The sequence below is a fragment of the Salmo salar genome, chromosome ssa25, assembly GCF_905237065.1.
Source record: "Salmo salar chromosome ssa25, Ssal_v3.1, whole genome shotgun sequence".
Classification (NCBI taxonomy): Eukaryota; Metazoa; Chordata; class Actinopteri; order Salmoniformes; family Salmonidae; genus Salmo; species Salmo salar.
In genome coordinates this window covers 21571674-21641696 of record NC_059466.1, presented here as the reverse complement: position 1 = coordinate 21641696, position 70023 = coordinate 21571674, and the positions used below count along the sequence as shown (strand labels likewise).

General features: G+C 42.5%; 6 protein-coding genes across 6 annotated transcripts; 2 read left to right on the top strand and 4 right to left on the bottom strand.

Annotated features, from left to right (window-relative positions):
• Window positions 1–14811: 14811 nt before the first annotated feature.
• Window positions 14812–16793, bottom strand: LOC106586366 (gamma-crystallin M2). The gene is made up of 3 exons (XM_014173562.2): window positions 16606–16793; window positions 15977–16219; window positions 14812–15155 (listed from the first exon to the last, which is right to left on the bottom strand). The coding sequence occupies exons 1-3, from the start codon at window positions 16621–16623 to the stop codon at window positions 14892–14894; spliced, it is 525 nt and encodes a 174-aa protein (XP_014029037.1). The 5' UTR covers window positions 16624–16793; the 3' UTR covers window positions 14812–14891.
• Window positions 16794–19583: 2790 nt separating this feature from the next.
• On the bottom strand, window positions 19584–20595 carry LOC106586365 (gamma-crystallin S-1). Its single transcript, XM_014173561.2, has 3 exons — window positions 20449–20595; window positions 20079–20321; window positions 19584–19915 (listed from the first exon to the last, which is right to left on the bottom strand). The coding sequence occupies exons 1-3, from the start codon at window positions 20455–20457 to the stop codon at window positions 19634–19636; spliced, it is 534 nt and encodes a 177-aa protein (XP_014029036.1). The 5' UTR covers window positions 20458–20595; the 3' UTR covers window positions 19584–19633.
• A 3488-nt stretch (window positions 20596–24083) lies between these two features.
• Window positions 24084–25859, bottom strand: LOC106586363 (gamma-crystallin M2). The gene is made up of 3 exons (XM_014173560.2): window positions 25660–25859; window positions 25127–25369; window positions 24084–24492 (listed from the first exon to the last, which is right to left on the bottom strand). Exons 1-3 carry the CDS (start codon window positions 25783–25785, stop codon window positions 24217–24219), a joined length of 645 nt encoding a protein of 214 aa, XP_014029035.2. The 5' UTR covers window positions 25786–25859; the 3' UTR covers window positions 24084–24216.
• Window positions 25860–38877: 13018 nt separating this feature from the next.
• Window positions 38878–39775, bottom strand: LOC106586362 (gamma-crystallin M3-like). Its single transcript, XM_014173559.2, has 3 exons — window positions 39671–39775; window positions 39301–39549; window positions 38878–39198 (listed from the first exon to the last, which is right to left on the bottom strand). The coding sequence occupies exons 1-3, from the start codon at window positions 39683–39685 to the stop codon at window positions 38917–38919; spliced, it is 546 nt and encodes a 181-aa protein (XP_014029034.1). The 5' UTR covers window positions 39686–39775; the 3' UTR covers window positions 38878–38916.
• Window positions 39776–49403: 9628 nt separating this feature from the next.
• Window positions 49404–50778, top strand: LOC106586385 (gamma-crystallin M3-like). Its single transcript, XM_014173601.2, has 3 exons — window positions 49404–49557; window positions 50014–50256; window positions 50387–50778. Exons 1-3 carry the CDS (start codon window positions 49546–49548, stop codon window positions 50684–50686), a joined length of 555 nt encoding a protein of 184 aa, XP_014029076.1. The 5' UTR covers window positions 49404–49545; the 3' UTR covers window positions 50687–50778.
• Window positions 50779–59707: 8929 nt separating this feature from the next.
• On the top strand, window positions 59708–60955 carry LOC106586386 (gamma-crystallin M3-like). Its single transcript, XM_014173602.2, has 3 exons — window positions 59708–59788; window positions 59919–60161; window positions 60629–60955. Exons 1-3 carry the CDS (start codon window positions 59780–59782, stop codon window positions 60905–60907), a joined length of 531 nt encoding a protein of 176 aa, XP_014029077.1. The 5' UTR covers window positions 59708–59779; the 3' UTR covers window positions 60908–60955.
• The last annotated feature ends 9068 nt before the right edge of the window (window positions 60956–70023 follow it).

The window sequence follows — 70023 nt, the reverse complement described above, 5'->3', positions numbered from 1 at the left end:
TCTGTCCATTTAAAATGTCTAAAACCATGATTTCAATTTGTCATTATGGGGTGTTGTGTGTAGATGGTTGAGAAAAAGTAAATATTTAATACATTTTGAATTCAGGCTGAAACACAACAAAATTTGGAATAAGTCATGGGGTATGAATACTTTCTGAAGGCACTGTATACAAATATTAACTTGATACTGAATTTTTTTAAACTGAATGCAATATTCATTCAATTCAGTTTTAAATCATGAAATACAAGTTCAATTTATGAATTCAATGATTCAATTTGTACATTACAAATTCAAAAGTATTACATTCAAATTCAATATCCTAATACAAATTAAGAATTATTGCCACTAAAATCGCTCCATACCCAAGGTGATGCAGTCACAGTGAATGTTGCAAAATGGTGTTCTGAAATTGGTCGTACCTTTATAAAATAAAGAGCAATATTTCAGATTTATTTTGGCATGTTAATATGTTGTACTGAATTTTAGGGGTAAGCATTTTTGTGAGAGGTCACCATGTTACAATATTGTACAATTTATTTTTAGAGGGCCTTTTAAAAGTCGAATGTCCATTCAACATACAAAACAAGTTTCTTCTGACATTATAAATATGATGTGTAGGCTAGGCCTAGTACTCGCTAATCAATGCACCATTCCCTACAGTCTGTGTAGGGCCTGTAATTTATTCAACAAACATCTAAACATGCATAAGTAGGACTGTGTCTAATAGACCTACACACCATAAGAACATATGAATAAATGATTACCGGTAAGTGGTAAGGGAGAGAAACCTTAATAATTGATGTTTGTAAGATCATGTACTAGGCCTACATCATGCATGTAAGAAAATGTGATCAATTTCTTGATGTGATGTGTGTGTTGAAAAGAGTCTGATGTCATAGGAGCACTGCATTCATGCATGAAGATCCAGCAGGATGGGGAAGAGGGAGATGGGTTTCCATGGCAATCCTTTTATTCAGGTTTGTTGACGTCACATCTGCCTCTGGTAAATCCTTTGCACAAAGGTTTGTGTGTGTGTGTGTGTGTGTGCGTGTGTGCGTGACTGAGAGATATAGAGATAGGATGGAAAGCATGTGTAGGATCGATAGCTAGAGGAAGATGACAGTAATTTGAGTTGTCTATTGACTGCCTTGATCAAGGACAAAGTCAGACAGTCATACTGCTGTTTCTGCATAATTATAGGCTACACCTCACCCTTGTTTCAGTTTGGTTGTGTTGTATGGCTTGATAAGGACATTATAAATCAGCAACTCTACTGTAAAATGGAGCTACAGGATACCTTTCCGATACAGTACAGAAATGACACATACAGTATTGACAGAGATACATCTTAACTCTGCTGACTTGAACACTGAGCAATGTCACAACTGTTTATAAAATGGTAAGACTACTATGCAAAAATTATGCTTTGAAGGTGCCCAGTTTGGACAGACGTCATAATGTGTTCCATGTTCAAAGTCAACCAACAGTCAAGGACTGTAATGAACAATGCTGCCACCTGTTGGTGACAAAATAACATTGTAAATAGTGTACCATCAGACAAAGCTTGACCTTAAAGAGCTCTACCACAGATCGAACAATGAGACAGATATTTCACTGGATGTATAAATGTGAAGCATCCACTTGGCATTTCCACTCACAACCATATATGGTAGTGAGAGGAAGCCCACTGGCGGGCAGTGGGAGAAGACGGAACGAGATGGATTTTGGCCGACATTCTGCTAATTTTCTCATCGATGAAACATTTGATCTCAACACAGTTTGTAAACTCACCCTTTGCAAAAGTAAAAGAAAAATGCATTGTTTAGAATTGACTTATTGCACGTGTGCACTTCCCTAACGGAAATATGCTGATGATGCTAGAACGTGCCAATAGGATCTTCCTAGCTCGTGCTTGTTCTGCCCACTATGGCACATTTTTTCCCATTAGAAACAACAGGCTGTGTTCTATCTTGGTTTAGTTCTACAAATCTTTGGCTCTACTGCACACATGACAACCGACAACATGCAATGTGTATCCAATACTATCTGTCACTGATGTGGACTAGATTATTCTAGTGTTGTGGACAAATCCCCTTTTGTTACTAGCCACATGCTTATAATTCTAAACTGTGACTCCTAATCATCCCACTCTCCATCTGCACTGTCAGAGAGTGGTGATTGTGTCCAACAGGTCCGAGAGAGAGAGATGCGTATTGACTTACTGGCAGGTTCAGTATATGACCAGTGGGACGTCCTCCCTGCTTGGCTGAGGGGCCCTAGTTAATGTCCCAGCATGCCTTTGTGTGGCGGGCAGGGAGATTGTTGTCACTGCCACCTGGGAGTATGATGGGCAGACAATCCACAGCACACTGACCTAACGTGATCTCAACCACATGGCCTCCAAAACACTGAATCAATTCTAGAATTATTGATGCATCCTCACTCTATGGTTCTTACACTAGATACAACTAGTTTAGATGGCAGTTGTCTGCATGCATGTCCAGAAATACAGTAAGTCAGCGTGGCCGCTCCTCTCTTACCAAAAGAAAGACTGAGAGAGAGAGATGGAGGGAGAGTGGCACTGTCAGATGATCAATTCATGAGCACTTGCTGAGAGAAAATCGTTAAGACCGATGCACCTCTGTTCACCTTAATGGACTGAAGATTATTTTAACAACACTATCAGCAGCAAGCTGAATATTAATTAGGGCTGTGTGACCCTTGTTTGCTTTTTAGGGAGAATATTTTGATCACAAGCCATAGCAAACAAAAGCACTTTCATGGCTCCCATTATATTTGTAATAATTGGTGATGTCATCTATAAAATAGCCTCCAACACTCTACTCAACAAACTGGATGCAGTCTATCAAGTGCCATCCGTTTTGTCACCAAAGCCCCATACACTACCTACCATTGCGAACTGTACGCTCTCGTTGGTTGGCCCTCGCTTCATACTCGTCGCCAAACCCACTGGCTACAGGTTATCTACAAGTCTTTGCTAGGTAAAGCCCCGCCTTATCTCAGCTCACTGGTCACCATAGCAGCACCCACTCGTAGCACGCGCTCCAGCAGGTATATCTCACTGGTCACCCACAAAGCCAACTCCTCCTTTGGTCGTCTTTCCTTCCAGTTCTCTGCTGCCAATGACCGGAACGAACTGCAAAAATCTCTGAAGCTGGAGACTCATATCTCCCTCACTAGCTTTAAGCACCAGCTGTCAGAGCAGCTCACAGATCACTGCACCTGTACATAGCCCATCTGTAAACAGCCCATCTATCTAACTACCTCATCCCCATACTGTATTTATTTATTTATCTTGCTCCTTTGCACCCCAGTATCTCTACTTGCACATTCATCTTCTGCACATCTACCATTCCAGTGTTTAATTGCTATATTGCAATTACTTCACCACCATGGCCTATTTATTGCCTTAACTTACCTGATTTGCACTCACTGTATATAGACTTTTTGTTTTCTTTTGTTCTACTGTATTATTAACTGTATGTTTTTTTTATTCCATGTATAACTCTGTGTTGTTGTATGTGTCGAATTGCTATGCTTTATCTTGGCCAGGTCGCAGTTGCAAATGAGAACTTGTTCTCAACTAGCCTACCTGGTTAAATAAAGGTGAAATAAAAAATAAAATAAAAACAACGTGTGAGAAAAAGGTTACTTCTGTTTCATCTCTTTCTGCACCCGTCCAAAGAAGGGTTTGTGAGTGACATGATACTAATGAAAAGCTTTCATGAGCAACAATGTTTGTTTTAATTAAATCTCCGGACCTGATGGCTGAAAAGTGGATGTGGTTTAGATGTTTGGATTTTCCAATGAACTACAAAAAGCTCAGCTGAAAAAGGGACACTGCCATAAAAAAACATATTGCATTTGTCATAAAACATTGATACTTCAAAAACTATCACCCCACACTAAATATTGCAGTATGTATATACTTTATGTATGGCTATTTATAGCCAAGATAATTTTTATCAAAGCATTTTGGATCAGAGACATTCTAGTAACACTGGACCTCATCGTCTTAAATCCGTTTGAACTGAGTCAAATATGGCTTTAATTTTATCCCCTTGTGTTACGTGCCTAGATGGTCATCATTTATTGAACAGTCTTTTAAGATTATTGCAGAGAGAATAGCTGATGTCGGTTTAGGCTTGGCGTCAGGTTTGGTGTGCAAAACCCTCCCTATAAGAGGTACCTCAGCGTGTCAACCTCTTAGACAGACCTCTGGGGGAGCCAGGGGAAGTATTTCATCACAGCTTCTGGCTGTTAACTGTATTGTATTGGCTGCATTGTTAACTTCTTAGTGTAATATAGTAATGTTGTCAGGTATTAAACTTGGGGCAATCTTATCCCAAGGAGATATATAACACTGTTGTTTTGGTCGTACTCAGTCAACCTACAGAGATGGTTAGGCCCTTATCAAGGAGTCACCTCACCACCTCTCATTTCTCGTTCTTTTTTGCTTCTCTCCTGTTTTTGTCTTGTAGTTTTTAATTTCAGATTCTCTTTCTCTCTCTCTCTTTCTCGCTCTCCCTCTCTCTAGCTAAGTTCCTTTATTTTCCCTTCCATCCATCACAGCCATACATGGCAACTCTCTGGTCTGGAAAGTTTATTTTCACATTCTTTCCAATAGGATTCAAGTAATTCATTTCAGCTGTGGGGCCCTATCACTGACCCCAACATAAATAAATAGCTCAGAGAGGATGGGGGATGTTGGCCTGAATCTTGGATGGAGGAAAGAGGTTTGGGGCCATAAGCATGTAAGTGTGGTCCAGCTCACAAACCACAAAGATGACCATCGCAGTTGTGTAAAGTACTTAAGTAAAAATACTTTAAAGTACTACTTAAGTAGTTTTTCTGAGTGTCTGTACGTAATTTACTATTTTATTTTTTGATTACTTTTACTTTTACTTCACTACATTCCTAAATAAAATAATGTACTTTTTACTTCATACATTTTCCCTGACACCCAAAAGTACTCGTTACATTTTGAATGCTTAACAGGACAGGAAAATTGTCCAAATTAATTGTCACGCCCTGACCATTGTTTCTCTATGGCGTAGTAGGTCAGGGTGTGACTAGGGGGTGACCTAGTGTATCTATGTCTATGTTGTGTTCTAGTTTCTTTTTCTATGTTGGTGTTTTGTATGATTCCCAATTAGAGGCAGCTGGTAATCGTTGTCTTTAATTGGGGATCATATTTAAGTAGTTATTTTTCCCACCTGTGGTTGTGGGATCTTGTTTCTGTGTAGTTGCCTATGAGCACTGCTTGAGCGTCACGTATCGTCTATTCTTTGTTGTTTTGTACGTTTCACTTAAATAAAATATGTGGAACCCAGATCACGCTGCACGTTGGTCTGAGTATGCTTCCAGGTCATACAACGAGCGTGACAGAATATCCCAACACAACAGGACCAAGCAGTGTGCCCAGGAGGAGAGTGTATCCTGGACTTGGGAGGAGATCCTGGATGGGAAGGGATCCTGGACTTGGGAGGAAATCCTGGCAGGACAGGATCGCCCTCCTTGGCAGGAGCAGCAGATGGAAGGTTATGATGGAGGACAGCGGCCACATAGAAAGCCCAAAAAACAGCCCGAAAATATTTTTGGGGGCGAGCACAAGGGGTGGTCGGCGGAACCGAGGAGTGAACCAGAGCCAGTCTGGGAGAAGAGGGAGAAACTGGAGGAGAGTGAACGGAGCGAGTCAGAGACCGTCAGAGAGTGGCTGGAGGTATTGGAGGAGAAAGAGCGGAGAGAGTTGTTGAGTTGGTGGAAGATGCACGACATTTGCTCAAAGGAGCGTGTAATCAGTTTAATGCCACCTGAGTCAGCTCCCCGTACTCATCCTGAGGAGCGTGCTATTAGTCTGGTGAAATCTGTGCCGGCTCCACGCATCAGGTCTCCAGTACGCATCCACAGCCCAGTAAGTCCTGTGCCAGCTCTCCACACTCGCCTTGAGGAGCGTGTCATTTGTCCGGTGCCATGTGTGCCGGTTCTACGCACCAGGTCTCCAGTGCCCCTCCACAGCCCTGTACGTCATGTGCCAGCTCTCCACACTCGCCTTGAGGAGCGTGTCATTTGTCCGGTGCCATGTGTGCCGGTTCTACGCACCAGGTCTCCAGTGCGCCTCCACAGCCCAGTACGTCCTGTGCCAGCTCCTCGCACTCATCGTGTGAAGTGTGTCATCGAACCGGTACCATAATTCCGGCTATACGCACTAGGTCTCAGTACGTCTCCACAGCCCAGTACGTCCTGTGCCAGCTCCACGCACCAGGCCTCCAGTGCGCCTCCCCAGTCCGGTACGTCATGTGCCGGCCCCACGCATCAGGCCTTCAGTGCACCTTCACAGTCCAGAGCTTCCGGCGACGGTCCCCAGTCCGGAGCTTCCGGCGACGGTCCCCAGTCCGGAGCTTCCGGCGACGGTCCCCAGTCCGGGGCTTCCGGCGACCGTCCCCAGTCCGGAGCTTCCGGCGACCGTCCCCAGTCCGGAGCTTCCGGCGACGGTCCCCAGCCCGGAACCTCCGGCGACGGTCAACGGTCCGGAACCTTCAGTGAGGGTCAACGGTCCGGAGCTTCTAAACACGGCGTCCAGTCCAGCTCCATGGCAGGAGCCTCCCTCTGTGTCGGTGCCCAGTCCAGGCACTGTGTCCAGTCCAGCTCCAAGGCCGGAGCCTTCCCCTGCGCCGATGCCCAGTCCAAGCACGGCGTCCAGTCCTGCTCCATGGCCGGAGTCTTCTTCTGCGCCGGTGCTCAGTCCAGATACGGCGTCCAGTCCCGCTCCATGGCAGGAACCTTCATCGGCACCGATGTCCAGGCCAGGCACAGTGTTCAGCCCAGGTCCATGGCTGGATCCGCAGGATGAGCGGGTTCTTAGGCCCGCACCAGAGCCGCCACCAAAGCTGGTGGATCCGCGAGCTGAGCGGGTACTTCGCCCCACACCGGAGCCGCGACCGACACTAATCACCCCCCCTACCCTCCCCATTTGGTTTCAGGTTTTGAAGCCGGAGTCCTGTGATCTAGTTTCTTTTTCTATGTTGGTGTTTTGTATGATTCCCAATTAGAGGCAGCTGGTAATCGTTGTCTCTAATTGGGGATCATATTTAAGTAGTTATTTTTCCCACCTGTGGTTGTGGGATCTTGTTTCTGTATAGTTGCCGATGAGCACTGCTTCAGCTTCACGTATCGTCTATTCTTTGTTTTGTGCGTTTCACTTAAATAAAATATGTGGAACCCAGATCACGCTGCACGTTGGTCTGAGTATGCTTCCAGTTTGTACGACGAGCGTGACATTACGCACTTATCAAGAGAACATCCCTGGTCATCCCAACTGCCTCTGATCTGGCAGATTGACTAAACACAAATGCTTCATTTGTAAATTATGTCTGAGTGTGCCCCTGACTATCCGTAAGAAAAAAAAGAAATTTGTGCTGTCTAGTTTGCCTAATATAAGGAATTTGAAATGATTTATATGTTTTGATACTTAAGTATATATTTTTAATTTCATAAGTATATTTAAAATCAAATACTTTTAGACTTTTACTCAAGTAGTATTTTAATGGGTGACTTTCACTTTTACTTGAGTCATTTTCTGTTAAGGTGTCTTAAATTTTACTCAAGTATGGCAATTTGGTTCTTTTCCCACCACTGCCATATCGGAGAGGGACATGTTTGTTTATCTCTCTGTGGCTTTGACAGTATACAGTGGGGCAAAAAAGTATTTAGTCAGCCACCAATTGTGCAAGTTCTCCCACTTAAAAAGATGAGAGAGGCCTGTAATTTTCATCATAGGTACAGTTCAACTATGACAGATAAAATGAGAAAAAAAATCCAGAAAATCACATTGTAGGATTTTTTATGAATTTATTTGCAAATTATGGTGGAAAATAAGTATTTGGTCAATAACAAAAGTTTATCTCAATACTTTGTTATATACCCTTTGTTGGCAATGACACAGGTCAAACGTTTTCTGTAAGTCTTCACAAGGTTTTCACACACTGTTGCTGGTATTTTGGCCCATCCCTCCATGCAGATCTCCTCTAGAGCAGTGATGTTTTGGGGCTGTCGCTGGGCAACACGGACTTTCAACTCCCTCCAAAGATTTTCTATGGGGTTGAGATCTGGAGACTGGCTAGGCCACTCCAGGACCTTGAATTGCTTCTTACGAAGCCACTCCTTCGTTGCCCGGGCGGTGTGTTTGGGATCATTGTCATGCTGAAAGACCCAGCCACATTTAATCTTCAATGCCCTTGCTGATGGAAGGAGGTTTTCACTCAAAATCTCATGATACATGGCTCCATTCATTCTTTCCTTTACACGGATCAGTCGTCCTGGTCCCTTTGCAGAAAAACAGCCCCAAAGCATGATGTTTCCACCCCCATGCTTCACAGTAGGTATGGTGTTCTTTGGATGCAACTCAGCATTCTTTGTCCTCCAAACACGACGAATTGAGTTTTTACCAAAAAGTTATATTTTGGTTTCATCTGACCATATGACATTCTCCCAATCCTCTTCTGGATCATCCAAATGCTCTCTAGCAAACTTCAGACTGGCCTGGACATGTACTGGCTTAAGCAGGGGGACATGTCTGGCACTGCAGGATTTGAGTCCCTGGCGGCGTAGTGTGTTACTGATGGTAGGCTTTGTTACTTTGGTCCCAGCTCTCTGCAGGTCATTCACTAGGTCCCCCGTGTGCTTCTGGGATTTTTGCTCACCGTTCTTGTGATAATTTTGACCCCACGGGGTGAGATCTTGCGTGGAGCCCCAGATCAAGGGAGATTATCAGTGGTCTTGTATGTCTTCCATTTCCTAATAATTGCACCCACATTTGATTTCTTCAAACCAAGCTGCTTACCTATTGCAGATTCAGTCTTCCCAGCCGGGTGCAGGTCTACAATTTTGTTTCTGGTGTCCTTTGACAGCTCTTTGGTCTTGGCCATAGTGGAGTTTGGAGTGTGACTGTTTGAGGTTGTGGACAGGTGTCTTTTATACTGATAACAAGTTCAAACAGGTGCCATTAATACAGGTAACGAATGGAGGACAGAGGAGCCTCTTAAAGAAGAAGTTACAGGTCTGTGAGAGCCAGAAATCTTGCTTGTTTGTAGGTGACCAAATACTTATTTTCCACCATAATTTGCAAATACATTCATAAAGAATCCTACAATGTGATTTTCTGGATTTTTTTTCTCATTTTGTCTGTCATAGTTGACGTGTACCTATGATGAAAATTACAGGCCTCTCTCATTTTTTTAAGTGGGAGAACTTGCACAATTGGTGGCTGACTAAATACTTTTTTGCCCCACTGTATATCCTCTATGGTGCATCTCTGTACTATATTGCCTGGTAGTTTGTCCTTCTGTGTCAGTTGTCATTCCCTGCGCCCCAGCGGAAGATGAGTAGCAGCAAGGCTCTGAAGAGTAGCCTAATTCCTCAAGCTGTGATCTTATGGTGGCAACCTGCTACGTCTCTGTGTCAGATGTCTCCATTGGACAGAGAGATGCTCCATTGGCATGAGATGCAGTGGCAGATCCCACAGGTACCAGGTAATTAACACCTGAGTTGGCCTGGTGGCATGGCTTTGGCTTGATACATCTTCCTGGAAGGTATTCTTATCCATGCCCAAAGTCAAAACACTGAAACATTCCCTGTATTGGCAATTCAAGTATGTTCCCTCCCAGTTGTTGACCAGGGCAAGCATGGCTGGCTCCCCCATCTGGATGGAGGCCGTTATGCTATGACCAAATTACCCTGGTGTGACACACCAAACCAAACAGCAGGGGGCACTGTATAGCCTATCTGTCTTTCTGAACCTCTACACATGCTAGAAGAGGCCAGTATAGGTAAACAAGGGTACAGTAGAGGTCAGTGACCCAGCTGGGGGAAAGTGCTGGCCTTTGTGTTGATAAGGCCTGTGTTGTTTCAGATAGCCCTGTGCCTGCTCACATCAGCACAAAGCAGGACTGGCATGCTCTGGGCCCTTGTTGGCAAATCCCATGAGTCATCAGCACGGTGGTCTGACCTTTTTGTTAGAAGGTTTAACTGCATGCTGCTTATTGACCACCTTCAATGGTAATGGTGCTGCACTCTTGGCATACCACATTACACGCTCTGTGGACGCACGTAGGCCTACCCCCTGACCTGACTCATCACACACACCCCTCTCTCCAACCCTCCCACCTGGTGCCTACAGAGACGATACATAGTCCTACTACCTTTACCACATAATCTTTTGCAAAACTTCACAGTCTCCCTACAGTAATTACACTCGATCTCTATCTACAAGATTTAGTGCAATTTTTACAGCGTTATAGCATTTCATGTTACTGACAGAAAACATTTGTATTGATCAGGAGTCAAGGGAAGTGATTTAGTAATTGAGTAATTTATTCAATATTAATTTCCCCCTGGCCTCCCGAGTGGCACTGCACCACAGTGCTAGCTGTGCCACTAGAGATCCTGGCTCGAGTCCAGGCTCTGTCGCAGCTAGCCGCGACCGGGAGACCCATGGGGTGGCACACAATTGGCCCAGCATCGTCCGGGTTAGGGGAGGGTTTGGCTGGCAGGGATGTTCTTGTCCCATTGCGCTCTAGCAACTCCTGTGGCGATAGTTTCCAATACGTCTTGATAGTCTTGATAGTCTCCAATACGTCTTGATAGTTTCCAATACGTCTTGATAGTCTTGATAGTCTCCAATACGTCTTGATAGTTTCCAATACGTCTTGATAGTCTCCAATACGTCTTGATAGTCTCTAATACGTCTTGATAGTCTTGATAGTCTCCAATACGTCTTGATAGTCTCCAATACGTCTTGATAGTCTTGATAGTCTCCAATACGTCTTGATAGTTTCCAATACGTCTTGATAGTCTCCAATACGTCTTGATAGTCTTGATAGTCTCCAATACGTCTTGATAGTCTCCAATACGTCTTGATAGTCTTGATAGTCTCCAATACGTCTTGATAGTCTCCAATACGTCTTGATAGTTTCCAATACGTCTTTATAGATTTCAATAGGCCTAGATAGTCTTGATAGTATGAAATAAGTCTTGATTGTACTATACTGCATTTGCACTATGTACACATCTGCACTACACTGTATATACACTGTATATGAAGTATTTGTCACGGAGGCGTCCCTTCCTCTGTATGTATAGATATATATTGTACTGTATATCCTCACTGTAAATCAGCTTTACTCCAGAGTTGTATGTTTTATGTTTATTGTATTTATATTGTATATCCTGTATGTTGACTTCGTCTGTATTCTGTTTGTACATTGTCTATTGCTGGCAGCACCTATTCACTGAGTCAAATTAGAATGTAAAGTGATTGTGATTTATTCTGATTGTTGGCAATAAGTCTTTATAGTCTACATGTCACGGCCTGACCATAGTAAGATGTTATTTTCTATGGTAGAGTAGGTCAGGGCGTGACAGGGGGTGTTTTGTGTTTTTCTATGTTTTCTATTTCTATGTTCTTAGGTTCTAGTTTTTGTATTTCTATGTTGGCTTGTTTGGGATGATCTCCAATTGGAGGCAGCTGGTCCTCGTCTCTAATTGGAGATCATATTTAAGTAGGGGTTTTTCTTCCTGGGTTTTGTGGGTGATTATTTTTGAGTAGTGTTTGTTCTCCTCTGCGTCACGGTTTGTTGTTTTTGTCTATTCAGTTATTTAATGTATTTCATGAGTTTCACAAAGTAAATAAAATGTGGAACTACTCACACGCTGCACTTTGGTCCGCTACTGTAACAAAATCCTTCGTTGTGTTGCAGGGACGACCAAAATGCAGCGGAGTTGTGGATACTCATATTTTAATTAACAAAAAAAGAGTAAAGCATCCACTTGACAAAACAATAAATGATAACCACAACACTAAACAGTTTTGCAGGCTCACCAACGCAGTGCAAAAACAACTACCCACAAAACCAAGTGACAAACATACTCCTACATATATGACTCCCAATCAGGAACAACGATCCCCAGCTGTTCCTGATCAGGAGTCACAAGACCAACACAGAACAATCACACACACACAAGACTGCCACGTCCTGACCCCAAAACTACTACAACAGCTCCATCTGCTGGTCAGGACGTGACAGTACCCCCCCCTCAAGGTGCAGACCCCGGAATGCACCTAACAACACAAAACACCAACAAACAAAATCCCCAACAAAACCCATAAACAATAACCCCTAAACAATAAGGGAGGGAAGGGAGGGTGGCTGCCGTCAACGACGGCACTGTGCTACACCCTCCCTCCCCAACCCACCTATCCTGGAGGTGGCTCCGGTGCAGGACGTGGACCTTGCTCCACCCTCGGCGTCGCCCACTTCGGTGGCGCCGATAGCTGCGCCAGGCAGACGGGCCCCTCGGGCTGGGCCGGAGGACAGGAGGGCCCCTCGGGCTGGGCCGGAGGACAGGAGGGCCCCTCGGGCTGGGCCGGAGGACAGGAGGGCCCCTCGGGCTGGGCCGGAGGACAGGAGGGCCACTCGGGCTGGGCCGGAGTACAGGAGGGCCACTCGGGCTGGGCCGGAGGACAGGAGGGCCACTAGGGCTGGGCCGGAGGACAGGAGGGCCACTCGGGCTGGGCCGGAGGACAGGAGGGCCACTCGGGCTGGGCCGGAGGACAGGAGGGCCACTCCGGCAGCTCGGGGCAGTCGGGCCACTCCGGCAGCTCGGGGCAGTCGGGCCACTCCGGCAGTTCAGCGCAGTCTGGCCACTCCGGCAGTTCAGCGCAGTCTGGCCACTCCGGCAGTTCAGCGCAGTCTGGCCACTCCGGCAGTTCAGCGCAGTCTGGCCACTCCGGCAGTTCAGCGCAGTCTGGCCACTCCGGCGACTGTTGACTGGCGGCAGCTTCGACGACTGTTGACTGGCGGGCAGCTCCGTCGACTGTTGACTGGCGGGCAGCTCCGACGACTGTTGACTGGCGGGCAGCTCCGACGACTGTTGACTGGCGGGCAGCTCCGACGACTGTTGACTGGCGGGCAGCTCCGACGACTGTTGACTGGCGGGCAGCTCCGACGACTGTTGACTGGCGAGACGACTGTTGACTGGCGGGCAGCTCTGACGACTGTTGACTGGCGGGCAGCTCTGGTGACGTACGACTGGCGGTCAGCTCTGGCGACTGTTGACTGGCGGTCAGCTCTGGCGACTGTTGACTGGCGAGGCTGGGCTGACGCACTAGACTCCTGATGCGTGGGGCTGGTACTGGACGTGCCAGCCTGGAGACACGCACCTCCATGCTAGTGCGTCTAGCGGGAAACACCGGACCGAAAGGGCGCACTGGCGGTCTTGAGCGCAGGGTTGGCATCACCCCTTCCGGCTCGATGCCTACTTCGCCCTGGCACATGCGGGGCGCTGGTACCTTGCCTACCGGCCTGAAAATCCCAGGCCTCACCACAGCCCCAACCCCAAAGCACGGGACCTGTCCAGTCTGCCCTACAAGGGTACGGGGAGCTGGCCTGGGGCTGTAATCTCGCCCCGCCAAATAGCCCTTGTGCCCCCCCCTAAAAAATTCTTGGGGCTGCCTCTCGGGTTCTACCTGCCTCCCAGGCAGGTTGTCACAGTGGACCCGCAACTGCTCCCATGTCCAGTCAATCCTCTCCGTCAACACCTCCAGCGACCAGGAATCCATCACCTCCTGAGCGCGCTGCTTCCAACATTCCTCCCTCACTTGCCTCTGTCCTTTTCTCCGCTGCTTGGTCCTTTGGTGGTGGGTAGTTCTGTCACAAAATCCTTCGTTGTGTTGCAGGGAAGACCAAAATGCAGCGGAGTTGTGGATACTCATATTTTAATTAACAAAAAAAGAGTAAAGCATCCACTTGACAAAACAATAAATGATAACCACAACACTAAACAGTTTTGCAGGCTCACCAACGCAGTGCAAAAACAACTACCCACAAAACCAAGTGACAAACATACTCCTACATATATGACTCCCAATCAGGAACAACGATCCCCAGCTGTTCCTGATCAGGAGTCACAAGACCAACACAGAACAATCACACACACACAAGACTGCCACGTCCTGACCCCAAAACTACTACAACAGCTCCATCTGCTGGTCAGGACGTGACAGCTACTCCTTTCGACAGCCGTGACACTACAATACGTTCTAATAGTCTACGATACATTTTTTTGTAGTCTGTAATAAGTCTTGATAGTCTGTAACAAATATTGCTAGTCTGCAATAAGTCTTGATGGTCCTCAAATAGTCTTGTTGGACTGCAATAAGTATTGATAGTCTGCTGTATGTCTTTATAGTCTGCAAGGAGTTTACTTTGCAATAAGTCTTGATAGTCTGACTGCAATAAGTCTTGATAGTTGCGGCATCCAAACTTTTCATGGCTGAAGTTAATTGAAGTGACTACTTTTTAACCCGTTAAAGTAATTTAAATGAATGAAATATACCCCTTGTTTTAGAAACCACCAGTATAGAGGAGTCTCAGTTTACAGTAAAATATAACACCAGAGTTTGACGATAGTTTGTGATATCACAGGTGTTAAGTTAATTTGTCTAGTCAAGCTTACTTTTCCTCTGATGATAGGTCAATCTCCATGTAAAAGAATGCGCTGTTTTCTAAATGACCATTCTAGAGTGTAGTAGTGAAAGCAGTGAAGAAGACCGTCAATCAATCAATCAGTCAAATGTATTTATAAAGCCCTTCTTACATCAGCTGATGCCACAAAGTGCTGTACAGAAACCCATCCTAAAACCCCAAACAGTAAGCAATGCAGGTGTAGAAGCACCATTAGGGGTGGGGACATGCAGGTGTCAGATGAAAGAACAGAAAGGGCCAACTCTCATTTGAGCACAACCTTTTCATTTTATTAATAAATGTGCAAATAACAGTTATGATTATAAACAGGCATGTTGTGAGGCAGCTCTAAAGGTTCTGAACGCGGCGAATGGACCCCACGTTGGACCTCCAGTCATTGAAGTGGCGGTACTCGCCCCTCTCCAGTAGGTGCTGGTGGCCACGGTAGTTGGGGTGCTCGTAGAACACCCAGGCGCCATCCATCACGTTGCAGGAGTGCACCTCGGGGTGATGCCAGTGCTCGGGGAGGTTAGGGTTGTCTTCGCTGAACTCCATCATCTGACCTGCAAAGTCAGGACGCTCGTAGAGGCGGATCCTGAACTTGCCAGAGGTCTGGGGGGAGGGTGGGTGGTAGGGGTGGAACACCCAATAGGATTTGTATTTAGGATATGCATGTACACAGTATACATATATTGTGTCGATTCATATTTGCGTACCCATGCTCATAACTTTTTAACTGTTTTAAGGCATTGCATATCTGATTACAGATTTGTGCTGTGAAATTGCACATTAGGATTCATGTAATCAACTAGTCTAACACTCAACTACAGCTTGAAAAAGATACACCTGCATATTAGTATGTTTTGTTATATTTTCTTTGCTTATTTCGAATACCTGGTCACTGGTTTTGATTGTATACACTACAGCATATTCACGTCATATGGTTGCACAGTATGATTGATGAGACAGTGGGAAGAGCTATTGGGAAAGCTATTGGGAAAAATGCTGGGTGGAGATATGCAAGGTTTGGTCCCACATGACGTGGCTCCTGAGCGGTGGCAGTAATTTAACACAGAAAAATATATGTGGGACGACATTTGACTCTCCTTCTCCAAGAAGCATCCTCTACTGCTCTAGGTTTTGAGTTGTGACAGCTTGGCTGCAACATTATTCTTATCTACTATTTTTGTGTTCTTTTCTGTCTCCTCAGAAGCCTGCCTTTAGGCTGCACAGGACATAGGTTGTAACACGCAGGTTTGTGTGTGCCAACCTGTATGTATACATGTGTGTGATTGAGAGAGAGGTAGATAGAGAGATGGGGAGAAATAAAAAGGAGATAATCGTATTCTCTATCAGCATTAACCCAAACTAATACTGCCCGGCATGGCCCCCAATCTTCAAGCCAAACCCTTGGCCTCCTTGATAAGACTCACGTTGCGGATGACGCGGCAGGACCTGATGCTGTCATTGTAGCCCATCCAGCGCTGGTAGTCGGGGTACTCCCCGCTGGTCAAAATGTACTGAGTGCCCAGGTAGTTGGGCCTCTCGTACAACACCCAGTTCCCACTCTCCACACGGATGGAGTTGCAGCGGCTAAAGTGGGAACTCAGCTCAGGGCAATCGCTACAGCATTCAAAGTGGCGACCCTGGAAGTTTTTGTCCTCATAGAAGACGATCTGTGGATTAAAAATAGGGGAGGTGGGTCAGTAGCTTTGTGAAACCAGACTGATCTCGCAGTAGCTCATATTTTCTTTAACTTTAAGTAAAACTAAATGTGAGGTCAGCGGTCACTTTGCTTGACCAGGCTAGTAGGTGGGAGTATGCAAGGTAAATTAGGGGGTTGCAAATTTCCTGAAACTTTCACAAAGTTCATAATATTCAGAAATCCTGGTTGGAGGATTCCAAGTTGGATAATTCCTTCTCTGCTCATTCCCTCCTGATTCTGAGGATCCTCCAACCAGGATTTATTAAAAACTTTTGGAAAGTTTCTGGACTTTTGCAACCCAATTTGGTGCGAATATAGAGACGGGGCAAAAAGGAAAATGACTGTTAAATGACCTACCTTTCCGATGCGGTCCATGATTGGGGCTTATCTCCGACTTTTTTGATAACTCAATATTTATACCTCCTTTCACATTCAGTGGTATCGCCACTGGCATGGGCCAGATTTATATATGTGGGACATTGAAATGCAATGCCAGGGGAATCATTGTCATTTGAATAGCCTCAGCATTTATATCGGCACAATAGCTGATGCAGCAGTTGTTTTAAAAGTGTGCCCGTTTTATACAATGTTACCCAGTGATTGTATACAGGTTGACCTTTTGATCTTACAATGCCTGATTCCAGAAACTGATTTATTTATGTAATTAAATTGTTCTCCAGGCTGCTGGTTGTGTGATGGCCTCCATGAAGTTGACTTCTGGCCAAACGGCTCTGTTCTGTAAGCTTTAACATCTGCAATGGAATTGACAGGAGCATTTCCAACACCCATCATGCCCCACCCTCCAGCTATGCTACTGTACACAGCACACCACCACAACGTCTATAGAAAGAGTCAGCCAACATCGAGTTACCCAGAAAGAGTACATGGATTATTGTTTCTGATCAGTATTTACGAAGTCTTGAATGTCCTTACAGTTCAATACACCTCAAGATTCCAACACCAATGCCCCACCCTTCATCTACCACATTTAGAGTTGGAGTTGGCTAACATTGGAGTACCTCTTAAGGATTAGCCCCTATTTTTCAATGTTCACCTAAAATGACATACCCAAATCTAACTGCCTGTAGCTCAGGCCCTGAAGCAAGGATATGCATATTCTTGGTACCATTTGAATGGAAACACTGAAGTTTATGGAAATGTGAAAGGAATGTAGTAGAATAAAACACAATAGATCTGGTAAAAGATAATACAAAGAAAAAAACAACCGTTTGTCATAGCTTTCTGAAGGATCGGACCAAAGCGCAGCGTGTTCGTAGTTCCACATCTTTTTATTAATCGTGAAACTAAATGCAATACACCAACCACTTTAAATTAAAAAAACAAAAGCCGTAACGCAGAGCAGGCAAACACTTCTCAAAAATGAACAACCCACAAAATACAAAAGGAACACCCCCTACATAAATATGATCTCCAATTAGAGACAACTAGAACCGGCTGCCTCTAATTGGAGATCATCCCAATAACCCCCAACATAGAAATAAAAATCTAGAAAACCCACATAGAAACAGAAAGCAAGAAAACCACCCAAAACACCCCCTGTCACTCCCTGACCACTCTACTATAGAAAATGACCCCTTCGAGGGTCAGGATGTGACACCCTTCTTTTGTATTTTTTTGTACCATCTTCTTTGAAATGCAAGAGAAAGGCCATAATGTATTATTCCAGCCCAGGTGCGATTCAGATTTTGCCCACTAGATGGCATCAGTGTATGTCTAAAGTTTTAGACTGATCCAATGAACCATTGCATTTCTGTTCAAAATGTTGTATCAAGACTGCCCAAATGTGCCTAATTTGTTTATTAATAACTTTTCATGTTCAAAATTGTGCACTCTCCTCAAACAATAGCATGGTATTATTTCACTGTAATAGCAACTGTAAATTGGACAGTGCAGTTATATTAACAAGAATTGGGAAATGTTCTTGTTACTTACAACCTCATACTAATCGTCTCGTGGAAGGGACACCGATCCCGAAGAACTCAGATACAGTAGATGTATTGTAATTTCTGATCACTCTTCTTGAAGTCACTAACACTAAATGCCTTCACACCTGAGAAAAGGGGTCATGGCTCTGACCACGTATAAGCTCAGCATTGGGCAAGCATCTAAATGACAATCACACAATGCAAATAGGGGGTGCTTATATTTGTCCTGTTTCAAACAAGTGTGTAACTTGTACAAGTGTATGGTGTGAAATGTAAATTTATTTTTTACATATCCCACTCCCCCTGAGACACCTTCAGAGAGTTTGGTCACAACCAGGGATCCACAATTATTTATCATTTAACACTTGCAAAGTGTTTTCTAGTAAAAGTGTGTTTTATAAATGTTAATGCAGCACTTGTGGTATATTGTTTTATATATCCTCCAATTTCTTAGTTAGGCTATTTATGCCCAACTTCATATTTGCTTGGACTTAATAATAATTTCTACCCATGCGTATTGCATATTTCTATCAGGATTTAAAACTCTCAAGTACTTAGATACCTAAATGGATGTTGTGGATTCCAAAGGCAACACAACTAGTGTCTTTTTACGAAGAGAGCCCTTGGTTGTCAAAGCGGTCAATTATAACAGAAAGTGTGCCATCCTGTGAATTTAGCATGAATTTCTTGTCAGAAGCTACCCACTTATTTTATAGAACTAAAATCTACAACCCACAAAGGCAAGGACAATATTTTAGGCAGAGAAGAATTCTTTATTAGCCTACCTCGTTGTTTGCATGAACTGTTTACTTTTTTTAGTGGAAGCTGGGAAGATGTTTAAATGCTGTGCCTGTATATGTGGTCAAGAGATCCAAGTCAACTAGGCTAAGTAAAAATAAGTATTAAGCAGATATACTTGAGTCACTTGTTACAGTTGATAGAAGAGTATGTGACAACAGATTTGCCAGTCATATAGGCCGTTATAAATAGCTTCATAACATCTTACGCCATTGTTCATATTGTTAATAACGGCCTATGACAGATTTGATCATTTCTTATGTAGTAGTTATAAAGGCTTTATGAATACGTACAGTACATAAAGTGCTTACAGTAAAGTGTTACCTATTCTTCCAAATCAAGGATATTTCATTCATTGAAATGACTGGAAAACTTACACACTGTGGCTTTATTCTCGGAGCAACATTCAGTGTTTTTACTTCTTGGATTCCTTAAATACACCTTTCATGGTATACAGTAGCTGTTATTATACAAATATATTTATATTTACTAAGATATTGACCACTGTGTTTATAATATATGCCTTTTGATATAAAAGTTCCATGCTCTTCTATAACTTCCATGTGACCTCAATCATACTCAGAAACAAGCTCATGTTTATCATCAGAAAACTTTATTTGAATCACACCATGCGACTACAATCATCTCTCTCCAGTGGCTATGATGCAACGAATGGAGCCCACGGTGGCATGCAGAGCTCCCCACTCGTTGTAGCGACGGTACTCCCCCCTCTCCAGCAGGTACTGGCGGCCACGGAAGTTGGGGTGCTCGAAGAAGACCCAGGAACCCTCCTGGACCTTGCAGGAGTGGATCTCGCGGCTGTGGAAACGTTCCTGGACAGAGGGCAGGTTCTCAGTCACCTCCAGGGACTGACCATCGAAGTTGGGCCTCTCGAACAGCCTTAGCTTGTAGGGGCCAGTGGTCTGGGAAAAAGTTGATCAAACATAGAAGAATGTGTCATTATTGGCTGTTTATGAAGTTCTGAAAGGTGTGGGCCTATCTAAGTTCTGATAGTAACCTGAATAAGGCCATGATCATGTTTCTCTATAAAACAAAAATGTTGGTCTCCTAGTTTACATGACTTACTTTTTTGATGACCCGACAGGATCTTATGCAGTCGTTGAACCCCATCCAGTGCTGGTAGTCTGCGTACTCCCCGGGGCCTATGATGTACTGGTAACCCATGTAGTTGGCGCGCTCATAGAGGACCCACCAGCCGCCCTCCACCCGGCAAGAGTTGCATCGAGTGAAAAAGTCATGCAGGTCAGCGGAGTCTCCTTTGCAGTCATAGGATCGCCCCTGGAAGTTCCTGTCCTCATAAAACACAATCTGTTGGAAGAGAAGAGACAGCGTGTTACATTTCTGAATTCCATATAGTTAAACAAAATTACAGAACTATGAAACTATGGAACAGGTGCTCATTCATTATATGAATCTCCATCGGAACACAACTCACCTTCTCCATCTCTTCAGAGTTCAGAATACCAGGCACAGTAAACGACACTAAAGCTCAGGGCCTGCAAGTATACTCTTTATAGATGGCAGAGACAATAACACCAAGCACATGGTTAGCACAAAGTGAATCAGATATTTCAATCAGCTATTCAAATATTTATCTAGGCTCAACGCATTGTTCTAAAGCACTGAATCACTGACCCACACACAATAGCAGGTAGAAAGTGCCAAATTTCAGTCAGTTCATGTGGGATCCAAAACAATCCAGGGCCGTCAAGGGCAGCTTGAGATAAACATTAAACAAAGAAATCTGATGGGAAATCGAATGAGTTTTAACCCATGAAAATCCATGTCATGATACATTTAGGCCAGGAATTCACAAGCACTTAACAGGCTGTCCATATCGAATGGACAAACAGCTAAATGTTACAATTGTACTGCTCTGTTTCAGTATCACTTATTGTAGATAATCCCTTATCTTCACATCAAAATGAAAATAAAATATTGAAACTATTGTATTGTGTCATTCTAATAGGTTGTTAAAAAACATTTGTTTAAGTCTAGCAGTGATACATTGTAATAACTTTGTAATAAATGAAATACATGATTCTGTCTTTATGGGAATACAAATGCCCTCTTGTCTATGTATTCATTATGATATGAGCAACTTTTCCTTATAGAGGAAGGGAGGAAGTAGTTGCTAGGCCACTCGTACAGAAACCAGAAGCACATGTCTTAAACGCAAAGTCTTAAAAAGGCCAAATATGATTCTATATGCAGTTCATACAGTTCATGCAAATGCAGTCCTGTATTATCAGTATACCACTTTCAATGCCAACTGTTAGCCTTCATGCCGTTGTTGATGAAACCCTCAATTATTTTGTGCAGAGGTCATCCATATACATAGCTCAGTTTCAAACAGCCCGCTAGCACAACTCCAAGACAGATTTCTAACAACTTTTGTAAGTCAACATAGTTTTATGATTCTGATTGTAGCTATCTCAAATGAATAGGACACATGTTTGTTATAATTGTTTTTGCACTGATTCACAAAATGTATATAGACAGATCCAGGAACAACACAGTTCAATTACAATCCAGGATCAACATACTCTAGCTACAGTGCCTTCAGAAAGTGTTCACACCCCTTGACTTTTTTTTTAACAAATGAATTACAAATTGAAAGCTGAAATGTCTTGAGTCAATAAGTATTCAACCCCTTTGTTATGGCAAGCCTAAATAAGCTCAGGAATAAAAATGTGCTTTACAAGTCACATAATAAGTTGCATGGACTCACTCTGTGTGCAATATTAGTGTTTAACATGATTTTTTAATGACTATCTCATCTCTGTACCCCACACATACAATTATCTGTAAGGTCCCTCAGTCAAGCAGTGAATTTCAAACACAGATTCAACCATCAAGACCAGGGAGGTTTTCCAATGCCTCGCAAAAAAGGTCACCTATTGGTAGAAGGGTAAAAAAAAGGACATTGAATATCCCTGTGAGCATGGTGAGGTTAGCAATTACACTTTGGACGGTGTATCTATACACCCAGTCACAACAAAGATAGAGGCGTCCTTCTTAACTCAGTTGCCAGAGAGGAAGGAAACCGCTCAGGGATTTAACCAAGAGGCCAATGGTGACTTTAAAACAGTTACAGAGTTTAATGACTGTGATAGGAGAAAACTGAGGATGGATCAACAACATTGTAGTTACTCCACAATACTAACATAATTGACAGAGTGAAAAGAAGAAAGCCTGTACATGCATCCTGTTTGCAATAAGGCACAAAGTAAAACTGCAAAAGAAATGTGGCAAAGAAATTAACTTTATCTCCTAAATACAAAGTGTTATGTTTGGGGAAAACCCAACACATCACTGAGTACCATTCTTCATATTTTCAAGCATGGTGGTGGCTGCATCATGTTATGGGTGTGCTTGTCATCGGCAAGGACTAGGGAGATTTTTGTTGTTGATCAAAATAAATGGAATAGAGCTAAGCACAGGCAACATCCTAGAGTAAAATCTGGTTCAGTGTGCTTTCCAACAGTCATTGGGACACAGCAGGACAAGAACTTAAAACACAAGGCCAAATAGACACTGAAGTTGGTTACCAAGACAACATTGAATGTTCCTAATGGTCTAGTTACAGTTTTGACTTAAAACGGCTTGAAATATATGGCAAGACTTGAAAATGTCTGTCTAGGAATGATTAACAACCAACTTGACAGAGTTTGAATCATTTAAAAATAATAATATGCAAATATTGTACAATCCAGGTGTGCAAAGCTCTTAGAGACTTACCCAGAAAGAATCACAGCTGTAATTGCCGCCAAAAGTGGTTTTAACATGTATTGACTCAGGGGGTTGATACAGGATAAACATAATTAAATTACAATCCAGGATCAACACAGCTAAATGACGATGCAGGTGTAACATCAAAGTGAATATGTTTCACAGTCAGAACATTGAAATATTGTTGTAGTACATCACATGTAATATGCAAACTGTCACAGTGACAAGGGCTTATGTTTGCATGGGCCGTTGTATTGAATATCCCTTGTTTCTAAACTTAAATATTAGATGGGGAGTGTGTTCATTGTTCAGAGACTTTCCTTTTTAATCCTATTCTTGATGAGTTGTGTTGTGTGCTGAGATGTCATGGTATGCTAGCATTTTATTTAGAAGTCTTTGAGTGGTAAAGTAATGCAAAATTGTATACAATCTGATTCATTGTAATGCGTCTTGAATTTAAACATGTAAGTGTCTATCATCCAACTTTTAATTCAGAATTCTAATTGTCTGCTGTGTGTGCTATTGCTGGCTTTGGGTTTTCTCTCCATTTCGAGGTTGGTTACTTCGTTAAAATGGGTTATACCTGTGCTGGCCCAGAGAGTGATCTCATTAGTGAGGATGTGTTTCACCAGTGCTGGCCCAGCTGGTATTTAAGACCTGCTAGCCCAGTACATCTGCTGGAAAAGAAGATGTTGGGAGAGTTACACCTCACATTAGCGCTTCCACTTTAGGTAGCCAAACAAAGCCTTAATCTTAATCCCCTGTTTAGTTTGATCTATATTTTTTGTAACTCCCTATCCTACATTTTTGTCCATTTTTTTATTTTAGTTTGTCATTTCTGAGGAAATTCAAGTGGGCATCAATAGTGGTTGTCTGTTAGGTCCCTTTCTAGTTGCTTTGCCAACATTCAGTGGACACCCCCATGGGTTTCTTTCAGAACCTGTCTGAAACACTTTCTGTTTTGGTTTGGTTGTCAAAGTGACTACTTTGATAGTTCCTTTTTCTGTTGAGCGATGACATCTAGGGTTGTCTTTACGGAATGTAACATTGCCCCTTATACTGTGTATGTTTAACTGACTTTTTATTGTGTGACACTGTACCATGTTACAAACTGTTTGTGTGTTCATTTGTATGGGTATCTTCTATAGGATTGTGTAAAGACTTTGTTCCTTGGAAGGTAATAAAGGATTGTATTGTATTCTGTTCCATTCTATTTTAGAGTTGTTGATAGGGTGGCAAAGATGACTAAAGAAAACAGTGTGAGTAGATCTACTGGTGTTGACATTCAGTACTTGTGCCCGGTGATTCCCATGTCAAATGAATGAAGACAATGGGGTGTATGCGGATCAGACAGGGTTTTATTTGTTAGACTGCAACACTCTCACACAGAGGTGGGTGTCATAAGGCACTGCAGAGAGGTTTCTGGGTAGGGGTCGTCGTAGGGCTCTAGAACTCTAGAGGTTGTAAGGTTCTAGAACTCTGTGATCCTGCGGAAGGAGCCCACGACAGGGGAGGTGGCGCCCCAGTCCGTGAAGTTATGGTACTCTTTGCGCTCCAGGAAGTACTGACGCCCCCTGTAGTTGGGCAGTTCGTAGAATGCCCAGGCACCGTCCATCACCACAGCAGAGTGGAACTCACGGAACTTGAATGCTTCGTGGACCGATGGGCAGTCCTCACTCCACTCTGCCATATGGCCAGCGAAATCTGGCCTGTCATAGCATCTGATCTTGTAGGAATTTCCATAGACCTGCAAAATAAATACAACCGAAAATGTTTAAATGCCAGTATCCTTAATTAATCATATCAAAGTAAACATGTTAATTATTTTAATTGTCATTAATCTGTATGCAAAAAATGACATTAGAAATTTGGGATGCCTCTTTAAATTGGTTTATTGGCTGTTGTCCTGGTTTCCTTCAACAACTGATGTAGATGGGCCTGGACATGACGCAAACTGCTGCCAAAACATGAGCCTTTTATCTATCCTTATTGTCTGTTGGCTTTTGAATGATCATTGCCTGGTTGGTGCACCCTGGGGCATTCCATTCAAGCTGGGCATTGCCCTGCATCCAAATCTGGTCAGACACATTTTAACATCCTAATTGCCAAAACCCAAATATACAAGCATAAAATAAATAAAAATAAGTTAGTGATGTCTGTCTGATGTAAAATGTGTACATTTAAGATCGAGAAAACATCTGTCAAAAAGCAAAATAAAGTAATGCAAATCAATAAACTGGTTCCTGGGGACTTTGAGCACTGATTATGAACTTCTTGCCTCAAGTTGTCAGTGTCTATCTACTGACACAAATAAACGTCAGATTTGTCAGTCCCATCTTCAAACTAGGCTTACAGTTTGTACTTTTGGTAGGTAGGCTTACGTTTTTGATAGATCGACAGGATCTGATGCTGTCGTTGAAGCCCATCCACTGCTGGTGGTCAGGGTACTCCCCAGGGGTCAGGATGTACTGGTAGCCTGCATAGTTGGGGCGCTCGTACAGAACCCAGCAGCCGCTCTCCACCCTGATAGAGTTACAGCGGCTGAAGAAGGAGTGCAGGTCTGGGCAGTCACTGCTGCATTCATAACTACGACCTTGGAAATTCTTATCCTCAAAGAATACAATCTGGAAGAGAGATAGAGACAGAAAAGCCTGGTAAGATACAAGCCATACCTTTTATACAGTACTTCTTCCAATATGTGGCTGTAATGATTGCTCCTCTGCCAAGCTGCGATACCTACAATGCTGCTTGAAGTTACAGAAGTGACAAAAAATCGAATCAAAGTCAGTAGTCAAATCAAGGCAGATAAACATAACTAAAAGTATAAGCACTTTTTCTTTTGAGCAAAGTTTCTCATACACGTTTTACATATATTCTATGATATTATCTATGTAATCTAAAGACTCCTTCTTACCTTCCCCATTTTTTGATTGTTATTGCTCACCTCCCACTCACCAGCAGTACTGCTGAGGTTTATATCGAAATGCAGAATGTGCCGACAAGGGGAAGCCTTTGTTAAGCAAATTAGCCTGATTTGCATATCAGCAAATGGTTTGTTCAAGTTTAATTTCCCTTTGTACCAATGCAATGGCTCCGTATCAAAGAATTGCCAGAACTGTGATGTGAAAGTTATAAAGGCCAACTCTCCCAGTCTGTCCCCTAAATGCATTATATGGATTGCTTTCAAGCAGTCTGCTATCATGGAATCTTTATTGGTTTCTATTGGCATCTAGTATTGTTTGATCTAAAAGACATTTTTTTTGTGATTTTATTTTGTCTTGAGCATCATGTTCAGGAACTGTCTCGTTTTGCAACTGTGTTGTCTCATCGTGCAAGTCTGAAGTTGTAGAAGCTATAATGACTGAACTTTCATCCCAATAGTCAATATCGAGTCAGAATTTAGTAGTCGTTGATGGGATCCTCTTGTGGCTTTTGACGTGCTCTTAATTTACTGTAGAGACAGAGGAAAGAGCATGGCAATGCATTATAAAGAAAGCTGTCTTAAATGATTGACACAACGTAAACTCTGAACCAGAACAAGGATTTTTTTCTCAGGTTGCAAGTGTGACCACTATGAATTACTTTCTTCAATCCTTCAATATATTTCTCATTCAGATCGGGAACAAGTATTGAGTGATTTCAAGAATGACAAAGTGTGTATGGAACTCCTCTGTGGGCTATGTGCAGTCAGAGTAGAGAGTTCTTGGATGACTATAGGGTCTTTGTGACTCTATAACAAATCTGAAACCACAGATTAGAGATATTAACCCTCAATCTAAAGCTGTATTATGCCATCGTTTGTTTTTGTTGTAATTTGAGTATTTGTTAACAAGAGGAAAAAAATGAAAAAAATGAAGAAACCCGCCCGCTGCTCTTGCTAATATCACTGCTCTTTAATACGCTTTACTTATCGGCCTAAATGCCTTCGTCAGAGCCTTTAGTATTTGTTAACAAACAATGTATAGCCTCAAAATGTTAAAAACTTTCCTGCTAATCTCATGGACCATCTCTTCTTGCATCCATATCTCTGTCTTTGAATCTGAGTGGTTACTTTACCGCTTTTCCATGATTTAATATATTTTTAACACTTAACACCAGTGCAAAGTGATTACAACAAATATTGTTGGCCAGTGACAGAAACAGTAACATTAACTCTGTGTGGTATGGCACTATATAGACACTTTTGAGTGTTACATTTAACACTATGTGTTGATTTAATACTTGTGATTTTGCTATGTGGGTCCTCTGTAAGCCAATGTTACTTCAGGGAGTTTATTGAAGTCTTTATGTCTCAGGCAAAAGTCAATGACTGTACTTTATTGAACCACCTCTGATCCACTTCAACCTCCTTCACAAAGAGACCCATCCGGGTTCAAACCTAGGTCTGCTGACCACCACAGGAGTGTATAAGCTTGCTGAGCTAAAGCCTATGTTCTTCAATATATTAACTTACAAAAACAATTTTGTAAAGGCTGAGCCCCTTAGTCTCTTGAACCACTGTTATTGGTACTTTGAAGCATACCCTTGATTGAAGCCACAATCCTGAGTTTGTTTCAACCCAATGGCAATACCACCACTTGGCTTTGAATGGGGGATGGGGCTGGGGAAACGTAACAACAGAGCTATGGATGCAAGGGTTGACTGTCCATGAGATTGAAATGATAGCTTTGAACGTTTTGAAACTATACTTTGTTTGTTTACAAAGACTCACATGACAACACAATCATAGACAATGGAGTTAAACAGAGATTTGCATTATGACAGTTCCCAAATATTAGGGTCAGTTATTGTGGGAAATGGGACTGACGATTGTATTTTATAGACAAGTCTCTCTCTTGAAAAAGAGAGCAATTAATTCAGTGTGATATTGGCGGTTCAATGTTTAAACTCGCTTTCCCGAAATTAGCCGATTATTAACATAATATTTCATAATTCTTCCTTCTCATGCACATGCTGTACTGCTGTACTCTCAAATCCAAGATGGCGTAGCAGTCAGATGTCTTTGTCTTGTCTCGTCCCATGTATATATCTTTTAATATCTTTTTCTTCGCATTATTTTTAATATTTTTCCTAAACCTCAACTTCTAAATACTCTCCTGCAACCCGCCTCACCCAATGTGGCGTGGATCTGTTTTTTTTCTAAAGTATTTCTATTTACTTCCGAACTGGAATACCTCAACTGAAGCTAGCTAGCTAACTAGCTACCAGCTATCAGTCAGCTAACCACTGCTAGCGGTCATCAGCTAACCATTAGCTCGGAAAGCTCTCGCCAGTTCGTACAACACGTTTCAAACCAGAGCATACCGGACCTATTTTTCTCTCCATATCCCCGGATTCCTACCGCAAAATCTGAACCTTTTCATCTGGATCATCGCAGCTAGCTAATAATATGCCCAAGGATCCCAACAGGCCCCTCAGGCGCGACGTCCCCTGAAGGCCCATTCTGCTAACCGCGGCCTGCTAGCTATCTAGAGCATATTGGACTGTTAGCTGATCCATCGGCCAGTTTCTTGGACCACTATACCCATTTTGCCAATTGGACTTGGACCCCTCAGCTACTTGGAACCCTACTAATTCCATGACTGGTCTATCGACTTCACGAGGAGGCAAAAACAGACTTTCCCCCATCGCGACATCCCTCTAAGGCCCTTATTCTAGCTTGCTAGCCCTGGCCTGCTAACTGTCTGAATCGCTGTGTCCCCAGCCAGCCCAACCACTCACTGGACCCATACGATCACTTGGCTATGCATGCCTCTCCCTAATATCAATATGTCTTATCCATTACTGTCCTGGTTAGTGATTACTGTCTTATTTCACTGTAGAGCCTCTAGCCCTGCTCAATATACCTTAACCAACCATGTTGTTCCACCTCCCACATATGCGATGACATCACCTGGTTTAAACATCTCTAGAGACTATATCTCTCTCTTCATCACTCAATGCCTAGATTTACCTCCAATGTACTCTCTTCCTACCATACCTTTGTCTGTACATTATGCCTTGAATCTATGCTATTGTGCCCAGAAACATGCTCCCTTTTCTCTCTGTTTCGAACGTGCTAGACGGCCAGTTATTATAGCCTTTAGCCGTACCCTTATCCTACTTCTCCTCTGTTCCTCTGGTGATGTAGAGGTTAATCCAGGACCTGCAGTGCCTAGCTCCACTCCTACTCCCCAGGTGCTCTCATTTGTTGACTTCTGTAACCGTGAAAGCCTTGGTTTCATGCATGTTAACATTAGAAGCCTACTCCCTAAATTTGCTTTATTCACTGCTTTAGCACATTCTGCCAACCCGGATGTCTTAGCCGTGTCTGAATCCTGGCTTAGGAAAACCACCAAAACCCCAGAAATTTCCATCCCTAACTATAACATTTTCTGCCAAGATAGAACTGCCAAAGGGGGCGGTGTTGCAATCTACTGCAAAGATAGCCTGCAGAGTTCTATCTTACTATCCAGGTCTGTACCAAAACAATTCAAGCTTCTACTTCTAAAAATGCACCTTTCCAGAAACAAGTCTCTCACCGTTGCCGCTTGCTATAGACCACCCTCTGCCCCCAGCTGTGCCCTGGACACCATATGTGAATTGATTGCCCCCCATCTATCTTCTGAGCTCATGCTGCTAGGTGACCTAAACTGGGACATGCTTAACACCCCGGCCATCCTACAATCTAAGCTTGATGCACTCAATCTCACACAAATTAAATCCCAAATCCGTAAACACGGGCACCCTGATAGATACCATCCCAACTAACTCGCCCTCCAAATACACCTTTGCTGTTTTCAACCAAGATCTCAGCGATCACTGCCTCATTGCCTGCATCCGTAATGGGTCTGTGGTCAACCGACCACCCCTCATCACTGTCAAACGCTCCCTAAAACACTTCAGCGAACAGGCCTTTCTAATCGACCTGGCCGGGGTATCCTGGAATGACATTGACCTCATCCCGACAGTAGAGGATGCCTGGTTACTCTTTAAAAGTGCCTTCTTCACCATCTTAAATAAGCATGCTCCATTAAAAAAATGTAGAACCCGGAATAGATATAGCTCTTGGTTCACTCCAGACCTGTCTGCCCTTGACTTAGAATATGTGGACAACTACAAATGCCTAGGTGTCGGGCTAGACTGTAAACTCTCCTTCCAGACTCATATTAAACATCGCCAATCCAAAATTAAATCTTGTTCTCAACTGGCCTACCTGGTTAAATAAAGGTGAAAACATCAAACTATAAAATAACACATGGAATCATGTAGTAACCAAAAAAGTTTTAAACAAATCAAAATATTTTTTCGATTTTAGATTCTTTAAAGTACCATAATTTCCAGACTATAAGCCGCTACTTTTTTCCCACGCTTTGAACCTCGCGGCTTAAACGATGACGCGGCTAATATATGGATTTTTCCCGCTTTCAAAACCATCCTGTGGCGTTCTGCATTAGCATCGAATAGCCCCCTGATATGCAACTTTTCAGGGAAGTTAGGAACCAATATACACAGGCAGTTAGGAAAGCTAAGGCTTTCTTTTTCAAACAGAAATTTGCATCCTGTAGTACAAACTCAAAAAAGTTCTGGGACACTGTAAAGTCCATGGAGAATAAGAGCACCTCCTCCCAGCTGCCCACTGCACTGAGGCTAGGAAACACTGTCACTACCGATAAATCCACAATAATTGAGAATTTCAACAAGCATTTTTCTACGGCTGGCCATGCTTTCCACCTTGCTACCCCTACCCCTGTCAACAGCCCTGCGCTCCCCACAGCAACTCGCCCAAACCTCCCCCACTTCTCCTTCACCCAAATACAGATAGCAGATGTTCTGAAAGAGCTGCAAAATCTGGACCCCTACAAATCAGCCGGGCTAGACAATCTGGACCCTCTCTTTCTAAAATGATCTGCCGAAATTGTTGCAACCCCTATTACTAGCTTGTTCAACCTCTCTTTCGTATCGTCTGAGATTCCCATAGATTCTAAAGCTGCCGTGGTCAACCCCCTCTTCAAAGGGGGAGACACTCTAGACCCAAACTGCTACAGACCTATATCTATTCTACCCTGCCTATCTAAAGTCTTTGAAAGCCAAGTTAACAAACAGATCACTGACCATTTCGAATCCCACCGTACCTTCTCCGCTGTGCAATTCGGTTTCCGAGCTGGTCACAGGTGCACCTCAGCCACGCTCAAGGTCCTAAACGATATCATAACCGCCATCGATAAGGGACATTACTGTGCAGCCATCTTCATCGACCTGGCCAAGGCTTTCGACCGTATTCTTATCGGCAGACTCAACGGCCTTGGTTTCTCAAATGACTGCCTCGCCTGGTTCACCAACTACTTCTCAGATATAGTCCAGTGTGTCAAATCGGAGGGCCTGTTGTCCGGACCTCTGGCAGTCTCTATGGGGGTGACACAGGGTTCAATTCTCAGGCCGTTCAATTCTCTTCTCTGTATATATCAACAATGTCGCTCTTGCTGCGGGTGATTCCCTGATCCACCTCTACGCAGACGACACCATTCTGTATACATCTGGCCCTTCTTTGGACACTGTTAACAAACCTTTAAATGAGCTTCAATTCCATACAACACTCTTTCCGTGGCCTCCAACTGCTCTTAAACGCTAGTAAAACTAAATGCATGCTTTTCAACCGATCGCTGCCTGCACCCGCCCGCCCGACTAGCATCACTACTCCAGATGGTTATGACTTAGAATATGTGGACAACTACAAATGCCTAGGTGTCGGGCTAGACTGTAAACTCTCCTTCCAGACTCATATTAAACATCGCCAATCCAAAATTAAATCTTGTTCTCAACTGGCCTACCTGGTTAAATAAAGGTGAAAACATCAAACTATAAAATAACACATGGAATCATGTAGTAACCAAAAAAGTTTTAAACAAATCAAAATATTTTTTTGATTTTAGATTCTTTAAAGTACCATAATTTCCAGACTATAAGCCGCTACTTTTTTCCCACGCTTTGAACCTCGCGGCTTAAACGATGACGCGGCTAATATATGGATTTTTCCCGCTTTCAAATTACAAATAAAATTAAATAAAAAATTAAAACACATTCTGTGACGTGCTCAGTTTTTTGGCGGCATGAAGCTTTCATTAGACCAATGAAATTGCCGAACGGGTTAAGGTCAAACAACTTTTTTGTTTACTGTTTAGATTAAATCGAGCACTCTCAAACTTCCCATCATTCTGATTACGGTAGTCATTTTGTCACCCTCATCATGGCAAAGACACGGAGAAATGCATATGATGCAGCTTTCAAGTTGAAGGCGATTGATCTGGCTGTTGGAAAAGGAAATAGAGCTGCTGCACGGGAGCTTGGTCTGGGGCAATGACTTTCTTGGTGGGCTACTGTTTACTGCAAATGTTTTATTTTTTGTTACAAGCCGTGTTTCGTTAAAGCCTATTTATTTTTGTTACAAGCCGTGTTTCGTTAAAGCCTATTTATTTTTGTTACAAGCCGTGTTTCGTTAAAGCCTATTTATTTTTGTTACAAGCCGTGTTTCGTTAAAGCCTGTGTAAAGTTAATTTGTTTCAATGTACCGGTAGGCACCTGTGGCTTATAGACCTGTGCGGCTTATTTATGTTCAAAATAATATATTTTTTTAAATTCAGTGGGTGCGGCTTATATTCAGGTGCGCTCAATAGTCCGGAAATTACGGTAGCCACCCTTGGTCTTGATGACAGCTTGCACATTGCTTTTCCAACAGTCTTGAAGGAGTTCCCACATATGCCGAGCATTTGTTGGCTGCTTTTCCTTCACTCTGCGGTCCAACTCATCCCAAACCATCTCAGTTGGGTTGAGGTCGGGTGATTGTGGAGGCCAGGTCATCTGATGCAGCACTCCATAGTAGTGGTTTCTTTGCAGCAATTCGACCATGAAGGGCTGATTCACACAGTCTCCTCTGAACAGTTGATGTTGAGATGTGTCTGTTACTTGAACTCTGTGAAGCATTTACTTGGGCTGCAATTTCGAGGGCTGGTAACTCTATTGAACTTATCCTCTGCAGCAGAGATAACTCTGGGTCTTCCTTTCCTGTGGTGATCCTCATGAGAGCCAGTTTCATCATAGCGCTTGATGGTTTTTGCGACTGCACTTGAAGAAACTTTCAAAGTTATTGACATTTTCCTGATTGTCTTAAAGTACTGATGGGCTGTCGTTTCTTGCTGCTTATTTGAGCTGTTCTTGCCATAATATGGACTTGGTCTTTTACCAAATAGGGCTATCTTCTGTATGCCACCCCTACCTTGTCACAACACAAGTGATTGGCTCAAATGTATTAGGAAGGAAAGAAATTCCACAAATTAACTTTTAACAAGGCACACCTGTTAATTGAAATGCATTCCAGGTGACTGCCTCATGAAGCTGGTTTAGAGAATGCCAAGAGTGTGCAAAGCTGTCATCAAGACAAAATAAAATAAAGAAAAACCCTTGAATGAGTAGGTGTCCAAACTTTTGACAGGTACTTTCGAAGCCTTGTGGACCTAAACTTGCTACTCCAGTACAGCTTACCATGCTATGCAGAGAGAACAAATCAAAATCAAATCAAATTTATTTATATAGCCCTTCTTACATCAGCTGATATCTCAAAGTGCTGTACAGAAACCCAGCCTAAAACCCCAAACAGCAAGCAATGCAGGTGTAGAAGCGCGGTGGCTAGGAAAAACTCCCTAGAAAGGCCAAAACCTAGGAAGAAACCTAGAGAGGAACCAGGCTATGAGGGGTGGCCAGTCCTCTTCTGGCTGTGCCGGGTGGAGATTATAACAGCACATGGCCAAGATGTTCAAATGTTCATAAATGACCAGCATGGTCAAATAATAATAATCATAGTAGTTGTCGTGGAGCAACAAGTCAGTAACACAAGAGTAAGTGTCAGTTGGCTTTTTCATAGCCGATCTTTGAGAGTATCTCTACCGCTCCTGCTGTCTCTAGAGAGTTGAAAACAGCAGGTCTGGGACAGCAGGTCTGGGACAGGTAGCACGTCCGGTGAACAGGTCAGGGTTCCATAGCTGCAGGCAGAACAGTTGGAACTGGAGCAGCAGCACGGCCAGGTGAACTGGGGAAAGCAAGGAGTCATCAAGCCAGGTAGTCCTGAGGCATGGTTCTAGGGCTCAGGTCCTCCGAGAGAGAGAAAGAAAGAAAGAGAGAATTAAAGAGAGCATATTTAAATTCACACAGGACACCGGAAAACACAAGAGAAATACTCCAGATGTGACAGACTGACCCTAGCCCCCCGACACATAAACTACTGCAGCATAAATACTGGAGGCTGAGACAGGAGGGGTCAGGAGACACTGTGACCCCATCCGATGAAACCCCCGGACAGGGCCAAACAGGTAGGATATAACCCCACCCACTTTGCCAAAGCACAGCCTCCACACCACTGGAGGGATATCTCCAACCACCAACATACCATCCCGGGACAAGGCCGAGTATAGCCCACAAAGATTTCCGCCACGGCACAGCCCAAGGGGGGGTGCCAACCCAGACAGGAAGACCACGTCAGTGACTCAACCCACTCAAGTGACGCACCCCTCCCAGGGACGGCATGGAAGAACACCAGTAAGCCAGTAACTCAGCCCCCGTAATAGGGGTAGAGGCAGAGAATCCCAGTGGAAAGAGGGGAAACCGGCCAGGCAGAGACAGCAAGGGCGGTTCGTTGCTCCAGCCTTTCCGTTCACCTTCACACCCCTGGGCCAGACTACACTTAATCATAGGACCTACTGAAGAGATGTGTCTTCAGTAAAGACTTAAAGATTGAGACTGAGTCTGCGTCTCTCACATGGGTAGGCAGACTATTCCATAAAAATGGAGCTCTATAGGAGAAAGCCCTGCCTCCAGCTGTTTGCTTAGAAATTCTAGGAACAATTAGGAGGCCCGCGTCTTGTGACCGTAGAGTACGTGTAGGTATGTACGGCAGGACCAAATCGGAAAGATAGGTAGGAGCAAGCCCATGTAATGCTTTGTAGGTTAGCAGTAAAACCTTGAAATCAGCCCTTGCCTTAACAGGAAGCCAGTGTAGGGAGGCTAGCACTGGAGTAATATGATCAAACGTTTTGGTTCTAGTCAGGATTCTAGCAGCCGTATTTAGCACTAACTGAAGTTTATTTAGTGCTTTATCCGGGTAGCCGGAAAGTAGAGCATTGCAGTAGTCTAACCTAGAAGTAACAAAGGCATGGATTAATTTTTCTGCGTCATTTTTGGACAGAAAGTTTCAGATTTTTGCAATGTTACGTAGATGGAAAAAAGCTGTCCTTGAAACAGTCTTGATATGTTCTTCAAAAGAGAGATCAGGGTCCAGAGTAACGCCGAGGTCCTTCACAGTTTTATTTGAGACGACTGTACAACCATCCAGATTAATTGTCAGATTCAACAGAAGATCTCTTTGTTTCTTCGGACCTAGAACAAGCATCTCTGTTTTTTCCGAGTTTAAAACCTGTTGGGGACCTGATCCCGGTATTGGGATTTATTGTCAAGAGACCATGGCGGGAAATTCAAAACTGCAAGAATCTAATAATTTCAATTTCTCAAACAATCAACTATTTTTCACCATTTTAAAGATAAACATCTAAATCCAACCACCTTGTCCGATTTTAAAGAGGCTTTACGGCAAAAGCATAAAGTTAGGTTATGTTAGGAGAGTACATTGAAAATAGCTGTGTGTAATGTTTTGTCAATTCAAAGACAGGCGTCACCAAAAGCAGATAACCAGCTAAAATTATGCACTAACCTTTGACAATCTTCCTCAGATGACACTCCTAGGACATTATGTTATACAATACATGCCTTTTTTGTTCCATCAAGTTCATATTTATATCCAAAAACAGCATTTTACAGTAGCGTGAAATTCAGAATTTTTTTCCCCTCAAATGCTTCCGGTGAATCAACGTTACAATTTACAAAATTACTATTCGAAAACATTGGTAAATTATAATATTGTCATTCAAAGAATTATAGTTTAACATTTCGTAAATGCTACTGCATTGCCAGATTTCAAAATAACTTTACTGGGAAATCACACTTTGCAATAAACGGGGTGCTGTGCTAAGAACAATAGGCTAGGATATACAGGTTAGCACCATCTTGTAACCATCTAATATCAATAATACTATTGTCAATAATCCCTTACCTTTGATTACATTTTACATTTTACATTTTAGTCATTTAGCAGACGCTCTTATCCAGAGCGACTTACAAATTGGTGCATTCACCTATAATATCCAGTGGAACAACCACTTTACAATAGTGCATCTAAATCTTTTAAGGGGGGGGTTAGAAGGATTACTTTATCCTATCCCAGGTATTCCTTGAAGAGGTGGGGTTTCAGGTGTCTCCGGAAGGTGGTGATTGACTCCGCTGTCCTGTTATCTTCATCCATTGGCACTTCCAGGAATCCCAGGTCCACAACAAATGTGGTTTCTTTCGACAAAGTTCATAATTTATGTCCAAATAACTCCAAGTTGTTCCATGTTGTTAGCGCTTCAGTAGGCTACTCAAAAGTAGGGGGGGGGGGAGTCCCGACGAAAAGTTTTAAAAAATCTATTTACGTTCGTTCAAACATGTCAAACGTTGTTCAGCATCAATCTTTAGGGCCATTTTTAACGTGAAACATCAGTAATGTTTCAACCCGACCTCTCCTGTGTCTTGAAAAACGTTTTTGAAAAATGTCTCGCCTCACATGAACTCACATGAACGCGCAGGTGCTTGCAATAATGAAGTGACGACATCCCAGGGACTTCAACTTCTCTTCCTTGTCATCCGGTCCCTGTTCATCATAGACGCTTCAAACAACTTTATAAAGATCGTTGACATCTAGTGGAAGCCGTAGGAAGTGCGAAATGAATCCTTTGTCACTGTGTGATCTATTAGCAATGACTCGAAAAATAGTACAGCCACAAAATTCTCATTTCCTGGTTGTATTTTTCTCAGGTTTTTGCCTGCCATATGAGTTTTGTTATACTTACAGACACCATTCAAACAGTTTTAGAAAATTAAGAGTGATTTCTATCCAAATCTGGTAATAATATGCATATCCTAGCTACTGAGTTGGTGTAGGAGGCAGTTAAAAATGGGCACATATTTTTTTCAAAATTCTCAATACTGCCCCCTAGCCCCAACAGGTTTTAAGAGTAGATAGTTTGCAGCCATCCACTTCCTTATGTCTAAGACACAGGCTTCTAGCGAGGGCAATTTTGGGGCTTCACCATGTTTCATTGAAATGTACAGCTGTGTGTCATCCGCATAGCAGTGAAATGTAACATTATGTTTTCGAATGACATCCCCAAGAGGTAAAATATATAGTGAAAACAATAGTGGTCCTACAACGGACCACTATTGTTGATTGTTTACAGTTGATTTGTCAGAGGACAAACCATTCACAGAGACAAACTGATATCTTTCCGACAGATAAGACCTAAACCAGGCCAGAACTTGTCCATGTAGACCAATTTGGGTTTCCAATCTCTCCAAAAGAATGTGGTGATCGATGTATCAAAAGCACCCCAGTCTATGACTAGGGTGGCTGGAGTCTTTGACAATTTTAAGGGAGTCTTTGACAATGTTTAGGGCCTTCCTCTGACACCGCCTGGTATAGAGGTCCTGGATGGTAGGAAGCTTGGCCCCGGGGGAGTAGGTTTTGTCGTGCCCTCTTCACGACTGTCTTGGTGTGCTTGGACCATGTTAGTTTGTTGGTGATGTGGACGCCAAGGAACTTGAAGCTCTCAATCGGCTCCACTACAGCCCAGTCGATGAGAATGGGGGCGTGCTCGGTCCTCCTTTTCCTGTAGTCCATGATCATCTCCTTTGTCTTGATCACGTTGAGGGAGAGGTTGTTGTCCTTGCACCACATGGTCAGATCTCTGACCTCCTCCCTATAGGCTGTCTCATCGTTGTCGGTGATCAATGGTAGCACTGTTGTGTCATCAGCAAACTTAATGATGGTGTTGGAGTCGTGCCTGGCTGTGCAGTCATGAGTGAACAGGGAGTACAGGAGGGGACTGAGAATGCACCTCTGAGGGGCCCCCGTGTTGAGGATCAGCGTGGCGGATGTGTTGTTATCTACCCTTGCCATCTGGGGGTGGCCCGTCAGGAACTCCAAGATCCAGTTGCAGAGGGAGGTGTTTAGTCTCAGGGCCCTTAGCTTAGTGATGAGCTATGAGGGCACTATGGTGTTGAACGCTGAGCTGTAGTCAATAAGTAGCATTTTTGTAAAGTAACTTACATGATGAAAAAGTGTAGTATAACAGTGACTTAGCAATAACATTTAAATAACATTTAATTCACATTTAGATTACGTATCACTGCTTGAATAAGCATTGGATCAAAATAAGACTTTTAAGATCCCTTTCTTCCACGTCAAATAGGTAAAGAGTTTTAGATGTACAGGTTTATTGTTGCTGCCTCATGTGACCAAATAGCATGAAAAGTAGTTACTTATGGACAGTCGATTTTCTGAGAGCACAGCTCTTTAAAGGAGAAAAATACCTATGCAAATGCTGTAGCTCCTATTAAACAGGTGTACATACATTTAAAGTTATTTTTTTCTTATTTTTAAATTACATAAATAATTAAAAATAAACTGTTGACTCTGATTATTAGACTATACACTTACCCTTCAAGAAACAAGTGGAAAGGGGTAATGTTTCCAAGGCTTAGTATATGTAGGGAAAATAATAGGGGTTCAGTAACTAAACCTTGCGGAACACCAAAAGTTAAATTTGGTGTTCTGCAATGTTCAGTGCTTTGAACCTTACTATTCTCTCTGTCATCCCTTGGAAACAATAACCCATAAACATGGAATGCCATTTCATTGCAATGCCAATGAACACACAAATCTACTTGTCAATAAAATCTGATGATACTTGTAAGACATACTTTTAGCACAAGCTACAGCTAGTGATTGTATTGCACTTTTAAGTTTACAGTTTTATATTTTATTATCAACATATTTTTTAAAACATAGTATTTGAAGGCAATGGTGCTTGGACGTCTAATGGCTGCTTTTAGGACATTTTTATTTGCAAAGATCAACACTGTATAATATGTCTTATGATATAATATATTATAAAATGAAAGTGATATTTCAGACTGAAGAAGGTGTGTGTAATGAGTAAGACATACTGGTAGATACCATTTAAAAAAATGTTTTTATTGACAATCCGATGATTTAGGACATGTCAGTGATACGCCTCATGCTCATGAACCTCATGCCTTTGACACCCATGCCCATATCCCTAAAGCTCCTGTACTCTCCGGGCCTCATGTACATCATTCTGCCTCTGAAGTGGGGCTGCTCAAACATCAACCAGGGGCCATCCATGACCTGGGCAGACTGGCAATCGGACATGCGGTAACGATCCTGGATGGAGTCACAATCGTCCATCAGCTCCATGTTCTGACCTCCAAAGTTCTCCTTCTCGTAGATTTTCATTCTGTAGGAGCCTCTGTGCTGTTGGTGGAGAATTTAAAACAATTTGTATTCATTCCAAGGTCTGACATTTTAAAAACCCTACTTTGTAATTTAAAGTAAGAAATGCTCTCTTTTCCTTACCATGGGGATGATACGGCTGGATCTGATGCAGTCACTCTGGCTCATGCCCATTAGGCGCTGGTTGTCAGGGTACTCTCCTCTTCTGACCAGCATCTGGTGTCCCATGAAGTTGGGGCGCTCGTAGACCATGAAGCAGCCGCTCTCAACCCTGCAGGAGTTGCACCTGCTCAGGTGGGAGGACATGTCAGGGCAGTCCTGGCTGGTCTCATAGGAACGACCCTGGAAGTTCTTGTCCTCGTAGAAGATGATCTGCATGACAAGTTGTAAGAATGTTATACAACACCTATTGCAGCAGTGAGGTACAGTGAACACATATGTAAAGCACTCATTTAGTTAGAATGATTAAGAAAATAGTTAAAAATCCACCTACCCTGCCCATGGTCATTAAGGCTGTTGGTTTTTTAAGCTTGACTGTAAATGCTATTGGCTCCCTTGCCCTTTTATACCTTGTTAGACGTCCGCAGCATATGTGACCACATTGTGTTGAATTCCTGAGTCATCACCATGAAATGTACTGTAAACGAAATAGGTTCAATATAATTACTTTTAGTAGTACTTGCATAATGTTTTATTGAATTACTATAATGTAGTAAATGAAACATGTCAATTACTTATGGCTTTGATGATCATGGAACGTTAACTGTGTTTTATAATTCAAAACAATATGTACATGACCTAGAAGAAGAGATGGAGGTTGGCACACCGCCAACTGTGCCAACTACAAAAGAAAACAGCGGTTCACTAGAACACTGAGTATGGGTCTGCCACTATCTTTGTTACTCTGTGATACCTGTGGTTGCAATCTCTGACACCTGTTGCTAAGGTTTTCAATGTTTGGCCACAGAAAATGCACACAATTGTGATTATAACTTCATTTTTGGTACTACATTGAAATCTTTATACTTAAAATCGACCTAAAACCATCATTCAAATAGGTTTACAGTCATTCATACTGTATGTTGAAGTGTCTCAGCTAGGACTAGGTACAAGAAGCCCTAGTCTAAGCTAGATCACTTGGAGTCAACAGTAATGTGTGGACTTCACTCAGAAGTAAATGCAAGCATTATGTACTCATTACGTAAATCTATTTAGTTCAAGAGACTGAGTTATTGTATTTCCTAAAATACCATCAACATAAGCAAGGTTCGGAAGCCTTTGAGAAAGGATTTAAGGAAGTTTGTTTGGTATACAAGCCTCCCCTAGTGCCCTTTTTGGCGACAAAGGATTTCTCAATACTATTCAATTATTCTATTCAATTCTATTTTGTGTTGTGCCTTTCTGCAAATATACGTGCTTTTGGAAAGTATTCAGAACCCTTGACGTTTCAAATAAAATCATATCGTATTTGTCACATGCACCAAATACAACAGTGAAATGCTTACTTACAAGCCCTTAACCAACAATGCAGTTTTAAGAAAATACCTAAAAAAAGGTAAGAGATAAGAAAAACAAATAATTACAGAATTAAAGAGCAGCAGTAAATAACAATAGTGGGGCTATATACAGGGGGTACCGGTACAGAGTCAATGTGTCAATGTGCGGGGGCACAGGTGTCGAATTAATTGTGGTAATTATTTACAGTTGAAGTCGGAAGTTTACATACACCTTAGCAAAATACATTTAAACTCATTTTTTCACAATTCCTGTAACGGCTGCCGTGAGAGAGAGTGGACCAAAATGCAGCGGAGTTAGTGTTCATCATATTTAATTAAGCAAGAACACTATACAAAAACAAAACAAGGAAACCGACAGCCAAACAGTCCTGTCAGGTGAAACACAATGACAGAAACAATTACCCACAAAACCCCAACGGAAAAACATGCACTTATGGGTGACTCCCAATCAACCACAACGAACTTCAGCTGTGCCTGATTGGGAGCCACACACGGCCCAAAACAAAGAAATACAAAAACATAGAAAAAGAACATAGAACGCCCACCCAATGTAACACCCTGGCCTAACCAAAATAAAGAACAAAAAACCCCTCTCTATTGCCAGGGCGTTACAATTCCTTACATTTAATCCTAGTAAAAATTCCCTGTTTTAGATCAGTTAGGATTACCACTTTATTTTGAAGAATGTGAAATGTCAGAATAATAGTAAAGAGAATGATTTATTTCAGAACATGCTTTTTCAGTTCTGCCCACAAATTTTCTATAGGATTGAGGTCAGGGCTTTGTGATGGCCACTCCAATACCTTGACTTTGTTATCCTTAAGCCATTTTGCCACAACTATGCTTGGGGTCAATGTCCATTTGGAAGACCCATTTGCGACTAAGCTTTAACTTCCTGACTGATGTCTTGAGATGTTGCTTCAACATATCCACATACCTCTCCTCCTCATGATGCCATCTATTTTTGTGAAGTGCACCAGTCCCTCCTGCAGCAAACCACCCCCACAACATGATGCTGCCACCCGTGTGCTTCACGGTTGGGATGGTGTTCTTTGGCTTGCAAGCCTCCCCCTTTTTCCTCCAAACGTAACGATGGTCATTATGGCCAAACAGTTCTAATTTTGTTTCATCAGACCAGACACATTTCTACAAAAAGTACGATCTTTGTCCCCATGTGCAGTTGCAAACCGTAATCTTGCTTTTTTATGGCGGTTTTGGAGCAGTGGCTTCTTCCTTGCTGAGCGGACTTTCAGGTTATGTCAATATAGGACTCGTTTTACTGTGGATATAGATACTTTTGAACCTGTTTCCTCCAGCATCTTCACAAGGTCCTTTGCTGTTGTTCTGGGATTGATTTGCACTTTTCGCACCAAAGTACGTTCATCTCTAGGAGACAGAACGCGTCTCCTTCCTTAGCGGTATGACGGCTGCGTGGTCCCATGGTGTTTATACTTGCGTACTATTGTTTGTACAGATGATCGTGGTACCTTCAGGCGTTTGGAAATTGCTCCCAAGGATGAACCAGACTTGTGGAGGTCTACAGTTTTGCCTGATTTCCTTTGATTTTCCCATGATGTCAAGCAAACACATTACTTGTGTCATGCACAAAGTAGATGTCCTAACCGACTTGCCAAAGCTATAGTTTGTTAACAAGAAATTTGTGTAGTGGTTGAAAAACTAGTTTTAATGACTCCACCCAAAGTGTATGTAAACTTCCGACTTCGACTGTACATGCAGGTAGGGTTATTAAAGTAGCTATGCATAGATATTAACAGAGAGTAGCAGCAGCGTATGGGGAGGGGGGGTACAAATAGTCCGGGTAGCCATTTGATTAGCTTTTCAGGAGTCTTATGTCTTAGGGGTAGAAGCTGTTAAGAATCCTCTTGGACCTAGACTTGGCGCTCCGGTACCGTTTGCCGTGCGGTAGCAGATAGAACAGTCTATGACTAGGGTGGCTGGAGTTTTTGTCAATTCTTAGGGCCTTCCTCTGACACCGCCTGGTGTAGAGGTCCTGGATGGCAGGAAGCTTGGCCCCGGTGAGGTACTGGGCCATACGCGCTACCCTCTGCAGTGCCTTGCGGTCGGAGGCCAAGCAGTTGCCATAGCAGGCAGTGATGCAACCCGTCAGAATGCTCTCGATGATGCAGCTGTAAACCTTTTGAGGTTCTGTGGACCCATGCCAAATCTTTTCAGTTTCCTGAGGGGGAATAGGTTTTGTCGTGGCCTCTTTACAACTGTCGTTTTCAAAATGTTGTTACGTTACAGCCTTATTCTAAAATATCAAATAAATACACATCTTTAGCAATCTACACACAATACCCAATAATGACAAAGCAAAAACAGGCTTTTAGACATTGTTGCTGATTTATTAAAAATAAAAAACAGAAATATCGTATTTACATAAGTAATCAGACCCTTTGCTATGAGACTCGAAATTGAGCTCAGGTGCATCCTGTTTCTATTGATCATCCTTGAGATGTTTTGTACAACTTGATTGGAGTCCACCTGTGGTAAACTAGATTGATTTGACATGATTTGGAAAGACACACACCTGTCTATATAAGGTCCCACAATTGACAGTGCATGTCAGAGCAAAAACCAAGCCACGAGGTTGAAGGAATTGTGCGTAGAGCTCCGAGACAGGATTGTGCCGAAGGCACAGATCTGGGGAAGGGTACCAGAACATTTATGCAGCATTGAAGGTCCCCAAAAACACAGTGGCCTCCATCATTCTTGAATGGAAGAAGTTTGAAACCACCAAGACACTTCCTAGAGCTGGCCGCCCATCCAAACTGAGCCATCGGGGGAGAAAGGCCTTGGTCAGGGAGGTGACCAAGAACCCAATGGTCACTCTGACAGAGCTCTAGAGTTCCTCTGTGGAGATCGGAGAACCTTCCAGAAGGACAACCATCTCTGCAGCACTCCACCAATCAGGCCTTTATTGTAGTGGCCAGACAGAAGCCACTAATCAGTGAAAGGCACATGACAGCCTCAGACCATGAGAAAGACTCTCTCTCTTATAGACTCTCAGACCATGAGAAACAAGATTCTCTGGTCTGATGAAACCAAGATTGAACTCTTTGGCCTGAATGCCAAGCTTTACATCTGGAGGAAACCTGACACCATCCCTAGGATGAAGCATGGGGGTGGCAGCATCATGCTGTGGGGATGTTTTTCAGCGGCAGGGTGTGGGAGACTAGTCAGGAGTGAGGGAAAGATGAACGGAGCAAAGTAGAGACATTTTTGATGAAAACCTGCGGAAAAAAGGGAAGGGGTCTGAATACTTTCCGAATGCCTTCAGAAAATATTCATACCCCTTGACTTATTCCACATGTTGTTGTGTTACAGCCTAAATTCAAAATGGATCAAATAGATTTTTGTTCTCACCCATCTACACACAATACCCCATAATGAGAAAGTGAAAACATGTTTTTAGAAATCTTTGCAAATGTATTGAAAAGTAAATACAGAAATATCTTATTTACAAAGGTATTCAAACTAGGTGTTTTCACTCAAATGTCTGTATTTTTTCAATCACATTACTCAATAACATTGTTTTTATTAGGTACAGTGCCTTCAGAAAGTACTTTTTCAACATTTTGTTGTGTTACAGCCTGAATTTAAAATTGATTACATTTAGATTTTGTGTCACTGGCCTACACACAATACCCCATAATGTAAAAGTGGAATTATGTTGTTAGGAATGTTTACAAATTCAGAACAAAATTGAAGCCTAAATACGTTCAGGAGTAAAGATTTGCTTAACAAGTGACATAATAAGTTGCATGGTCTCACTCTGTGTGAAATAATAATGTTTAACATTATCTCTATACCCACATCTGTAAGGTCGCTCAGTCGAGCAGTGAAAAAAACAACGACATTGAATATCCTTTTGAGCATGGTGAACTTAATAATAACACTTTGGATGGTGTATCACTACGAAGGTACTGGCATCCTACCTAACTCAGTTGCCGGAGAGGAAGGAAACCGCACAAGGATTTCACCATGAGACCAATGTGACTTTAAAACAGTTACAGAGTTAGATAGCTATGATAGGAGAAAACTGAGGATGGATCAACAACATTTTACTCCACAATTCTTACCTAATTGACAGAGTTAAAAGAAGGAAGCCTGTACAGAATAAAAATATTCCAAAACATACATCCTGTTTGCAAGAAGACACTAAAGTAATACTGCAAATAAATTGACAATGCAATGAACTTCTTGTCCTGAATACAAAGTGTTCTGTTTGGGGTAAATCCAATAAAACACATTACTGAGTACCACTCACCTTATTTTCAAGTATAATGATGGCTGCATCATGCTATGGGTATGCTTGTAATCGTTAAGGACTGAGGAGTTTTTCAATGTAAAAAATAAAAGGAATGGCACTAAGCACAGGCAAAATCCTAGAGGAAAACCTGGTTAAGTTTGCTTTCCACCAGACATTGGGAGATTAAATTCACCTTTCAGCAGGACAATAACCTAAAACAGAAGGCAAAATATACACTGGAGTTTTAACTTAAATTGTCTTGAAAATCTGTGGCAAGACTTGAAAATGGCTGATCAACAACTGACTTGACAGAGCTTGAAGAATTTTTAATATAATAATAATGTGCAAATATTGTACAATCGAGGTGTGTAAAGCTCTTAGGGAGTTACCCAGAAAGACTCACAGCTGTAATCGCTGCCAAAGGTGATTCTAAGGTGTCAATACTTATGTAAATGAGATATTTCTGTATTTCAGTATTATTTATAAAAAACGAATACATTTAATCCATTTTGAATTCAGGCTGTAACACAACAAAATGTGGAATAAGTCAAGGGAATTCCACATGAATACTCTCTGAAGGCACTGTATAATCGTGTATAAATCATGAAAAACAGATTATACATGTACGCTGTTTACTTAAATGAATGTTCAACAAACAATTTATATTTGTCATGTGTTGCCGACTAGGACAGTTGAGGTCAGACACATTTGTGTGGCATTTTTCAAACCTTTTGCTTCATCCCACTTCACTCCTACACTACTTTCACAGAGGGTATCTTTTGAAAGAAGTGGAACCTTTGCTTTTCAGGTAACTGGTGTAGTTGAAGAGTTTATCCCAAAACTGTATATCTACACATTTTTCAAATTTGTGTTTTTTCACACAAAATGATTGCTTATGGATGTGTGTAAAATGTGTGTGTAAAATATTACTTTTCTCAGATTTTTCTATTCATTGATTTAAGGTGTGTATTAAAATGTGTTTTTTGCAAAATGCTATACAGTGCCTTTGAAGAGTATTCAGACCCCTTGATTTTTCCACATTTTGCTACGTTACAGCCTTATTCTAAAATGTATTAAATTGTTTTTTCCCCCTCATCAATCTACACACAATACCCCATATTGACAAAGCAAAAAAATATATATATATTTTTTCAAATGTATAAAAAATGTAAAACTGAAATATCACATTTACATAATGCTGCTGTAACAGTACTCTTCTTGCGTTGTGTACAATCAATCATCGACACGAACTCCAACTTGTAACACCAGTCATAGAGCTTTATTCTGATAGGAACAGCACAAAATTGCACGTCATACAATGGACGGCTCACCATCCAACTCTGCACTCACGCACTGTACAAAATATACAAAACCCCCCCCACCAGACACAGTAAGTTGCTAGCTAGTATTAGCTGGAATTCTCTACAACAAAATGCACAACCCATATTCACCAAAAACCGCTGCATCTTATGTGTGATGTTCGAATAACATTTACAAACAAATTGATATAAATTGTACATTTAAATCATCACTTGGGAGTATAAAAATCACTTTTGACGTACAGTGCTTTGCAACCAACAACTTACCGCTGGTTTGGTGCTTGTTCACTGGGACGATTCTAACTGAAACATCCTCCCTCGTAAGCAAGCTACGCAAACCAGCCAATAAGATGCCATGTTGAGTAGGTGAAGGCAAGACAAAAATAAAACCAAAAACCCATTGGCTTAACAATAAAGTGGCAAGGGGAATCACCAATATTACCCTGTTACACTGCCACCACCATGCTTCACCGTAGGGATGGTGCCAGTTTTCCTCCAGACGTGACGTTTGGCATTCAGGCCAAAGAGTTTAATCTTGGTTTCATCAGACCAGAGAATCTTGTTTCTCATGGTTCGAGAGTCCTTTAGGTGCCATTTTGCAAACTCCAAGCGGGCTGTCATGTATAGTTTACTGAGGAGTGGCTTCCGTATGGCCACTCTACCGTAAAGGCCTGATTGGTGGAGTGCTGCAGAGATGGTTGTTTTTCTGGAAGGTTCACCCTGGGACTGTAGATGTCAGTGGCACAATAGAATACTAGAACAATAACTATTGATCAAGTGGACTTTGCATGTGAAATGATGTGAAATATTGTGATTAATATATCTGTATAAAGCACTGTAATGCTTTAACTGAAGGCAGATTGATCCTACGTGATAGAGTTATCCAAATGGTCTTGTGTCCTTTCCGTCATCCTGTGAACCCTGTATATTAAGTACATTATAAAAAAGTACATCATCAAAAATATAATATTACAATATTTGTACATGTATTCAAACATCAGATTCCCAGTTTTTAACTAGTAACTATGAAGATTTTTCATTTCACTTTCATCACCTGTCCACTAATGGCAAGGAATAATTTTGGTATGTACATGGTAGATATAGGCAGGTATAATTGCAGTGGACATTAGGTACATAATATGTACTTTTATTAAGTACATAATGTACCTACACTGCAGTTAAACCATATAGTTTTATAGGCCAAACCGTTTGGACACTAGAGACAGTTTTGTGTGAGAAGACTGATTTCGGGATGTCTCATGGTCTGACAAACCCCACTCTAACTCTGTTAACTTTCACCGCAGATGCAGAAGTGCGACATCGGCGGATGTGGTGGATTTGAGACACATCCAATGCAAGAACAGATATCTCTAGCTTAAACGGACAGATTTTTGTCGGGATTGTTTTATTATGCTAATTAGATTTCCGCTGGGGCGTGAACATCAACCTTAGGGAGTTAAACAGCATGATCATTACCAAGGTGCACCTTGTGCTGGGGACAATAAAACGCCACTCTAAAATGTGCAGTTTTGGCACACAACACAATGCCACAGATGTCTCCATTTTTTAGGGAGCATGCAATTAGCATGCTAACTGCAGGAATGTCCACCAGAGCTGTTGCCAGAGAATTGAATGTTCATTTCTCTACCATAAGCCGTATGGTAGAGAATTTGGCAGTACGTCCAACCGGCCTCACAACTGCAGACCACGTGTAATCAGGCCAGCCCAGGACCTCCACATCTAGCATCTTCACCTGTGGGATCGTCTGAGACCAGCCACCCGGACAGCTGATGAAATTGTGGAATTGCTCAACTGAAGAGTTTCTGCACAAACTGTCAGAAAGCATCGCAAGGAAGCTCATCTGTGCGCTTGTCATCCTACCAAGGGTCTTGACCTGACTGCAGTTCAGCGTCGTAACCGACTTCAGTGGGCAAATGCTCCCCTTCGATGGCCACTGGCACGCTGGAGAAGGGTGCTCTTCGCGGATGAATCCCGCTTTCAACAGTACCGGGCAGATGGCAGACAATGTGAATGATGCCGTGTGGGCGAGTGGTTTGCTGATGTCAACGTTGTGAACTGAGTGCCCCATGGTGGCGGTGAGGTTATGGTATGGGCAGGCATAAGCTATGGACAATGAAAACATTTGCTTTTATCGATGGCAATTTGAATGCACAGAGATACAGAGATGAGATCCTGAGGCCCACTGTTGTGCCATTCATTTGCCGCCATCTCCTCATGTTTCAGCATGATAATGCATGGCCCCATGTTGCAAGGGTCTGTACACAATTCCTGGAAGCTGAAAATGTCCCAGTTCTTCCATGGCCTGCATACCCTCCAGACATGTCACCCATTGAGCATGTTTGGGATGCTCTGGATCAACGTGTACCACAGCGTGTTCCAGTTCCTGACAATATCCAGCAACTTCGCACAGCCATTGAGGAGGGGTGGGACAACATTCCACAGGCCACAATCAACAGCCTGATCAACTCTTTGCGAAGGAGTTGTGTCGTGCTGCATGAGGCAAATGGTGGTTACACCAGATACTGACTGTTTTTTTTATCCACGCCACTACCTTTTTTTTTAAGGTATCTGTGACCAACAGATGCATATCTGTATTCCCAGTCATGTGAAATCTATAGATTAGGGCCTAATTTATTTATTTCAATTGACTGATTTCTTTATATGAACTGTAACTCTGTAAAATCTTTGAAGTTGTTTCATGTTGCGTTTGTATTTTTTTTCAGTGTATAATAATCTTTAGGAGAGCCAATCCTTTTGCCAGCTATCTTTTTGAGAAAATAAAGTATTACTTCTTAAACAAAATCTCCTTCTCTGAGTATAAAATAATATCATTTTCAATTTTTGGGAGCATACAATATAGCTCAGTATTTTAATTATTTATTTCATATAGTATTTTTTGCTCATTCATATCAAGGGTGACAATAATTTTAGACCTGAATGTATGACAATGTATTTTACGTATACATGCAGGATGTTCAGAAGCTTCTGTTTTACTCTTTATGTGTAGAACACAATATGGCTACACATGCATCTGTGACAGGAAAGCATACAGACACAGATAATAACCATTTAAAGTCCACACTGAGCAGTAGGCCCCTATGCTGTGTTGCTGTGTCAGGACTTTACACAATGAGAGAGGCCACAGATTCTTTTGGTTTTGGTCAGGTATAAAGGTAAGGGTTAAAACAGACAGGAATTCAGTGCAGTCACAGCGCAGTCCTGAAGAACAAACATCATCATGATGGGCAAGGTAGGCAAATTAAAATATTTTGCCCTCGGTTTCTTTTATCTACATTGCATACCTTATGTGATAGACTATTTGACATCTACAACAATTTCATAATGTCAGAAAGAGTTTCAGGTAAAATGTAGTTCATTGCAGATGTAGTTCAATATCATAGCTCAGTAGTGCATTATCAATTCTAGCTCCTCTGCTCTTTATGACAGTATTACTGACAAAATGTTTGTCATCCAAAGTTGTTGATTATTTGGGGCGGCAGGAAGCCTAGTGGTTAGCGCTTTGGGCCAGTAACCGAAAGGTTGGTGGATTGAATCCCCGAGCTGACGAGGTAAAAATCTGTTGTTCTGCCCCTAAACAAGGCAGTTAACCCACTGTTCCTAGGCTGTCATTGTAAATAAGAATGTGTTTTTAACTGACTTGCCTAGTTAAATTAAAAAACATTTTTTTAAACATTTAAATCCCCAGATCATCTTCTACGAGGACAGGAACTTCCAGGGTCGTTCCTATGAGACCAGCTCCGATTGCCCTGAGCTGACCTCCTACCTGAGCAGGTGCCACTCCTGCAGGGTGGAGAGCGGCAACTTCATGGTATACGATCGCCCCAACTTCATGGGAAACCAGTACTTCATGAGAAGGGGAGAGTACTCCGACTACATGAGCATGATGGGAATGAATGAGTGCATCAGGTCCTGCCGCATGATCCCCATGGTAGGTTGACAATTTATATATCTAGTCTTTGAAAATAATGCTTTAATGCTAGTGTTCTCCTACAACATAAGTTTGTTGATTATTTCACTAATCAATTAAGTAACCCTATACTGTACATTCCTCCTAACAGCACTGTGGAAACTTCAGGATGAGGATCTACGAGAGGGAGAACTTCGGAGGTCAGATGCACGAGATGATGGACGACTGTGACTCCATCCAGGAGCGTTACCGCATGTCTGACTGCCAGTCCTGCAACGTGATGGACGGCCACTGGCTGATGTATGAGCAGCCCCACTTCAGAGGCAGGCAGATGTACATGAGGCCTGGAGAGTACAGGAACTTCAGGGATATGGGCATGGGAATGGGAGGCATGAGCGGTGGCATGAGGTTCATGAGCATGAGACGTATCATGGACAACATGTCTATGTAAATGCTCCAATGTTGTATGAAAAATGTATTTCTGATTAGTCTCTGTGGGACTATTCATGGAAGGGAAAACAATAAAACTCTGAGTTTCAGTGATTTGTTATGAGTGACAGTATATTTATTTTAATTGAAATGCCACGTACTATGTTTAAACATCAGGGTAATCTACTACAAAACACTACAAAATATATTGTTATACAAAAAAAACTATATAATACATAAAAATAAGAAGAAAATAGAATGAAAAAGGAGCATTTTTGTGTTTTTTTTAAAGGCATACATTTTTCTTAAAATGACTTATTCAAGTATCTGCAATATGGTTGCTTAACCTACATTTACAGCAAAAATGGAGGTAAATTGTATTCACATCGACAGAGTTACACCTACAGTGTAACAATTGTTTCTTAATTTTTACATAAATTCAACATAAATTCATATTTAATGCTAGCTAGTTTCATCACCATACGATAGTTGCTTAGGTTGCTTTTACCAAAATAGTTGTATGGTCAAGTACTATAGGAAGGCACAAGGACTACCTTAACATAAACAGAAAGTATGCATACATACTTGCAAGTTGGCTCTATTCAGAATGCAGGGCTGTCAAAGTTAATGTGCTAATGAATGCAAATAATTCGAAGTTTAAAGTATCCTAAAAAGTTTAACACAGTTAATCACGTTTCCTTATTTTGATTGTCACATATCCCCACCACTCAAATACATGGATTAGACAGCTCTGAGAAACTATGTAATGGAACATTGTACTTTACTGAAACTGCAGTCGTTTCATATATGTGACATGTACTTAGATGAAAATAAAATAAAAATATGTACTGTTTTACTGAAATAACCAACAACAATTAAATCGTGGCATGATGGCCATTCTAGAAGTGATGTGTTGATTCTAGAAGGGATGATGACATCAGAACTGTTGAGCAGGTACACTACACAATAATGTTATTTTTAGTCATATCCATTTGCATGTTCTTTTTAATGTCAGTTAAAAGAACAAGTGGTTAGACTAGCAGGGTTGGAATTGGGAGGGGACACATGGGAGTGGGAGTTCCGAAAAGTGGGAGTTCCAGTCTCTTTATTGTTTGTTACTGGCTGATGAGAAGCTGTCAAACAATCTCACTGTAAAAATATAAGCCTTTTCAACTTTGAAAGATTTGTTTCCAGACTTCCATAAAATGTTGGATTGTATGAACTTGTATATTATAATGTTACAAATCTTCCGTTACCTTTTTTTCCAACTCAACTTGATTTACTGATTTGATCACTTTTGACATCCTTTTGAGTAAGCATTTTATAAACTCAGCAAAAATAGAAACGTCCTCTCACTGTCAACTGCGTTTATTTTCAGCAAACTTAACATGTGTAAATATGTGTATGAACATAACAAGATTCAACAACTGAGACATAAACTGAACAAGTTCCACAGACATGTCACTAACAGAAATGGAATAATGTGTCCCTGAACAAAGGGGGGGTCAAAATCAAAAGTAACAGTCAGTATCTGGTGTGGCCACCAGCTGCATTAAGTACTGCAGTGCATCTCCTCCTCATGGACTGCACAAGATTTGCCAGTTCTTGCTGTGAGATGTTACCCCACTCTTCCACCAAGGCACCTGCAAGTCCCAGGGCATTTCTGGGGGGAATGGCCCTAGCCCTCGCCCTCCGATCCAACAGGTCCCAGACATGCTCAATGGGATTGAGATCCAGGCACTTCGCTGGCCATGGCAGAACACTGACATTCCTGTCTTGCAGAAAATCACGCACAGAACGAACAGTATGGCTGGTGGCATTGTCATGCTGGAGGGTCTTGTCAGGATGAGCCTGAAGGAAGGGTACCACATGAGGGAGGAGGATGTCTTCCCTGTAACGCACAGCGTTGAGATTATCTGCAATGACAACAAGCTCAGTCCGATGATGCTGTGACACACCGCCCCAGACCATGACGGACCCTCCACCTCCAAATCAATCCCGCTCCAGAGTACAGGCGTCGGTGAAACGCTCATTCCTTCAACGATAAACGCGACCATCACTCCTGGTAAAACAAAACCACAACTCGTCAGTGAAGAGCACTTTTTACCAGTCCTGTCTGGTCCAGCGACGGTGGGTTTGTGTCCATAGGCGACATTGTTGCCGGTGATGTCTGGTGAGGACTTGCCTTACAACAGGCTTACAAGCCCTAAGTCCAGCTTCTCTCAGCCTATTGCGGACAGTCTGAGCACCAATGGAGGGATTGTGCGTTCCTGGTGTAACTCAGGCTGTTGTTGTTGCCATCCTGTACCTGTCCCGCAGGTGTGATGTTCGGATGTACCGATCCTGTGCAAATCAAATCAAATTGATTTATAAAGCCCTTCTTACATCAGCTGATATCTCAAAGTGCTGTACAGAAACCCAGCCTAAAACCCCAAACATCAAGCAATGCAGGTGTAGAAGCACGGTGGCTAGGAAAAACTCCCTAGAAAGGCCAGAACCTAGGAAGAAACCTTGAGAGGAACCAGGCTATGAGGGGTGGCCAGTCCTCTTCTGGCTGTACCGGGTGGAGATTATAACAGAACATGGCCAAGATGTTCAAATGTTCATAGATGACCAGCAGGGTCAAATAATAATAATCACAGTAGTTGTCGAGGGTGTAACAGGTCAGCACCTCAGGAGTAAATGTCAGTTGGCTTTTCATAGCCGATCTGTGCAGCTGTTGGTATACGTGGTCTGCCACTGTGAGGACGATCAGCTGTCAGTCTTATCTTCCTGTAGTGCTGTCTTAGGCGTCTCACAGTACGGACAATGCAATTTATTGCCCTGGCCACATCTGCAGTCCTCATGCCTCCTTGCAGCATGCCTAAGGCACATTCACGCAGATGAGCAGGGACCCTGGGCATCTTTCTTTTGGTGTTTTTCAGAGTCAGTAGAAAGGTCTCTTTAGTGTCCTAAGTTTTCAGAACTTTGACCTTAATTGCCTACTGTCTGTAAGCTGTTAGTGTCTTAACGACGGTTCCACTGGTGCGTGTTCATTCATTGTTAATGGTTAATTGAACAAGCATGGGAAACAGTGTTTAAACCCTTTACAATGAAGATCTGTGAAGTTATTGGATTTTTATGAATTATCTTTGAAAGACAGGGTCCTAAAAAAGGGACGTTTCTTTTTTTGCAGAGTTTACCAGTGTTTTCACCTTCATTTTTATATGTCAATTCAGTAACTTAAGTTAGAAAAGTTATTTAAATTGCTAATGCAAAAAAAATTCAAAAATTGGCAATGACGGAGCGGTGATGTAGCCTCAACTTGTAGTATCCCGTCCCAAAATACACCATTAATATGCCATTAATCCTCAATTCAGACAATAAATGTAATATTCCAAAAAAATCGAGTGCATAAAGCTTGCTACTTATAAAGTATTTAGAGACGACAGAACACAACAGAAATTATGTACATTAGTAATCATCTTTATTTTTGAAGTTCCTAAATGTTGTATGTTCTCCTGAAGAAAAGGCTGCGATGAACTGAGTGGTTTTTATACGTATACTGACCAAAAATATAAACGCAACATGTTAAGTTGTTGGGGCGGCAGGTAGCCTAGTGGTTAGAGTTTTGGGCCAGTAACCGAAAGGTTGCTCGATCGAATCGATGAGGTCAAAATCTGTTGTTCTTACCCTGAACAAGGCAGTTAACCTGTTCCTAGGCCGTCATTGTCAATAAGAATTTGTTCTTAACTGTTGAGGTAACCCGGTTCCGCCAGCGGGACACCTCGCCAACAGCCAATGGAATAGCAGGGCGCGAAATACAAAACAACAAAAATCTCATAATTCAAATTTCTCAAACAATCAACTATTTTACACCATTTTAAAGATCAACTTCTCGTTAATCCAACCACATTGTCCGATTTCAAAAAGGCTTTACAGCGAAAGCATAACATTATATTATGTTAGGACATCACCTTAACAAGAAAAACCACACAGCCATTTTCCAAGCAAGGAGAGGCATCACAAAAACCAGAAATACAGCTAAAATGAATCACTAACCTTTGACGATCTTCATCAGATGACACTCCCAGGACTCAATGTTACACAATACATGTATGTTTTGTTCGATAAAGTTCATATTTATATCCAAAAACCCCATTTTACATTGGCTCGTGATGTTCAGAAAATGCATTGCCTCCAAAACTTCCGGTGAATGAGCACATCAATTTACAAAAATATTCATCATAAACATTGATAAGATTTACAACAGTTATTGAAAGAATTATAGATACACTTCTCCTTAATGCAAACGCTGTGTCAGATTTCAAAACAGCTTTACGGCGAAAGCACATTGTTCAATATTTTGAGTACAGAGCTCAGCCATCAAAGCAAGCTATACAGTTACCCGCCAAGTTCTGGAGTCAACAAAACTCAGAAATAGTATTATGAATCTTCACTTGACTTTGCTGATCTTCATTGGAATGCACTACCAGGACTCCCACTTCCACAAGAAATGTTCATTTTGTTCGATAAACTCCATATTTATGTCCAAATACCTCCTTTTGTTCGCGCGTTCAGATCACTATCCAAAGGCAAAATGCGCGAGCGCAAAACCAGATACGAAAAGTCAAAAAGTTCCATTACCGTTTGTAGAAACATGTCAAACGATGTTTACAATCAACACTTATGGTCTTTTTATCATAAATATTCGATAATATTCCAACCGGACAATAGCGTATTCATTACAGAGGAAAAAGAAGGAACGGTGCGCCTGCGTGACTGTGCAGTAAACAACTCATTGGTCTCAGGCAGTCCACTGATTGAATGGGCTCTTATTCTCACCCCAGTAACAGTAGAAGCATGAAACAAGGTTCTAAAGACTGTTGACATCTAGTGGAAGCCTTAGGAAGTGCAAAATGACCCCACAGACACTGTAGTTTGGATAGGCAATCACTTGAAAAACTACAAGCCTCAGATTTCCCACTTCCTGGTTGGATTTTTCTCAGGTTTTTGCCTGCCATATGAGTTCTGTTATACTCACAGACATCATTCAAACAGTTTTAGAAACTTCAGAGTGTTTTCTATCCAAATATACTAATAATATGCAAATGTTTGACTCTGGGCCCGAGTAGCAGGCAGTTTCCTCTGGGCACGCGTTTCATCCGAACGTGAAAATACTGCCCCCTATCCCAAACTGACTTGCCTAGTTAAATAATAAATAAATAAAGTGTGGGTCCCATGTTTCATGAGCTGAAATAAAAGATCCCAGAAAATGTTCATACCAATAAACACCTTCTTTCTCTCATATTTTTGCAAAAATCTGTTGACATCCATGTTTGTGAGAATTTCTCCTTTTCCAAAGTAATCCATCCACCTGGCAGGTGTGGCACATCAAGAAGCTGATTAAACAGCATGATCATTACACAGTTGCACCTTGTGCTGGGGACAATAAAAGGCCACTTTAAAATGTGCATACAACACAATTCCACAGATGTTTCATGTTTTGAGGGAGCATGCAATTGGCATGCTGACTGAAGGAATGTCCACCAGAGCTGTTGCAGAGAATTGAATGTTCATTTATCTACCATAAGCTGCCACCAACGTCGTTTTAGAGAATTTGGCAGTACGTCCAACCGGCCTCACAACCACAGACCATTTGTATAGCGTTGCGTGGGCAAGTGGTTTGCTGATGTTAACGTTGTGAACGCAGTGCCCCATGGTATCGGTGGGTTATGGTATTGGCAGGCATAAACTTCGGACAACGAACACAATTGCATTTTATCGATTGCAATTACAATGCACTGAGATACACTATATATTCAAAAGTATGTGGACACCCCTTCAAATTAGTGGATTCGGGCTATTTCAGCCACATCTGTTGTTTACAGGTGTATAAAATTGAGCACACAGACATGCAATCTCCATTGACAAACATTGGCAGTAGAATGGCCTTACTGAAGAGCTCAGTGACTTTAACGTGGCACCGTCACTGTCGTCAAATTTCTGCCTGCTAGAGCTGCCCCGGTCAACTGTAAGTGCTGTTATTGTGAAGTGGAAACGTCTAGGAGCAACTACGGCTCAGCCGTGAAGTGGTAGGCCACACAAGCTCATAGAAGGGGACCACCAAGTGCTGAAGCACATAGCGTGTAAAAATCACATGTCCTCGGTTGCAACACTCGCTACTGAGTTCCAAACTGCCTCTGGAAGCAATGTCAGGACAAGAACTGTTAGTTGGGAGCTTCATGAAATGGGTTTCCATGGCCGAGCAGCCGCATACAAGCCTAAGATCACCATGCACATTGCCAATCCTCTGGAGCAATGGAAATGCATTCTCTGGAGTGATGAATCACGCTTCACCACCTGGCAGTTTTACGGACAAATCTGAGTTTGGCAGATGCCAGGAGAATGCTACCTGCCCCAATGCATAGTGCCAACTGTAAAATTTGGTGGAGGAGGAATAATGGTCTGAGATTGTTGTCATGGTTTGGGCTAGGCCCCATGGTTCCAATGAATTGAAATCTTAATGCTACAACATTCAATGACATTCTAGACAATTCTGTCCTTCCAACATTGTGACAACAGTTAGGGGAAGGTCCTTTCTTGTTTCAGCATGACAGTGCCCTTGTGCTCAAAGCGAGGTCCGTACAGAAATGGTTTGGCGAGATCCGTGTGGAAGAACTTGACTGGCCTGCACAGAGCCCTGACTTCAACCCCATCGAACACTTTTGGGATGAATTGGAACGCCGACTTTTAGCCAAGCCTAATCACCCAACATCAGTGCCCAACATCACTAATGCTCTTGTCTCTGAATGGAAGCAAGTCCCTGCAGGAATGTTCTAACATCTAGTGGAAAGCCTTCCCAGAAGAGTGGAGGCTGTTATAGCAGCAAAGAGGGGACCACAACCATGATTTTGGAAGGATGTTTGACGAGCAGGCGTTCACATACTTTTGGTCATGTAGTGTATCTTGTAAATGAAATCCAATTTGAATGCACAAAGAAACCATGATGATATGCTGAGGCCCATTGTTGTGCCATTCATCAGCCGCCATCTCCTCATGTTTCCGCATGATAATGCACAGCCCCATGTCGCAAGGACCTGTACACAATCCCTGGAAGCTGAAATGGCCCAGTTCTTCCGTGGCCTGCATACTTACCAGTCATGTAATCCATTGAGCATGTTTGGGATGTTCTGGATCACCGTGTACCACAGCGTGTTCCAGTTCCCGCCAATTTCCAGCAACTTCGCACAGCCATTGAAGAGGAGTGGGACGACATATCACAGGCCCCAATCAACAGCCTGATCAACTCTATGAGAAGGAGATGTGTCACACTGCATGAGGCAAATGGTGGTCACACCAGATACTAAAAGGTTTTCTGACCCATGCCACTACTATTTTTTTAAGGTATCTGTGACCAACAGATGCACATCTGTATTCCCAGTCATGTGAAATCCATAGATTAGTGCCTAATGTCACGCCCTGGCCATAGAGAGGTTGTTGTTCTCTATTTTGGTTAGGCCAGGGTGTGACTAGGGTGGGCATTCTATGTCCTTTTTTCTATGTTTTTGTATTTCTTTTGTTTTGGCCTGGTATGGCTCTCAATTAGGGACAGCTGTACATCGTTGTCGCTGATTGGGAGCCATACTTAGGCAGCCTGTTTTCCTTAGGGGTTTTGTGGGTAGTTGTTTTCTGTCTTGTGTGTTCACCTGGCACAACTGTTGGCTTTCGTTTTCTTGTTTTATTTAAGTGTCATTAAAGTTAATATGAGCACTTACCACGCTGCATCTTGGTCCCCTCTGTCAGACGATCGTTGCACCTAATGAATTTATTTCAATTGACTGATTTCCTTATATGAACTGTAACTCAGTAAAATCATTTAAATTGTTGCATGTTGCATTCATATTTTTGTTCAGTATAGTACAGAAGTAAAAACCTGAAAAGTAATTGAAATATACATTTCTGCAAGCCAGTGACAAGGAATTTCGAAGTCAAGGAGCAGGTGTGACTCAAGATGATACAGTATATTAACCCATAGAACATAAGTCATATTCATTGAAGACATACAGTACCAAAAAATAAGTATTACATTCACTGTAAACCATTTTTTTTGTGTTGTATTTCAACTTAAAAGATTAGTTTATCCCACTGACTTAAAATGTAAAGTTGCATGACCTTGTATAATACAAATACTGTATTGCCTAATTGTATTAACTCAACTTGAGTTGACAACATAACATTCGATGGCTTTGGGGCAACTCATATTTTAGAGTTGCCCTGCTGCCTTAAAATCAAGTTGTGTTAACAAAACTAGCAGGCAATAAATTATTTGTTGAAACAAGCACCACTCCATAGCCTCCCTTAATTCATAGGTAGTTAGTTATATGTGAATTCTTAATGAAATTAGAAATGTTTACAGTATAACTTGCTATCAAATACCAGTAATAATACCAGCTGAAACAAGACTTTAAAATAATTTGCTACCAATATCATACTTTTTCATGTTTCTCTTTGTCAAATGGTTTTTAACCTAGAAATATTCCATATGTGTTTTGCCTTTCTTACACATTCAGTAACTACATTCAGGTAGCACCTCTGCTCCAGTTGCTCTATTCATTCTGGGATTTTGCTTTACTAAAGTAGAGCTGAATAAAAAAATTACTCAAAATAACCCCTCTATATAAATATATAATTACCTGACACCCACAATTCTGTTTATGCCTTTCTGTATTAGCAGTAAATGGTCTAGAATGATCTCAAATTTTAATTCAACCTAAACATTCAATATCAACGTAATAAACCAATGAATATATGTTTTTTTTTAAGACAACATTAGACCTACAGGTAAAGAATGTGCCAAAATGCAGTTGCTTTGGGGTCTTTGAACATTCTCGTGAACTGAAAATTCCATTCACAAAAGTCTCCTGGGGAACCATGCCTGTTAAAATGTTACGAAAGCACCTCAACACTCTATAGATCGCTATACCATGTTGCTGGGTCAGGAGTTTCAACAATGGGGGTCATGGTTTATTTGAGTTGGTCAGGTATAAAAGTAAAAGGTTAAAACAGACAGGGCATCAGTGCAGCAGCAGTTTTCACAGTGTTTTGAGGAACAAATACACCACCAACCACCACCATGGGCAAAGTTAGAAATATTAAATATATTGATATTGGCAGTGTATTTAAATTATTTTATTATTTATATTATTTTATATTATTATTAGTTATATTATTCTAAGTACTGTTCTTAACATTAGCTATCTTTTTATTTTCAGATCATCTTCTACGAGGACAGGAACTTCCAGGGCCGCTCTTATGAGTGCAGCTCTGACTGCCCTGACATGTCCTCCTACATGAGCAGGTGCCAATCCTGCAGGGTTCAGAGCGGCTGCTTCATGGTGTACGAGCGCCCCAACTTCATGGGAAACCAGTTCTTCCTGAGGAGGGGAGAGTACTCAGACTACCAGAGTATGATGGGAATGAGCGATGGTATCAGGTCCTGCCGCATGATCCCCATGGTAAGTGCAAATACTGTACATTAATCTGAAATATTACAGAAACATTACTCCTTACTCTGAATAAAATATTGAATTTCCTGAAATCAAATTACCAAATCACCCTCTAGTGGCCTCATAGATGGAATGATATTAATAGTTGTCATAATTTCATACTTTTTTTTTAAGATTAAAAAAAAAAAATCTTAAAAACTCTTAAAGAAAATCCAATGTTTATGTCAAATGGTTTTGTTATATTTCAGTCTTCTGTGATGTATATAAAGTGTAATATTGAGATGCAAACTGTCATATATTTCAACTCTATATCTGACATGGTACAGGTGTTTTCTTGTTTTAAGCCCATAGCCATGTAGGTGTGGAGTACTTTTGTTTCAAAGTAGATTTGTTTAAGACTACCTAGAAACACTGATTTAGCCCCTGATTTAGCCCACTGTAGTAAAAGGTTAATGATTGTGTGTTCCTCCTAACAGCACAGAGGAAACTTCAGGATGAGGATCTACGAGAGGGAGAACTTCGGAGGTCAGATGATGGAGCTGATGGACGACTGTGACTCCATCCAGGATCGTTACCGCATGTCTGACTGCCAGTCCTGCAACGTGATGGACGGCCACTGGCTGATGTTCGAGCAGCCCCACTTCAGAGGCAGGATGATGTACATGAGGCCTGGAGAGTGCAGGGGCTTCAGAGAGATGGGTATGAGTGCCATGAGGTTCATGAGTATGAGGCGTATCGTGGATTCTTGTAATTAAATGCACCAGTATCAAATTACTGTCAATAAATATCTGACTTACTAAAAACTGATATTTGTGTGATTAATTCAAAATAACCTGTACATTTCTGGCTGAAACTCATTATTTTTTGCATTCACAGAGAGGAAGTTTAATAAACATTTATTATAACTAGACAGTTGTGTGTGGTAATTATTTCCAAAACAAAATTGCCACATTATTTGGACAATAATGTTGCTCTATTCCAAAGGTCAAAGGTCTGAAAAGAAGAAGAAGACACAATTAGTCTCAGTCTCAAAACTATAAACCTCTTCTTCATGCTGCTCGCCCAACTTTTTTGCTATGCTAGTTGTCCCCCATGTAGATTTGCTCAAAAGGTGTCCGGTGGAACATGATCCTTCGAAAGCTTTGTCTGCAAAAGCAGGATACAAAATGGCATAGCGTACTGTCATGCATTGCGAATTTTCCTGTAAAAGCTGCCTGCATGTAATTGCTAGTCATACACTGAGTACTGTATACAAAACATTAAGAACATCTGCTTTTTCCATGACGTAGACTGAACAGGTGAATCCAGGTGAAAGCTATGATCTCTTATTGATGTCACTTGTTAAATCCACTTCAATCAGTGTAGATGAAGGGGAGGAAACAGGTTAAAGAAGGATTTTTAAGCCTTGAGACAATTGAGACATGGATTGTGTATCTGTGCCATTCAGAAGGTGAATAGGCAAGATAAAAGATTTAAGTACCTTTGAACGGGGTATGATAGTAGGTGCCAGGGGCACCAGTTTGTGTCAAGAACTGCAAAGCTGATGAGTTTTTAACACAACAGTTTCCTGTGTCTATCAAGAATGGTCCCCCACCAAAAGGACATCTAGCCAACTTGACACAACTGTGGGAAGCATTGGAGTCAACATGGGCCAGCATCCCTGTGGAATGCTTTCAACACCTTGTAGAGTCCATGCCCCGACGAATTGAGGCTGTTCTGAGGTCAAAACTCAATATTAGTAAGGTGTTACAAATGTTTGGTATACTCAGTGTATGCCTGGATGCCTGAAATTTGGCACAGATTGGGCCATGGCTCACCTTACCCTTGGCCAGTAAAGAAATACCATTTTACAGGAGTGGAGGTCAGATGCAATAAAGCAAAGAGCCCATTCCACAACTATGGTATTGCAGTGTTCTTTGAATGACACCAGCAACTTCAACAATATTTTTTTTTCTACCTCTTTCCAGAATGGTTTTGGAAGTGGACTGACTGACACCCACAAGGTTAACGGGTTCAAATCTTAAAAGATACTGTTACAGAAGTCAAGGTAACACTTTATTTTAATGTTCCGTAATAAACCATTTATAAGGCATTTACAAACAGTTTGCTCACCATTTTTTTTTAAATTACTCCCACCTTTGTAAATGTTAATAAGCTAGTTATTCACACATGTATATAAATGTTCAATATATTTATTTAAACAGTTTAAGTCCTTAAGGAGCATATAGATGGAATGTCTACCACTGATCACTCAAAACATTTATAAAGTAAAAATAGAGCTGACTTTAGATAAGGAACTGCAAAAAGACTACTAATGATTAGTAAATGGTTTATAAATTAGGGTAGAATTGATAAATAAATGGTGAACACACATGGTCTATTGTGGACTGTTAAAATAAAGTGTTACCCAAGTCAAAGCCATAACTAGCCAATTGAAAATAATGGAGTGAATAGAATGTTTCAAATACAAGACTAGACTCTTGTAGACTATTTAAATTACAGGATAAATGTGGCCAAAACTGATTTAACGTCTAAAGTAATCCAGGTACTCAAGTCGTTTTACTCTTACTACAAGGTTACTACTGTGTTTACTCAGCTTTTCATATTGATTCATTATCAATAATACCTTTTGTACCACTGATTAAAACAACTGTTTATATTATCAATTTGGTATATGATTTTAACATCACTGTTTTTTAACAAGAAAACATATTTTATCTTTATTTAAGCAGAGAGCAAAGTATATTAAGCAAGGGAGCCCTGCATCACAAGAGCAGCAAGCAATTACACATTAAGAAGTTATAGACACATACTTAAATCCCGGCGGGACCACAGGAAACACAAATACAAAAAACACAACTATAAAAAACAAGAACATTTCTCTGTGAAGAGGTACTCCACCCAACACTCTGAACTGCCCGAAAGGCGCCAGTGCGTCCAGCTGTAGGGTATTTTGAAGATTGTTCCATGCGTGAGGTACATAAAAACTAAAAGACATTTTACCTAAATCTGTAGTAAATGTGTGTAAAATATCAAACTGCATTTTGATTTGATGCATTTGCAAGCAAAAACAAAAAGGAGTAATGGTTTTGGTATGTCTAAATCAGATCCTAGCTATTTCTGATTAGTAAGGCCTTCATAAAGTATTTGTGCTTGATGCTTCATAAAACATTTATAAGCAAATGTCACTACAGTTGAAGTCGGAAGTGTGCGTACACTTAGGTTGGAGTCATTAAAACTCATTTTTCAACCACTGCACAGATTTCTTGTTAACAAACTATAGTTTTGGCAAGTCGGTTAGGACATCTACTTTGTGCATGACACAAGTCATTTTTCCAACAATTGTTTACAGACAGATTATTTCACTTATAATTCACTGTATCACAATTCCATTGGGTCAGAAGTTTACATACATTAAGTTGACTGTGCCTTCAAACAGCTTTGAAAATTCCTGAAAATGATGTCATGGCTTTAGAAGCTTCGGATAGGCTAATTGACATCATTTGAGTGAATTGGAGGTGTACCTGTGGATGTATTTCAAGGCTTACCTTCAAACTCAGTGCCTCTTTGCTTGACATCATGGGAAAATCAAAAGAAATCAGCCAAGACCTCAGAAAAAAATGTGTAGACCTCCACAAGTCTGGTTCATCCTTGGGAGCAATTTCCAAACGCCTGAAGGTACCACGTGCATCTGTACAAACAATAGTACACAAGTATAAACACCATGGGACCACGTAGCCGTCATACCGCTCAGGAAGGAGATGCGTTCTGTCTCCTAGAGATGAACGTACTTTGGTGCGAAAAGTGCAAATCAATCCCAGAACAACAGCAAAGGACCTTGTGAAGATGCTGGAGGAAACAGGTACAAAAGTATCTATATCCACAGTAAAACAAGTCCTATATCGACATAACCTGAAAGTCCACACAGCAAGGAAGACGCAACGGCTCCAAAACGCCATAAAAAAGCCAGACTACGGTTTGCAACTGCACATGGGGACAAGGATCGTACTTTTTGGAGAAATGTCCTCTGGTCTGATGAAACAAAAATAGAACTGTTTGGCCATAATGACCATCGTTATGTTTAGAGGAAAAAGGGGGAGGCTTGCAAGCCGATGAACACCATCCCAACAATGAAGCACGGGGGTGGCAGCATTATATTGTGGGGTTGCTTTGCTGCAGGAGGGACTGGTGCACTTCACAAAATAGATGGAATCATGAGGTAGGAAAATTATGTGGATATATTGAAGCAACATCTCAAGACATCAGTCAGGAAGTCAAAGCTTGGTCGCAAATGATCTTCCAAATGGACAGTGACCCCAAGCATACTTCAAAAGTTGTGGCAAAATGGCTTAAGAACAACAAAGTCAAGGTACTGGAGTGGCCATCACAAGCCCTGACCTCAATCCCATAGAACATTTGTGGGCAGAACTGAGAAAGCGTGTGCGAGCAAGGAGGCCTACAAACCTGACACAGTTACACCAGCTCTGTCAGGAGGAATGGGCCAAAATTCACCCAACTTACTGTGGGAAGCTTGTGGAAGGCTACCCAAAACGTTTGACCCAAGTTAAACAATTTAAAGGCAATGCTACCAAATATGAAGTGAGTGTATAAAAATGTTTTTTTAAAAAGGGTATGTAAACTTCTGACCTACTGGGAATGTGATGAAATAAATAAAAGCTGAAGTAATCTCTCTTCTACTATGCTGTAATGGTCGTCGTATGGAGTAGACCAAGGCGCAGCGGGTTGAGTGCTCATATTTACTTTTATTGAGACACTTAATAACAAAACAAGAAAACAAACGAACGACAAACAGTCTTGCCAGCAGTGCAAAAACAACTTCCCACAAAAGACAGGTGAAAAAAGGGCTACCTAAGTATGACTCCCAATCAGCAACAACGATGTACAGCTGTTCCTGATTGAGAGCCATACCAGGCCAACAAAGAAATACACAACATAGAAAAACCATAGAAATACAAAACATAGAACAATACCCAAAAACCCCGGAACACATAAAACAAACACCCCTCTTACATAAGAACATATCCTAACTGTCACGTCCTGGCCAGTATAAGGGTTAATTGTTATTGTAGTTTGGTCAGGACGTGGCAGAGGGTATTTGTTTTATGTGGTTCAGGGTGGTGTTTTTGTAGTAAGGGCATTTGATTTAGTATTCCGGGGTTTTTTGGGCACTGTTTGAGATTCATGTATTCTATGTTTAGTCTAGGTAGTCTGTTTCTATGTTGAGTTAATTGGGGTGGACTTCCAATTGAAGGCAGCTGTGTAGTGTTGCCTTTAATTGGAAGTCCTATATTAGTTGGGTGTGTTTGTCTGTGTGTTTGTGGGAGATTGTTCTGAGTTTAGCCTTGTGCCTTGCCAGACTGTTTGTTGATCGTTCGTTCTCTTTTTGTTATTTTGGTGTTCATTTTGGAATTTATTAAAAGTCAAGATGAGCATACATATACCTGCGGCATTTTGGTCCTCCTTAACCAACGACAACCGTGACAGAATCTCCCACCAAACCAAGACCAAGCAGCGGAGAGAGGAGCGGCACGCTCAGTATATGGACGAGGCCTTGGACGCGCTGAGGGAGAAGCACGAGAGGCACCCCCAAGAAATGTTTTGGGGGGGGCACACGGGTAGTTTGGCTAGGCCTAGGAAGAGCCGGAAGCCAGCTACCCGTGGTTATATGGAGGACCGTATGAGGTGGAGGGCGCCATGTTTCGCTGAAGAGCGCACTATCTCACCCATACGCACGCACAGTCCGGTGCGCGTTATTCCAGCCCCTCGCAGGTGCCGTGCTAGAGCGGACATCCAGCCTGGTAGGAGGATGCCTGCGCAGCGCATCTGGTCGCCGGTACGCCTCCGAGGACCAGGCTACCCAACTCCCGCTCTAAGCACGGCTACCATCAGGCCCCTGCACAGCCCAGTCCGCCCTGTACAAGCACCCCGCTCGTACAGGGCTACTAGTTCCATCCAGCCAGGACGGGTTGTGCAGGAGGTAAGATCAAGACCGCCTGTGCGCCTCCATAGCCCTGGGTTTCCAGTTCCTGTCTCTCGTGCGGACCCGGAAGTGCGTCAGCCCAGTCCGACTCGTCCTGTTCCCGCTCCCCGCACTAGCCTGGAGGTGCGTGTTCCCAGTCTGGTGCGTCCAGTACCAGCACCACGCACCAGGCTTCAAGTGCGTCATCCCAGTCCGACGTCGCTAGAGCTGCCAGTCAGTCAAGAGTCGCCAGAACTGCCCGTCAGTCAAGAGTCGCCAGAACTGCCCGTCAGTCAAGAGTCGCCAGAACTGCCCGTCAGTCAAGAGTCGCCAGAACTGCCCGTCAGTCAAGAGTCGCCAGAACTGCCCGTCAGTCAAGAGTCGCCAGAACTGCCCGTCAGTCAAGAGTCGCCAGAACTGCCCGTCAGTCAAGAGTCGCCAGAGCCGCCCGTCAGTCAAGAGTCGCCAGAGCCGCCCGTCAGTGAGGAGTCGCCAGAGCCGCCCGTCAGTGAGGAGTCGCCAGAGCCACCCACTAGTCAGGAGCTGCCAGAGTGGCCAGACTGCCCGGCGATGCCAGAGTGGCCAGACTGCCCGGCGATGCCAGACTGCCCGGCGATGCCAGAGTGGCCAGACTGCCCGGCGATGCCAGAGTGGCCAGACTGCCCGGCGATGCCAGACTGCCCGGCGATGCCAGAGTGGCCAGACTGCCCGGCGATGCCAGAGTGGCCAGACTGCCCGGCGATGCCAGAGTGGCCAGACTGCCCGGCGATGCCAGAGTGGCCAGACTGCCCGGCGATGCCAGAGTGGCCAGACTGCCCTCCGGGTCTGCCAGAGTGGCCAGACTGCCCTCCGGGTCTGCCAGAGTGGCCAGACTGCCCTCCGGGTCTGCCAGAGTGGCCAGACTGCCCTCCGGGTCTGCCAGAGTGGCCCAACTGCCTTCCGGGTCTGCCAGAGTGGCCCGACTGCCTTCCGGGTCTGCCAGAGTGGCCCGACTGCCTTCCGGGTCTGCCAGAGTGGCCCAACTGCCTTCCGGGTCTGCCAGAGTGGCCCGACTGCCTTCCGGGTCTGCCAGAGTGGCCCGACTGTCTTCCGGGTCTGCCAGAGTGGCCCGAATGTCTTCCGGGTCTGCCAGAGTGGCCGACTGTCCTCCAGCCCAGCCCGAGTGGCCCGTCTACCCGGAGCTGCCGGGGTTGGTCGTCTGCCCGGAACTGCCAGAACCAGAGCCACCTCCAGATATAGGTGGGTTGGGGCGGGGGGGTGTAGCACAGTGCCGTCGTTGACGGCAGCCACCCTCCCTTCCCTCCCTTTAGTTAGGGGGATTTTTTTGTTGTTGTTTGGGGTTGTTGTTATTTTTGAGGTGCTTCCGAGGTTTGCACCTTTAGGGGGGGGGGTACTGTCACGTCCTGGCCAGTATAAGGGTTAATTGTTATTGTAGTTTGGTCAGGACGTGGCAGAGGGTATTTGTTTTATGTGGTTCAGGGTGGTGTTTTTGTAGTAAGGGCATTTGATTTAGTATTCCGGGTTTTTTTGGGCACTGTTTGAGATTCATGTATTCTATGTTTAGTCTAGGAAGTCTGTTTCTATGTTGAGTTAATTGGGGTGGACTTCCAATTGAAGGCAGCTGTGTAGTGTTGCCTTTGATTGGAAGTCCTATATTAGTTGGGTGTGTTTGTCTGTGTGTTTGTGGGAGATTGTTCTGAGTTTAGCCTTGTGCCTTGCCAGACTGTTTGTTGATCGTTCGTTCTCTTTTTGTTATTTTGGTGTTCATTTTGGAATTTATTAAATGTCAAGATGAGCATACACATACCTGCGGCATTTTGGTCCTCCTTAAAACCAACGACAACCGTGACACTAACAAACCCTGAACCACATAAAACAAACACCCCCCTGCCACGTCCTGACCAAACTACAATAACAAATAACCCCTTTACTGGTCAGGACATATGCTGACATTTCACATTCTTAAAATAAAGTGGTGATCCTAACTGACCTAAGACAGGGAATTTTTACTAGGAATAAATGTTAGGAATTGTGAAAAACTGAGTTTAAATGTATTTGACTAAGGTGTATGCAAACTTCTGAACTCAACTGTATATACACACAGTACCAGTCAAAAGTTTGGACACACATCTCTCTGTGTTGTTGTTCGATCGGGTTCAAATCCGGGCTCTGGCTGGGCAACTCAATGACATTCAGAGACTCGTCCCGAAGCCCCTCCTTTATTGTCTTGTATATACAGTGTACATATACACTACCGGTCAAAAGTTTTAGAACAGCTACTCATTCAAGGGTTTTTCTTTAATTTGACTATTTTCAACATTGTAGAATAATAGTGAAGACATAAACACTATGAAATAACACATATGGAATCATGTATGTAATAACCAAAATAATGTTAAACAAATCAAACTATATTTTACATTTGAAATTCGTCAAATAGCCACCCTTTGCCTTGATGACAGATTTGCACACTCTTGGCATTCTCTCAACCAGCTTCACCTGGAATGCTTTTCAAACATGCTGAGCAATTGCTGGCTCATTTTTTTTCACTCTGCGGTCCGACTCATCCCATCCCATCCCATCCCATCCCATCTCAATTTGGTTGAGGTCAGGGGATTGTGGAGGCCAGGTCATCTGATGCAGCACGCCATCACTCTCCTTCTTGGTAAAATAGCCCTTACACAGCCTGGAGGTGTGTTGGGTCATTGACTTGTTGAAAAACAAATGATAGTCCCACTAAACCCAAACCAGATGGGATGGTGTATTGCTGCAGAATGCTGTTGTAGCCATGCTGGTTAAGTGTGCCTTGAATTCTAAATACATCTCAGACAGTGTTACCAGCAAAGCACCCCCACACCATCATACCTCCTCCTCCATGCTTTACTGTGGGAAATACACATGTGGAGATCATCCGTTCACAAAGACACGGAGGTCTAATGTCCATTGCTCGTGTTTCTTGGCCCAAGCTTGTCTCTTCTTCTTATTGGTGTCCTTTAGTAATGGTTTCTTTGCAGCAATTTGACCATGAAAGCCTTATTCACACAGTCTCCTCTGAACAGTTGATGTTGAGATGTGTCTATTACTTGAACAGACACATGATCTGTAAAGCATTTATTTGGGCTGCAATTTCTGAGGCTTGTAACTCTAATGAACGTATCCTCTGCAGCAGAGGTAACTCTGGGTCTTCCATTCCTGTGGCGGTCCACATGAGAGCCAGTTTCATCATAGCGCGTGATGGTTTTTGCGACTGCACGTGAAGAAACTTTCAAAGTTCTTGAAATGTTCCGCATTGACTGACCTTCATGTCTTAAAGTAATGATGGACTGTCGTTTCTCTTTGCTTATTTGTACTATTCTTCGCATAATATGGACTTGGTATTTTACCAAATAGGGCTATCTTCTGTATACCTTGTCACATCACAACTGATTGGCTCAAACCTAGTTAGAAGGAAAGAAATTCCACAAATTAACTTTTAACAAGGCACACCTGTTCATTGAAATGCATTCCAGGTGACTACCTCATGAAGCTGGTTGAGAGAATGCCAAGAGTGTGCAAAGCTGTCATCAATGAACACAATGGCGAAACACAAGCCACCCCAACAGCGATACTGAGCGCACACAAAACCAAAGTGCCCCAAACACAGGGGACAGAAAAAGGTTGGCGCAAACCACACACTAGCACCTAAACACATACAGCGTGAACACAAGCCAAAAATACAGAGCAATAATCCCGCACACAGAGCAGGCGGGCCTACTGGCTAAAATAGCCCAGTAAATCAGCCCAACACAGAACAGGTGCAAACAATAACGGAAAGGGGGGAAAAAAGGGAATCAGTGGCAGCTAGTAGGCCGGTGACGACGACCGCAGAGCGCCACCCGAGCAGGAGGGGGA

Bases quoted from the DNA above. Each gene is read 5' to 3' on its own strand.
- LOC106586362 (XM_014173559.2), bottom strand. The intron at 39,199-39,300 runs GTAAGGAAAAGA...CTCCACCAACAG, and splicing joins CCAGCCGTATCATCCCCATG to CACAGAGGCTCCTACAGAAT.
- LOC106586365 (XM_014173561.2), bottom strand. The intron at 19,916-20,078 runs GTAAGTCATGTA...ACTTTTTCCCAG, and splicing joins CCTGTCGGGTCATCAAAAAA to ACCACTGGCCCCTACAAGCT.
- LOC106586386 (XM_014173602.2), top strand. The intron at 60,162-60,628 runs GTAAGTGCAAAT...TCCTCCTAACAG, and splicing joins CCTGCCGCATGATCCCCATG to CACAGAGGAAACTTCAGGAT.
- LOC106586366 (XM_014173562.2), bottom strand. The intron at 15,156-15,976 runs GTGAGTCTTATC...CCCTCCCCCCAG, and splicing joins CCTGCCGCGTCATCCGCAAC to ACCTCTGGCAAGTTCAGGAT.
- LOC106586385 (XM_014173601.2), top strand. The intron at 50,257-50,386 runs GTAGGTTGACAA...TCCTCCTAACAG, and splicing joins CCTGCCGCATGATCCCCATG to CACTGTGGAAACTTCAGGAT.
- LOC106586363 (XM_014173560.2), bottom strand. From the start codon at position 25,785: ATGCAAATCAGGCTAATTTGCTTAACAAAGGCTTCCCCTTGTCGGCAC. The intron at 25,370-25,659 runs GTAAGAAGGAGT...TCTCTCTTCCAG, and splicing joins ACAATCAAAAAATGGGGAAG to ATTGTATTCTTTGAGGATAA. The intron at 24,493-25,126 runs GTAAGCCTACCT...TTTATTTTGCAG, and splicing joins CCTGTCGATCTATCAAAAAC to GTCTATGGAAATTCCTACAA.